The sequence below is a fragment of the Hyperolius riggenbachi genome, chromosome 8 (genome assembly GCF_040937935.1).
Source record: "Hyperolius riggenbachi isolate aHypRig1 chromosome 8, aHypRig1.pri, whole genome shotgun sequence".
NCBI classification, from domain to species: Eukaryota; Metazoa; Chordata; class Amphibia; order Anura; family Hyperoliidae; genus Hyperolius; species Hyperolius riggenbachi.
Genome location: NC_090653.1, coordinates 84,984,543 through 85,056,631, shown reverse-complemented (window position 1 = coordinate 85,056,631; position 72,089 = coordinate 84,984,543). Strand labels below are relative to the sequence as shown.

Below are 72,089 nucleotides of genomic sequence, written 5' to 3'. Positions count from 1 at the left end.
GGAGCAGGCTGCTTCAGCATTATAATCCAAACTAATCATCCCGAAATCCCCAGGGCAAAATTCAGGGCTCCTTCTGGGTATAGGCAGAGATTTGTGCAATAGCTCTGCCTTTGCTTAAATCAATCTCCTACGATCTCCGCCTCTCCTCGCCCCTCTCAGTCTTCTTTCACTGAGAGGGGGTGGGGAGAGGCGGAGTTCGGCGGAGATTCATTGGACTGGAGGCAGAGCTACAGCCCAAAGCTCTGCCTCCCCCAGGCAGCAAAATCCACTACCTGGAAAGTCGTGGAATTTTGCCCCGGGATTTCATGAAATGTGAAATGTAGCTGTAGGGACAGCATTGATTGCTGCATTATTTTTGTGAATGGATTCGCATGAGGATTTGCAGAGTGTGTGGAAGTTAATTTTGACTTTGATATTTAGTAGTGATCCTTACCAGCAGAGCACCATTGAAGACGAGTACTGTAGGAACAGATAACTTGCGAGTGTAATTAGTCGGGGAGCATTGGGGGCTTGCTTTTATAGGCAAGCAGTCCATGTACATGGCTTTAGAACTTCGTCAGCATCTATACGGCATATATCTTATAAGTTCGAAAAGTGTTAATTTGTTCCATCATAATTTTTTGGTGTAATATTCAGCTGTTCCAGCACTGCATAGGGGCTTCTCTTCCTTCCATCAGCAACACACTCCATGCTCTATGGCAGCCTAGAGTGAGTAGCTTCCCCCTGTACTACTCTGCAGAGAAGTAGGGAGGGGTTGGGCAAATTATGACTGACCACTATGCGTGAAGAGGGATTAGGCTACGTGCTGATCTTTTTACGTGGGGGCTGTAGGGGCTCAGGGTGCTATTGCGGTACAAACCCCAGTACTCAGTTTTATTTCTATGTACCTAATACTAAAAACTGCAGTCATCATCAATACATAAACTTTATAAGTTTGCACTCAGTTGACAGTGTTCAGATCCATTAAAATTATAACTGCTGTATTTCTCCCTGACAGGAAAGAGAAACTGCCTTGGAGAAGGGTTGGCCAGAATGGAGATCTTCTTATTTCTAATCACTATCCTACAAAATTTCAACCTGAAATCTGATGAAGATCCTTCAGACATCGATATTTCCCCAATGCCCAACAGCAATGCATCTGTACCCCGCAATTTTGAGATCAGTCTTGTACCCCGATAACGCAATAAATTAAGGAGGGGGGAGGGGTTGGAGGGTTATAATAAAATGCCTACTTTTTAAAACTGACATATTTATCTGTGTGCACCAAATTCAGTTGTAATTAAATTTCTATATCTACACTACAAAGCAGAGGCACTTGTTCAAAGTTGGGGGCCTGTCACCTGTCAATGGAAGCTATGCCCCCCTAATTAGGCATGTTTTAAACACAGTGTATGCTACTTATGTATTATGCAAGCTGCACAAATTGCGTAATGTATGTTGCGTAGTTTGTGTGACACCTAATAAAATTATTAGACATTTTACTGATATTCAGTCAATACACTCTATACTCACTCAGTATAGCTTAGAGTGCCATCCCTGTCGCCACCAGCTCCTGCTGTCCTCCCCACCTCCCACACCTATTGCATCCACCCATGCTGGCACCTAGAGCACTGACACATGTAGGTGCATTAGGTGCCAGCATGGGTGGATGTGATAGATGTTGGCAGGTGGGAAAGACAACGGGAGCTGGCAGTGTCCTCATGGTATGGAGCTCTCAGCTATACTAAGTATAGCTGAAAACATTAATAAAAAGTAAGTTTTAATTGAGGAAAAGAATATTAAAGGACTTTATTTACTGTTACATTTCTATTTACATTTAACTCTTTCTGGAAATGGGTAAGGGGTACTCAGTACCCGAATACTCATTTCCCCTGGGGACTCCCAGATGCCACCATGAACCCCAACTAGGGTGTTGTCAGCCCCACCTCCTCCTGGGGCACCAAAGGTGGGGAAGAGCCCCTTGACCATGGATTGGACAAGGGCTCCTCGTGAGAGGGGGAGGCTTGACCTCCCCTCTCCTCCAGAGTCCCCCTATACCATGGACCATGCGGGCTGGTATAGCTTAATGTGTGAAGCCCCTCACGGGCTGGAGCCCGGAATTCTGGGTATCCCGGCATGCGGGATAAGGGGTTGAAGAGGCTTGGGAGGGCCAATCTGTGATTGGGTTAATCACTCAGAGTCAGAAACTCGGTCTCGTTTGTGTATAGATGCCCATGTGGGGGTCACAATCTATGAACACAGTCTATGAACCGACTAGCCGAGAGGAGCATTCTGACTCCAAAGGAATCATCACACACCTACAATTCAGATGCTTACTACCACATGCGAGTCAGCGCATGACTGCACCTATAATAACACACTGAGAACACTGTAACTTACCCTTAGCTGTATGCGGGGATTGGCGCCAGATCTGTCTATCTGTGCCCGATTAAAGTATACGGGTTGTAGATGCAAAATACTATAGAACACAGGGTAAAACTATCGGGGGAGCAAGGACGATTGTGTATGTTCAGGGACAGGTCATGACCGTTAAAACGATTTTTAAATGTTTTAACAACAAAAAGGCATTACACACATTTACATAAACTAGTTAACACAAAGCTTAAAATAAAAAGTTGTGTTAGGTTTACTTAGCTTAGCAGTCCTTGTGGGATTGAATGAAATAAAGTCCAGTTCAAATGTAGGCATTGGTATCAGAGTCCTTGAAACAAAGTAAATTATGTAGGTCCATGTGCCCTGATCTCCTGGAGGGCCCGTGTGTGAAGATCTTAGTTGATGGAATTTGGGAGACAAGATGGTCGCTGAGGGACCAAACATTTATAGAATATGACTTGGTGGGCTGTCTTTTCCTAAAAACTGAGTCTGTATACCCCTTGATGAGTGAGCTGGCAAAACCTTTTACTGGCACAAAAATAACACAGTTTACCAATAACCTTTGCCATTTCTGTATGGATTGGCCTACAGCGAATCCGAGGGCAGATTTGTAACCTGCGGACAATGTTTAACCAAATGCCACTAAATATCGATAGGTTAACATGTGTGGTCACTGGTCAGCAAATGCTGAATAAGGGTGCGTTTCCACTAGTGCGGTGGGGAATCGCACTAGTGGAAAGGTTTTGGGGTGGACTGTTATCTGATGGTGCTGACTTCCATGAGCTCCATTTGCCATTGGCCAGTAACACCTCTATGTGAAATGCTTCCTTTTCAGAGTGGGTGATGGGGAGAAAGGAAAAGAAAAAAAAGAGACTTCTTGTACTTTTAAAATTGAAAAAGACAGTCTGCTGTGCTGGACGATTAACAGTTAATTTTAAATGTAATAATGTGGGTTTATTGTATTTAAAAATGTATGTTGATGTAGTTTTACTATTTGGCCGCAAGATGGCCACAGTGAGATTATTTTTTTAGTCCTTCTCTCTTCCAGGAAGCATGAGGAGGACGGGAATCTTTTTTTATTTTCAGAAAGACCGCGACCACTGATAAGAAGCCGTCGGTTATTCTGCCGGGAACTTAGATCAATGAATGGGAACCATGTTCCCATTTATTGATCTTTGGGCTACCGGGGGGCGCAATGTGAGCGTGCGGGCGCGCGCCGAAGCGCGCAGCAGCAACAAAGCAGCCGCCTAGATGTGATCACGTCCAGGAGGCATAAATAGTTTAAACAGTGATTATCTAGCTTCAGATAATGCTCAAGAAATAACAGACAAACTTCCAAAACATGTTATTTATGTGTTCATAGCTTGTAAGTGTCTTTGTGGCTGGTGGTGTGTAATGTGATACTCTAATCAGTTTATAATCAGTTTATACGCTACGCTCCAATTCTGTACCTGTCACCTCCCTATTAATATGCCTCAGCTAAGAACTTATCCATCATCAGTTCATAATGATAATGACTAATATTTGAAAGATGCATCTTAAGATTATTATTTATAGATTGTTATCATATTTAAATATTGTCTAAATGCTTAGCCTTAAAACATTAGCGTACTGCGAATTAAGTGTGGTTAAATTATTGTACAGTGGAGTTTTTTTGTTAAATAGCCAAAACATTAACAGTGCACTCCTTCCCCCCTAAATATAGAGCAATCTCATCTAAACCCAATACACCAATAAGGGTTTTTTTTTGTGTGGAGTACTACAACAATCAGAGTAAACAGTCTTGGAACATCACATTTACTGCTTAAAAATAGTCCAAGATTTTTTTCTTTTTCAAGTAGACTGAGTATTTCCAAAGCAATACAGGTAGTCCCCGGGTTACAAACGCCCGACTTACGAACGACCCGCTGATACGAACGCCGCGACCATAGCTCCGCCCTGCCGCGATGACGTCACGCTGCCGGGGAGACTACCTGTACTGTTGCCATTTCCATTTTTTATGCAGGCTAAGCGCAGCGGAAGATAAATAGAGGACATCTTACCTATTCCATGGCTGTAGAAAGGTCCCATCGTGCTGCCTGGAAGCTCCGCTGCCCGTCCTCTTGCTCCATCCACTGTTCCCGATGTCGGCTTCTTATGCGTCGCATAATGACGCAATCAGGAGAAGCCCCCTAGTGGCGACGCCTCCTAATTGCGTCATTATGCAACGCATGTAAAGCCGCCGGGGAACAGTGGACGGAGCGAGAGGACGGGCAGCGGAGCTTCCAGGCAGCACGATGAGACATTCTACAGCCATGGAATAGGTAAGATGTCCTCTATTTATTTTCCGCTTTGCTTACTCTGCATAAAAAATGCTAACAGTACAGGTAGTCCCGACTTAAGGACGGATTCAGGTTAAGAACGAGCCGACAGTCCCTATCTCGTTCGTTAACCGAGGACTACCTACAACAACTGATGCCTGACATGTGTTTCGCAAACAAGGGTTGCTTCATCAGAGGCAAAAAAAAAAAAATGTACACACGATCAAAAAATTAATGGATACTGCTCCACATACTGCTTCAACAAACATGAAGAAAATGTCCCCCTCGACACAAGGATGCAACGCTTTTAAAGTGCTGGCAACAAATGTCATAAATAACAATGTTTAATAGGTAGTGATGTAGCAAACATGAAACTTGCAAAAGTTCACCAACAGGCAGGCAAATCTGGTGAACTGCCACGCACTTCAATGGGCAGGCGAATTTTAAAACCTATAGGATCTGTTACTGGCCACAAAAGTGATGGAAATGTTGTTTCAAGGGGCCTAGCACCTACACTGCGGCATGCTGGAGAGGGACTCAAGTCCCACCAAAAATTACGTAGTTGTCACAGAGTTGTGTTCTAATTTCTAAAGAGCAGAGATCACAGTATATTTCTAAATTTGTGGAATGAAAGGAGTTATCAGGCTACAAGCGCTACTTACCCAGGGCTTCCTCCAGCCCCAAGCTCCCAGCATGTCCCTCGCCGCAGCTCTCCCCGCAGCCGCTCGCCACAGCTCCGTCCCGGTCCCCCGCAATGACGTCAGGCTGACCTCCAGGTCGGCCTGTACTGCACCTGTGCAAGTGGCGCTGTCAATCACCACCACGAGGACCGGCCGCTCGCGCAGGCGCAGTACAGGCCGAGCTGGAGGTGAGCCTGACGTCATCGCCGGGGCCCGGGAGGCAGAGGCGGCGAACGGCTGTGGGGAGAGCTGCAGCTAGGGACATGCTGGGAGCTTGGGGCTGGAGGAAGCCCCGGGTAAGTAGCGCTTGTTTTATTACTTTTTGCCTCATAACTTCTTTAAGTCCTTTAAAACATCTGGCGTGCATGCACAACGATAAGGTAGTGTAAGGGTTATGCCTGGTTCACACTGAAAAACCAAACACCGCATTTAAAGCACCGCAAACAACTGCAAAGAGCTTTAGTGATAACATCAGGTAAGCAAAGTTTTTGTTTTTACTAGTTGACACCACTTTTTGTAGTGGTGTGTAGTGGCCGCCGTGCTTGTGCGCACGTTCACAGGAGAGCAGGCAATCACGGTTTTCCAGCCAATGATAGTTCAATTTCCAGTTCATTTTCCAGTTCAACCCTGATTCTGCATTGAGGTCTTATACAGGGGGCAGTAGTGAATACTAGATGCCAGTAGTGGTGGTGAAGGATTACTGGGTTATGGTCAGTGCACTACTAGAAGCAGCAGACCTGTCTCCAACAGCTAACGTGTGCAATGCACATACAGGATTGCAATATAACAATAGCAAGAAAAGAAACACAGTCCTCAGAAGGGTGAACTACTGTAGCCAGGGTTGCTCTCCAGGACTCCCGAATGCGAATCTACCCGAAAAATTCGGGTAGATTTCAGCGTTGCCAAAGTCGAAGCCAAACCCGAATGCGAAGTTTCCCGAATATGCGCATTCGAATTCGGCCGGATGACGCAGTGGGTTCGGGATTCGGGAGTGACGTTGCGCGTGACGTGGGCCAATCATAAGTCCTCCAGCCGAGGCCCTGGCAATGCTAGCAACCAATCAGAGGAGGGGATCCTGGTCCTCCCCTCCTTTATATAAGGAGGTGGCCATGTTGCGGAGCCACGTACTTGTGTGACTGTGCTGGTACTGAGAGTATCTCCAGTGCTGTGCTGCATCTGAGCAAGTGCATCCTTGTGCTCAACCTAGCCTTTTGCTTCCTAAACACCTCCTAAACACATCTATTGTACTCTTATATAGATAGATAGTAATTTGATTGTTTGTAGTCAGCTAGTGTATACTGTATACTGTGCTAGGCTAGTGTTAGTCTGTGTGCAGGCTAGGCCTGCTAGCCTAGGGCAGCCTTAGCCTACTACTAGCTTAGGTAGGTTAGGGATTCTAGTTAGTTGTGTACTTACTTAGTACTAGTTTAGTTAATTATTTAGTACTGCTGTAGTCTGTTAGTTTATTAGCTTCAGTACTGTGTTAGTGAGTTACTGACTGTGTACACTGTACAGGCCAGCAAACATCTGTTGTGATCTGTGACAGTCATCAGCCCAACCCTATTGATTGATTGCGTTTGACCGTGTTTGACCGACTTTAATTGTCACCAACTGTCTGCGCCGCACAACTTAGTTATTTGAAATATGCTAGGAATTTATTAGTTACCTGCGTACGACTACTAGTACCCGTTCAGTTAATTTTTTGTACTGTTAGTGTGCAATTTTATTAGCTTCTGTACTGTGTGTAATAAATAATAGTTAGTCACATCACAGGCCACCAGCATCCATTGTGAGTGACCTGTGACTGTCACCTGCCCGACCGAATTTATTGATTGCGTGCGTCTGACCGTGTGTGACCGACTTTAATTCCCACCCACTGTCTGGCACACCACTTATTGTGTAGTACACTAACTAGGGATTTATTAGTTACCTGCGTACTACTATTAGTCTACTACTAGTCTACTACTACTACTACCCAATCAGTTAATCTTTTCTACTGTTAGTCTGTGATTTAATTAGCTTCTGTACTGTGTAACAAATAACCGTTACATCACAGGCCAGCATCCGTTGTGACCTGTGAGTCGCTGTCATTTGCCCGACCCTATTGATTGCGTCTGACCGTGTGTGACCGACTTTAATTCCCACCCACTGTCTGACACACCACTTAGTTATTGTGTAGTACACTAACTAGGGATTTATTAGTTACCTGCGTACTACTACTAGTCTACTACTACTACTACCCGTTCAGTTAATTTTTTCTAATGTTAGTCTGTGATTTAATTGGCTTCTGTACTGTGTAACAAATAACCGTTACGTCACAGGCCAGCATCCATTGTGACCTGTGAGTCACTGTCATTTGCCCGACCCTATTGATTGCGTCTGACCGTGCGTGACCGACTTTAGTTGTCACTGTCCATCACATGAGTTAGTTAGTACTGTAGACTACACTACTGCTGTTAGTAGTACTACTATTTAAAAAAAAAAAGAAAAAACTTTCATTTTTTGTTATCACTCAACACCAGTCACCACCACCAACCCAGACTTTATTAAAGTTTACACCCTTTCCCGCCCTTTTCTACACCTTTTTTTTTACTGTATTTGTATATTATTGCACAATGACTGGCAGAGGTAGAGGGTGAGGCACCACCAGGAGAGGCAGCGCCATTGCAGCAGCCACTGACAGCAGCAGCAGGTCTGTGACTGGTCCGCCGCCAGCGCCAGAGTTGTGGAGGAGGGAGCAGAGGTGCAACAGTCACGCGTTGCGCCCATCTTTGAGACGGGTCGTCGCCCCCGGCCCATTGTGGTGAGTGAGGTGTAGGCTGTGGTTCAACAGCAAGTTGCGCCGACTCAGGAAACTCAAGGAGGCGGCGCACAAGCACGGCACCCCGGACGAGTTCAGAGACGCAAAGAACGCCCTAAATCGTGAATTGCGTGCTGCAAAGAGGGCCTACTCTGACAAGCTGGGTCACCTCCTCCAGTCAAATAACCCACGTGAGGTGTGGAAAGGCCTCAGAGCAGCTACGAACTTCAAACCATCCCCCCAGCATGCAACCCCCAGCACCTCACTGGCCGAGGAACTGAACAGGTTTTACTGTCGGTTTGAAAATCATCCCAAGCAGCATGCTAACCCAGCACCCTCGACAAAGCCCTCCCCGAAGGTCCAGGCTGACCTAGTGCCAGTAGCGGTCCAGGAAACAGATGTTCTCCATCACCTCCGCATACTCAACACCAGGAAAGCAGCCGGCCCAGATGGCGTGTCACCAACTTGTCTGAGATCCTGTGCAGACCAGCTGGCCCCCACGCTCACCTCCCTTTTTAACAGGTCCCTGGCGGAAGGCAGCGTCCCCTCCTGCCTTAAAAGGTCCACAATCATACCGGTTCCTAAAAAGCCAGGCAACACAGAATACAACAACTTCAGACCTGTGGCCCTCACACCTATAGTCATGAAGATCCTTGAACGTCTGGTTCTTGCTCACCTGAAGTGACTCGCTAGCCCCCTCCTCGATCCACATCAGTTTGCATACAGGGCCAACAGGTCTGTGGATGACGCCATCAACATCAGTCTGGCGCACATCACGGAACACCTCGAAAGACCAAACTCCTACGTTAGGATCCTGTTTCAGGACTTTAGCTCAGCATTCAATACAATCTGCCCAAACATTCTGATCGACAACCTGGCACATCTTGGAGTCGACTCCACACTCTGCGCGTGGGTAAAGGACTTCCTCTCAAACAGGACCCAACAGGTGAAGCTCGGTAACTGCCTCTCCAGTGTGAGCACCACCAACACAGGTGCTCCACAGGGGTGTGTTCTGTCCCCTCTCCTGTTCTCACTGTATACAAACAACTGTACTTCCTCAGCTGACTCTGTAAAGGTCATTAAATTTGCGGATGATACCACCATCTTTGGGCTCATCGGTGGGGCGGGGGAACACGATTATCGCAGCGAGATAGAGAGAATCTGCAGATGGTGCGAGGACAATAAGCTCGTCCTAAACACAGCCAAAAAGTGGAACTCATCTTAGACTTCAGGAGACACCCCCCCCCCACACACAACAACCAATTGTTATCAACGAGATTGAAGTGTCCAGGGTCTCTAGCGTCAGGTTCCTGGGAACAACTCTAATGAGCTACTTAAAATGGGCGGAGAACACCACCAAAATCCAGAAGAAGGCTCAGCAGAGACTATTTTTCCTGCGCCAATTGAAAAAATTTGGTATGCCTCAGGAGCTGCTGTCCAGCTTCTACACGGTCACTATTGAAGCTACCCTCTGCTCCTCCATTATTGTGTGGTACGCAAGAGCAACCACCAGTTATAAGTATAAGCTTCAGAGAATCATTAGCTCAGCGGAAAGGACCATTGGCTCTCCTCTGCCACCTCTTGACCTTCTCTACACCACTAGAATGAAGACAAGGGCTAACAGGATCTCCCAGGACCCGTCCCACTCAGGCTGCCGCTTCTTTAAGCTCCTTCCCTCGGGCCGACGCTACAGGACCATCCGCCCAAGGACTAACAGGCGCAGAGACACCTTTTTTCCCCAAGCAGCCCTGCTGCTGAACTCCTGCCTCTCATCGGTAGGCTAGCTGCACTCAGGCCAATTAGCCCGGCCGAGGCACACTGAACCTGGGCCAGTAATATAAATCCAGCTGCCACCCTGGTGGGTGCTTCTGGGTAGAACTCAACTCTAAGGGCTGTATGAAGCACAATATCCAAACCCAGAGGACTCTGATCATGAGCAAACCACATATTGTACTGTAGGTTACTTGCCTGTCTTGCTCATATGCTTGTATCGTTGTTATTGTCTTATGCCTGTCTCGCTTGTATTATTGTTATTGTCTTATGCCGATCTCTGTCTTGCTCTGTTGCTACTCCCATGTGAACCACAACAAATTCCGGGTACGATCTCGGTCGCACTTGGCGAAATAAAGTTCTGATTCTGATTCTGATGGCGGAGCAGCAAGCCACCATTTCCAGCCAGGCCTCCAGCACCAGCGAGACCAGTGCCACCACCACCAGCACTCCGGTCCGCAGCAGGCCTCCACCACCACTTGAGGTCACGGTGACCCCATTGACCAGCCTGCCCTCACTGAGCTCGGTCTTCACCCCAGTGACTGCAGCCATGTCAGTGCTGATCGTAATGGAAAAAGCTATGCTTACGGATCATTACGCGTAATTTTACGCTATTACGCATTACGGAATTACGCTTACGGCATAGACATTCAATTTCGGTACATGTCTGTAATTACGCATTGCCCTTACGCAATTACGCGTAAGAATACCGTAATTCAAGTTGTTACGTTATAGGCTTACGCGTAAATTCCTACTAGCAATTAATGCGTAAGGTCATGCTGCCAAGCGGAAAAGTTGACGCATGGATCAATGTTAGGTAGCCGCCGACTTTAAGGGTTAATAGCAAAGCCCCCTTAAGTGCTAAGAGCCTCAAATTTGGAGAATATATTAAGGAGATCAGAAGGAATAAGAGGGAAAAATTTTTTTTCAAAAAGACCTTATAGTTTTTGAGAAAATCGATGTTAAAGTTTCAAAGGAAAAATAAATACATTTAAAAACCCGCCGACTTTAACGGTTAATAGCAAAGCCTGCTTAAAATTTAGAAACACCAAATTTACAGGGTATATTAAGGGGATCAGTGGGAATAAGAGGAAAAATTTTTTTTTCAAAAAGACCTTATAGTTTTTGAGAAAATCGATTTTTAAGTTTCAAGGGCAAAAATGTCTTTTAAATGCGGAAAATGTCAGTTTTTTTTGCACAGGTAACAATAGTGTTTTATTTTCATAGATTCCCCCAAGTGGGAAGAGTTTTACTTACTTCGTTCTGAGTGTGGGAAATATTAAAAAAAAAACGACGTGGGGTCCCCCCTCCCAGACCTCTTTAACCCCTTGTCCCCCATGCAGACTGGGATAGCCAGAATGCGGAGCACCGGCTGCGTGGGGCTCCGCACCCTGACTATACCAGCCCGCATGGTCCATGGATTGGGGGGTCTCGGAAGGGGAGGGGCAGCCAAGCTTTCCCCTCCCCCTCCGAGCCCTTGTCCAATCCAAGGACAAGGGGCTCTTCTCCACCTCCGATGGGCGGTGAAGGTGGAGGCCGCGATTTCCTGGGGGGGAGGTTCATGGTGGCATCTGGGAGTCCCCTTTAAAAAGGGGTCCCCCAGATGCCCACCCCCCCTCCCAGGAGAAATGAGTATAGAGGTACTTGTACCCCTTACCCATTTCCTTTAAGAGTTAAAAGTAAATAAACACACAGACACTTTGAAAAAGTATTTTAATTGAACAAAAAACATAACCACGAAAAAAGTCCTTTAATATTCTTAATTAACCATTAATACTTACCTGTCCCTTTAAAAGCCAGTTCCCACGCAATATCCTCGGAAATATACTAATCAGTTACAATGTAACAAAGCTATTACAATGTAACAACTTTGTTACTTTGTAACACCACCGCACCCGACGTCACTCGCCGCCACCGCCGCGTCTGCGCTGACCCGACAGAGCTCTGAGCTATATAGCTCAGAGCTCCCTAAGCATCTTTGTATTTGGGCTCCAAGGAGCCCCATTGGTCCTTAGCAGACCAATGGGGTTCCTTTAAATCAGAAGGAACCCCATTGGTCTGCTAAGGACCAATGGGGCTCCTTGGAGCCCAAATACAAAGATGCTAAGAGAGCTCTGAGCTATATAGCTCAGAGCTCTGTCGGGTCCGTGCGGGACGCTAAGTCCCCGCCGCCTCCCGCTGTCCTCCGCGCCTCTTCCACATGTCACCCACATGTCACCCACATGTGGGTGACATGTGGGTGACAGATGTGGGCGGGGCTGCTAAGAGAGCTCTGAGCTATATAGCTCAGAGCTCTGTCGGGTCCGTGCGGGACGCTAAGTCCCCGCCGCCTCCCGCTGTCCTCCCCGCCTCTTCCACATGTCACCCACATGTCACCCACATGTGGGTGACATGTGGGTGACAGATGTGGGCGGGGCTGACAGCGGGAGGCGGCGGGGACTTAGTGTCCCGCACTGACCCGACAGAGCTCTGAGCTATATAGCTCAGAGCTCTCTTAGCATCTTTGTATTTGGGCTCCAAGGAGCCCCATTGGTCCTTAGCAGACCAATGGGGTTCCTTCTGATTTAAAGGAACCCCATTGGTCTGCTAAGGACCAATGGGGCTCCTTGGAGCCCAAATACAAAGATGCTTAGGGAGCTCTGAGCTATATAGCTCAGAGCTCTGTCGGGTCAGCGCAGACGCGGCGGTGGCGGCGAGTGACGTCGGGTGCGGTGGTGTTACAAAGTAACAAAGTTGTTACATTGTAATAGCTTTGTTACATTGTAACTGATTAGTATATTTCCGAGGATATTGCGTGGGAACTGGCTTTTAAAGGGACAGGTAAGTATTAATGGTTAATTAAGAATATTAAAGGACTTTTTTCGTGGTTATGTTTTTTGTTCAATTAAAATACTTTTTCAAAGTGTCTGTGTGTTTATTTACTTTTAACTCTTAAAGGAAATGGGTAAGGGGTACAAGTACCTCTATACTCATTTCTCCTGGGAGGGGGGGTGGGCATCTGGGGGACCCCTTTTTAAAGGGGACTCCCAGATGCCACCATGAACCTCCCCCCCAGGAAATCGCGGCCTCCACCTCCACCGCCCATCGGAGGTGGAGAAGAGCCCCTTGTCCTTGGATTGGACAAGGGCTCGGAGGGGGAGGGGAAAGCTTGGCTGCCCCTCCCCTTCCGAGACCCCCCAATCCATGGACCATGCGGGCTGGTATAGTCAGGGTGCGGAGCCCCACGCGGCCGGTGCTCCGCATTCTGGCTATCCCAGTCTGCATGGGGGACAAGGGGTTAAAGAGGTCTGGGAGGGGGGACCCCACGTCGTTTTTTTTTTAATATTTCCCACACTCAGAACGAAGTAAGTAAAACTCTTCCCACTTGGGGGAATCTATGAAAATAAAACACTATTGTTACCTGTGCAAAAAAAACTGACATTTTCCGCATTTAAAAGACATTTTTGCCCTTGAAACTTAAAAATCGATTTTCTCAAAAACTATAAGGTCTTTTTGAAAAAAATTTTTTTCCTCTTATTCCCACTGATCCCCTTAATATACCCTGTAAATTTGGTGTTTCTAAATTTTAAGCAGGCTTTGCTATTAACCGTTAAAGTTGGCGGGTTTTTAAATGTATCTATTTTTCCTTTGAAACTTTAACATCGATTTTCTCAAAAACTATAAAGTCTTTTTGAAAAAAAATTTTTTCCTCTTATTCCTTCTGATCTCCTTAATATATTCTCCAAATTTGAGGCTCTTAGCACTTAAGGGGGCTTTGCTATTAACCCTTAAAGTCGGCGGCTTTTTTATATTATACGGGAGCGTAATATTACGCGATTACGGCAGACTGTGTAATTTCAATGGGAGTTTACTGTCTTACGCGTAATTTGTTACGCGTAAAACGTAACACACGGTCTACGCGTAATTAATTACGCGTAATACCGTAACCTTACACGTAACGCTTACGTTGCATTTGTAGTGAATTACGATGCGTAATTACGCTAATGCGTAATTTCGGCCCAGCACTGAGCCATGTACAGGGATGTTGTGGAGCAGTTTGAGCAGGAGATAATGGGGACATCATCATGCAAGGAGGAGGAGGAGTTTGAGGTGCAGCAGTTTGTGGTTGAGGAGGGGCGTGATGCAGGGGATTTTGGGGTACAGGAGTTGGTTGAGGTGGGCTCAGAGGAGATGTTTGGGGATGATGATGACGTGCTGGATCCTCCCTATGTGCCACCAGTACCACCAGCACAGTTGGTTGAAGGCAGCTCGTCATCGGAGGAGGAGGTGTCTCTGGCGCAGAGGCGTGGCAGCAGCAAGGCGGCAAGCACAGGGTGTGGAAGGCAAGAGCCACAGCCTGCTGCTTCAGCTGCTACCACCACGCGCAGCAAACCTCCAAGCAAGCAGAAAAAAACACAACCCTCCAAGGGCCCAAAAAATCCCCAGCCCTCAAGCTCGAATGGCAAGTTGAAGTCCATAGTCTGACAGTTCTTCACTAAATGCACAGTGGACGCGACCTGTGCAATTTGCGACAGTTGCGGTGTCAGTCTCAGCAGAGGTCACGATCTCCTCAAGTTGAGTACCTCGTGCCTGCAGACCCACTTACAGAACAAACTTTTTGAGGACTATAGTGAGTATATGAAGCTGAAGGACAGTTGTGCAGGCGGTGGTCAGAGCCAGACAGCCACTGCACAGACTTCAGCAGCAGCATCCCACCCTCCTGCCCATCCAGCAGCAGCAGCAGGAGTACAGCCGCAGCAACTCACTGTCCCCCTTCCCCGGGCAGCCAGTCCTCAGTGGCCTTATCAGCTCCCTCCACAGTGGCCTCCTCATCCTCCCGTGCAGGCAAACAACGCCAGACCCTGCTCAGCGAGTCGTTCCCCGGTGTGCCCAAGGTGCTGCCTCCCACCCACAGGCGCATCCGGGTGCTGAACAGGTTGCTTGCCCGGGCCATGTGCTCCCAGCTCCTGCCATATTCCTTTGTGCAGGAGGGGAGTGACATGAGAGCGCTGCTGCAGTTTAGGATCCCAGAGTGGCAAGTCCCCAGCCGCCACTACTCCCGCACGGCGATCCCAGCACTGCACCGCTTTGCCATTGCAAACATGGGCCGCACACTCGATCACGCCATGAGTGCGCGGATCCACATAACCATGGATTCATGGAGCAGCCGTTTTGGGACAGACCGCTATCTGTCCTTTACGGCCCACTGGGTCAGCCTGGTGGAAAGCCCGAGCAAGAAAGCAGCAGGTCCACCCTCAGGCGCATCAGCGGCACCAGTCGCCCAGTATGTGGTGCCACCGTGCGGGGTCAGGGGAGAAGCAGCAGTTCCCACCGCCAAGCGACACCGCATCAACAGCAGCGTGTCGCTTCTGCCAAGCGCTGCTGGAGATGGAAAGCCTGGGGAAGAACAGCTTGATGGCCGCCTCCGCTACCTGAGGGAGCAGGAGAAGACGTGGCTGACCCCCAGAGGCCTGAGAGTCGGATTGGTGGTGTCCGACAATGCCGCCAACCTGCTGGCTGCCATCAGCAGGGGAGACTTGACCCATGTGCCCTGCTTGGCCCACATCCTCAACCTGGTGGTGCAGAAGTTCCTGCGCACCTACCAGGGGATGAAGGAGCTGTTGGAATCGGTGCTGAAAATTGTGTGCACTTTCCGCCGCTCAGCTGCTGCCGCAGCAAACCTGGCAGACATCCAGCAGCATGAGGGCCTGCCACGACACTGCCTTGTCTTCGATGTGTCAACTTGCTGGAACTCCACCCTGGTGATGTTGGAGTGGCTGGTTGAGCAGAGGAGGGTTGTCAATCGCTAGATCGTGGATGGCACTCTCGCTGGCACCACCAAACTCCACCTCCTCACCAACGCACAGTGGGGGAAGATGCAGCAAGTATGCTTGGTGTTGGCTCCCTTCCTGCAGGGAACCAACCTGGTGAGCCAGGAATGGGCATCCCTCTGCCAGTGGGTGCCCTTTGTTTGTCTGCTGGACAGGGCACTTGGCGATTTGGTGGATTTGGGAGAGGAGGCCCTGAACCAGCTAGAACAGCAGCCGCCTGCGCAGTCCACTGATGCGCAGGTATTTGAGTCCCTGGAGGAGGATGAGGAGGAGTTGGAGGTGCTGGACGTTGCTGCTGAGGGGGAACAGCGGAGCACAGCAGCAGTGGTGCGAGGGTGGAGAATGAAGAGGCTCAGGGGGATGAGGAGGACGCTGACCCTGATGTCTCTGTTGCTCTGTTGCTGCCTGTGCACAGACCCCAGGGTCAAGCAGATGCAAGCGAGGGAGGACGCCTGCATCAGCATGATCCTGGATCCACGGCTGAGGGGGAGGTGGGCTCAGTTTCTGCCTGCTAGAAACCGTGAGCAGCGAACAAGGGAGTTTCAGCAGCTCCTTGTTCGGTGACTGGAGGAAGCCTTCCCCCAGCCTTCCACCCCCTCTGTCCCTGTCCAGCCAGCACAGGAACTGGTGCCCAGCAACAGGAGCGCAATTTAGGACGCGCTCCGCCGGGCAGCACAGGCGTACTACTCCGGGTCAGAGCGACCCAGAAGTAGTAAACCTCCCAGGGATTCAGAGATGTTCGCCGGCGAACGGTTCGGGAACCGTTCGCCACCTCTCTACTTGTATGCGAGAGTGCGAAGGGTTAATAGATTTTTGCTGTTTTCTAGCCACACCCCCTTCAGCACCTCCCTTTTCTTAATAACTTATTTAATGTCCTAACTAGAGGCGATGTGCCTGGATATATGTATTTTTTACTTGCAAATAGTGATGGATGCAAAACTGAAAAAATGCACTTTTATTTCTAAATAAAATATTGTCGCCATACATTGTGATAGAGACTTAATTTAAATGGTGTAATAACTGGGACAAATGGGCAAATACAATACATGGGTTTTTAATTATGGAGGCATGTATAATTTTAAAACTATAATGACTGAAAACTGAGAAATAATACATTTTTTCAGTTTTTTTCTTATTCTTCCTGTTAAAATGCATTTACAGCAAAGTAGCTCTTAGCAAAATGTACCACCCAAAGAAAGCCTAATTGGTGGTGGAAAAAACAAGATATAGATCAGTTGATTGTGATAACTAGTGATAAAGTTATAGGCTAATGAATGGGAGGTGAACATTGCTCGGATGGTAATACTATTGGAAAAAAAAATAAATGCATACATTGGAAAGTGAAAAAAAATAGAAGCTAGATTAATAAATGATTGATACTCGCGGTGGAATTTGTTCAGCCATTATTTGTCACAATGCAACAAAGGTTCACTCACAGACAGGAAACAGTCAAGGCCATGGCACTGACATCACACTGTGGGAGGGGTTTCACCACAATAACAGCTATTGATTGGGATGAAGTTCAATCCTGGGTTCGAGTTCCTCTTTAAAGCAAGTAATGATTAACTTGATTTTTATCTAATGGTTCTGAAGACATAACAGGAAGCTTAAAAAATGTATTACTGTATTAACCCCTGGTAATTGTCTTTTTTAGGGCTAGTGTGTAATGTGATATTCTAATCAGTTTATAAGCTCCAATTCCGTACCTGGCACCACCCTTAGCTAAGAACTCATCCATCATCAGTTCTTAATAACGACTAATCTTTGAAATATGCCTCTAAAGCTTATGATTTATACATTGGTATCATATACAATCTAAAGTTAAGTCTGGTATGTAATAATATCCAGGTTGGAAAATGGAAGAACTTTTTTATAGTAGTTTTGTATATTTAAAATATTGTCTAGATACTTAGATGTAAAGTGTTAGAATCCTTATAATTAACTGGAACTTGAATTGAGAGGATTACAGAGGCTGCCATCTTCATTCTCGAATAAGCAATGCCAGTCCCTAAACAGGGTGCACTCTGGCTACCTAAACAGGGGGGCACTCTAGCTACCTAAACAGGGTGGTACTCTGGCTACCTAAACAGGAGCTAACTCTGGCTACCTAAAAAGGTGGACTCTCTGGCTACCTACATGGGGGCTCTCTGACTCCCTACACAGGGGTCTGTAAGGCTCCCTATGGGGGGGGGGGATCTCTGGCTACCTAAACAGGGGCTCTTTGTCTACCTAAATAGGAGTTTCTAAGGATCTCTATGAGGGGAGGGCTCTCTGGCTACCTGCGGGAGGGCTCTTTAGCTACCTACACAGGGGGCTCTACGGCTACCTACATTGGGTGCTCTCTGTCTACCTAAATGGGGACACTCTGGCTACTTATACTGGAGGTAATTTTATACTGGGGAGGCTTCATCTGACTACCTAATATTGGGGGCTCCTGTATTTACCTATGCTGGAGGGCTGCATCTAGCTAATTAATACTGGGGCAACCTTTGGCTAGCTATAATAGGGGCTTCCAAATACTAAGGGCCCTCTGGCTATCCCTTTGCAATAGTGTGTCCAAATATAAAGAGAGGGGGTGACATTTCTTTACTGCTCTTTCATATTAGAGCCCTTTTCCTGCTTTTAACGCAAAGTCAATACTTTGCGTTTACCGATAGAGATGGCCCGAATCTCCGATTTTAGGTTAGCGAACCCGGTTCGTGGACTTGCGAACGTTCGTGAACCGCCATAGACTTCAATGGGGAGGCGAACTTTGAAAACTAGAAAAAATTATGCTGGCCACAAAAGTGATGGAAAAGATGTTTCAAGGGGTCTAACACCTGGAGGGGGTATGGTTGAGTGGGATAGACGTCAAAAGTCCCGGAAATTTTTTTTAGTTTTCATGCAAAGCAGTGTTTTAAAGAGTAACTGTTAGCCCCAAAAATGAAATTTAAATCTCTATTGCAATGTTTTATTTACTTTTCAAGGGAGCCAAAAAGGCAATGCAGAAGTTAAAAATCAATCTTATTTTTTTACTATGTAGCCTTTTCCCCAGGACGCAAAGCCGCATAACAGATACTGCTGAGCATGCAGAGCATGCCCATGTCTATCCGACCCCCCTCTCCTCCCCCCCAGGACCAGGTGCCGATATATTCTCACCCCAAACAGCTGACCGCTCTGACACGGAAAGAGAGCGGGAGCACTTCCAGCGCCGCCACCGCAGAGCAGCCGCCGCCGAGTCACTTGTGAGAGAATCACGAGCAGGAGAGAGATGCACGGCGGCGGCTGCTCTGCGGTGTGCCCCCCTGGATGATGCTGGTGTAAAACACACAGCAAAGGACAGCAATTTGAAGTCTGGAAGATTCCAGGGCAAGGGTGGGAAGGATGAAAAGCTAGGTGGCCATGCAACCATTCCTGCTAACCTAAAGCTTACTTGTGTCTTACAACACATTGGCTTAAGACTTTACCTAATCCAATGCTCCAATATGGGGAAGCTTCTCTGTTTGCTGTTTTTTTTTTTTTTTTTTTTAAGTGTGGTGTCACAGTTCACTCATCTCTTCAACTACAAGAAAGGCCCAGGAGTAGTCTTAGCTACCGAAATATCTATGTTACGGCAGGGCCCTTATTACACTTTACAGGGCTATGGAAACCGTTTTGCCCATGCGATAAAGCGAGGTGCAAAAATGAAATCATGCCTAGCAGAGGATGGTTTCGGTCCATCAACCTCTGGGTTATGGGCCCAGCACGCTTCCACTGCACCACTCTGCTTACGTTTGTACATAACCTTCAAGTTTAAGAAGGGTACATTAGTTGAAATAGTTACACTACTATCTTTGTTACAGCAAGGCCCTAATGACACTTTCTCTTACGGGGTTATGGCCACCGATTGGCCCATGTAGTAAAGCAAGGTGTAAGTGGCGTTAAACTTCTTGAAGCAGACTTTTTTCCTCCCTCCACAAGACACACATGCATCCACATACAATTGTTTAGCAACAACTGTGTGCACAGTCTCTGTGGTGCAATCAGTTAGCGTGTTCGGCTGTTAACTGAAAGGTTGGTGGTTCAAGCCCAGAAAGAGAATGGGATGATTCTACATGGCTATCTGGGGTTCTCTTTGTACAACTGTTGAATGCAAAAGGCAAGGCTGTCCCTGGGTGGGCTTGAACCACCAACCTTGCGGTTAACAGCTGAATGTGCTAACTGATTGTGCCACAGAGACTGTGCATGCAGTTGCTGTTTAATTATTTTGTGGGGATGTATGTGTGTCCTTTGGAGGAAGGAAGTAAGTCTGCTCCAAGAAGTTTCAGCATGTAGCGTTGATGGTATAGTGGTTAGCATAGCTGCCTTCCAAGTAGCTGACCTGGGTTCGATTTCTGGCCAATGTATGTGAGGTTGTTTTCGATATCCTACAAATCCCTAAGCAAGCTCATTTTTCTCTTGGGTATATCACAATGGTACATGCTAGGCTGGCTTCAGCATGTAGTGTTGGTGGTGGTATAGTGGTGAACATAGCTGCCTTCAACGCAGTTGACCTGGGTTCGATTCCCGGCCAATGTATGTAAGCTGGCTTTTGACATCCTACAAATCCCTGGAAGACAAGACAAGAGAGGAGGAAGGTAAAAAAAAAAAAAAAAAAGCATAAGAACAAGATTAGCTCTCAAAAGAGCTGTTGTGGGGTGCTAGTTTAAGAATAACAATCAGCCAGGAGCAAGATAACAAGCTTACAAGAGCCTAACTAATCTTTCCCTATGAGAGTCTGCCAGTAGCTTTCCCTTCACTAATTACTACAGGGACACAAATGACTATAATGGCCGGCGTTGCCTGCCTTATATAAGGGGTGGGGTGGCTCCAGGAGATAGTGTCGCCTGATTGGCTACAACGGGCCTGCTGACTGTGATGTAGAGGGTCAAAGTTGACCCTAATGTTGCACTATGGGGGCGAACCGAACTTCCGGGAAAGTTCACGTTCGCATGCGATCGTGAACCACCCAACGTTTGCCTGGAACCATTCGCTGGCGAACTGTTCGGGCCATCTCTAATTACAAGTTTGTGTGCCTGGGGCTTCAAATAGGTCAAAATTAGGCTAGGTATTGGTGATGAGGACAGGGTTTAAAAACTCTGCTCTAGAGTAGTATTGCCATGACTGCAATTTGAACTTAAAGTGAACCTCCAGACTAAAAATCTACTAAGCAGCACTGAAAAGGCTTGGTGTTTCTTTAACTGTTTCATAGCATCAGAACTTTGTTTTTCTTACCCAAGCCTCATTTTTAGCTGCACAGAAGCTATGCTCCGCCCCATCAAAGAAATCTGCCCGGGCATTTTTCCCCTGATACTGTGCAAAGCATGATGGCATTTCTGATGTTGTTGTTCTTGTTGCCTAGCGCGCGCAGCTGGGAGGGGTGATCAGGACACAGGACAGTTGGAACTGTGTCTCATGCTCCCTTTCACTTCCTTTCAACCAAAAAAGATGTCTGCCCCCATGAAATCACAAACATTTGCCTGCTCTTTTAAAACAGGGTTGTTAAGAGATTATATTACTTATCTATTTGTAACTTAATGACAGTATGTTTATTTAGACTAAAGTTCCTCTGTAATGTCAGTTTTAATTCTTTAATTCTTTACTGACTGAAAATTGAAATGGTAATATTTTTTTTAATTGTTATTTTTTTAACCGACTCTGAACCACGATAGTTAGAATCTATGTTGCATCTGCAGCTCTCCAACTCTGATGTGACATAGATTCTATGCTGTGGCTTTCCATGGTCCCTAGCCAATCCATGCCCGCCGCAGACTCAGTTGTCATGTGCCAAACTTCCTCCTATTGGTCAGGAGCCAGTTTCATAGCCTCATTACCAGGTGATCATTGTGAGCCAATCACAATTATTATTATTATTACTATTGATTTATAAAGCGCCAACATATTCCGTGGCGCTGTAAAAAGTAAGAAACGAACACAGGGTACATAATACAGACAATAGTGTACACCAATATACAAGATACATAATTAGTAACAAAATACAAAAATGATACAAAATACAGTATACAAAATACAGAATTGGTAATGACAGCTATAAAAGTAACATTCTAAATAAAATGTATAATAATTTTCAAGACACAAAAGGGAGAGAGAGCTTCAATCTAAAGGGAATAGGGGGGGGGGGGGACGACACAAGAGGAAGGGTTTTATACAACAAATATATAGAGGCTGTATGTTTTAGGATACCTAGTAGGAGTGCAATTTGTTCTTAGGACAAAGGGAAGTGGCCTAAGGTAGCGCATATGCTTGTCAGAACAACACAGCAAACTGAAAAAAAGGCTCTGGTTCCTAAAGGGGCCAGAGCCTACCAACCTAAATAGGTTTATAATGTTAAATTACTAAATCACTTTTTTTTAGTTACATTTTTATTAAGATTCAGGAAATACACATCCGCAGTCAATAGGCATGTAAGTAAAAGTAACATTATAGATGTATAGGTCTCACTTACAGAGTCACATATTTAGAGATTAATGGATGGTAATCTAATAATATGTAGTGAGCATAAAAAAAAAGAAACTGAATGAGAATCTTATATAGCCAAAAATCTTGATCTAATTTGTCATTGTGAAGGGGGGGGGGGTCATATAAGTCACTCAACCCACAGAACATACACGGAAAGCAAGAAACGAGAGAAGATAGAGGGAGAGACGAAGAGATAGATAGATAAAGAAAAGAAGAGGAAAAGAGGTAGGAAGAGTGTAGAAAAGTCAACCATGGACGGAGCTCCCTAAGAAATACAAGGTTAGGTTGGACCAATAAGGCTTATATCTCAGAGAGAGACTTCATTCCAGACCTTATTAAAAATATGCATTTTATCCTGCAGTCTCGCTGTTAGAAATTCAAGTTGTATACATATTTTAATCTTCCATGAAATTCTGAAATAGTGGGAGGATCCTTCCAATGTTTGGAAATCAGACAGCAAGCAGTTGACAAGAAATGATTCAATAGTCTTAATGAGGAACTCTTCACTAAATCACTTTTGTTGTAATGGTATGTTACTAGAGTAAAATGTTATTGGCCAGCTAGCATGGAAATATATGCCATTGCAGTTGCTGTAGTACACTGTGTTATTTTGCATTTTACAATCATACTTTAATTTACAGTTATTTTCTTTTGGAATGCGCAAGCAGACAAATGACTTTAAGCTCATTAGGCAATAATGATTTTCTATGCTAATAGCTATGCATTGAGCTTGGAAACTGCTTCACATTAAAAGCCTAATTAGAATTTAATTAACACAATAAGGTGTTAAAGCAGATTAACAGAATAACAAGAATTTACTTGCATCGTACCTTTCGAAATGTATTTATTGGGAGTTTTCTGAAGCTAGCTCCTCCCATATGAATATAATTATATATAATCCGATGAGCAAAGTTTTCACTGAATGTACCAAGATGGACCTCACTGGCCTGTTAACAGTAATAAGTATTGTCGCCTCCTGCTTCTTCATTTATTCAACTTGGGACAAAATGTATAGAAGATGTGACCTCCCTCCGGGTCCTACACCACTGCCTCTTTTTGGAACTTTGCTTCATATCAAGCAAGGAGAGCTGGTGTCGTCTCTAATGAAGGTTGGTATCTTATCATTTCCATAGAACTACATGTGAAAAAAGGTTATTGTACACTATATATTGAGCGGGTCTGGATTGTAGTATCAAAATGTAGATCTGTTGCATCCAGAGGCGTAACTACAGGGGAGCAACCACTGCAACAGCAGGGGGGGGGGGGGGGGCAGAGGCTGTAAGGGCACCTCAACTATTATTTGACTCCCTCTGAAAAAGGGGTTTATGCTTCAGATCAGGTGTTTTTGTGGCTACACTTGTTATGGGTGTAAAGATGTTGATGGCCACACTTGATGGCTTTATGACCCTTGCAAGGTGAGTCCCCAGGCTGTGAGGGTCACTAGGGGTAGGCAAGAGAAAAGGTGTGGACATGGGGGGGGGGCATCAAAGTTTTGCTGGTTGGGCCCATGATTTGTAGCTACGACCCTGGTTGCAACAATACACAGCAAACCTGAGTATTATCAGGGGAAAATAGCAATATTTCACTTGTTCTTTTTCTTTCTGCCCCATATAAAAAGTTGCACCCCAAATCCTGGTGTCCAAAATACAATAATTCCTATTCGTATGGATAAATTAGTCATTGACACCAGATACCAAATTGTCTAATGTATCTTAGTTAGAGGTGTGAAAGTTACCATGTATGTCAAGCTTGAGCAACAACAACAGAGATTAACTGAGATGGTACAAACTAGATCACACCTGGTTGTTCACCAAATGGTGATGTTTATTGACTAGTTTTACAATCATAATCATCATTTAATAACTAATCAGGTGTGACTTTTTGGGAGGTATTAACTATTTTATAGGATATTGTATGCTTCCTAGTTTTGTATTCATTTCATCACCTCATTTGGGGGATCAGTATTTTATAGTTTACTATTCATATAGTTTGACCATTAATATCTGTTTCTGGAAAGTGACCAGACCAAAGAGGAATCCACGTACCTAAATGGTGACACATAATTCCCACACATGCTGACAGTGGTTGTATTGGAGCAACACGGGTTTATGATTACCCTATTTTCACTATATCACCTCATCTTGGTGTCTTAAACTACCATAGAATATTTCAGCATTTCCTGTTTTTTTTTTTTTCTGGAAGTTTACTGGAATCTTCTGGCAGTGGGCCTCATTCAAGTCACTGTTTCTCCTGAGTTTTCCCCTAGGTGATATGTTTACACCATTTCATAAAATACCTTTTAAGCCACTAGCAAGCAAGAAAATACTCAGAAGTATTTTATCAGATATATTTTAGCCACTTTTTGATACTTTTTCAAATACAGAGTGCTGAAAAGTCATTTTAAAGAGGAGATGAAAACTTATCTCCAAGGAAAACACTTAGTAGAAAAAGTGAATTAAATAAGGGCCAATATCTCTAAACAGAGGTCGGATGCTTCAACACCACTTATGGTAGACTTTTTCCAACAATGAACACCTTTACTTTCAGCCTTATATCTTCTCTTTCAAATAATGTTAATTTCATTGTTCGGATATAAGTTGGGACAAAACAATGACATTCATTACATTATATCATAACGTGAACTTAGTAAGTATAAAAAAGTGTTTAAGTGAAACAGATATATATGTATAGCAGAACAAAATTTACAAATGGACGCTAAACTGAAAAAAATGCACCTTTATTTCCAAATAAAATATTGGTGCCAAACATTGAGATAGGGACATAATTTAAACGGTTTTATAACCGGGCCAAAGAGCAAATACATTTCATGGGTTTTAACTACAGTAGCATGCATTATTTAAAAACTATAAAGGCCGAAAACTGAAAAATAATACATTTTTTCCACATTTTTTCCTATTTTCCCATTAAAACACATTTAGAATAAAATAATTCTTGGCATAATGTCCCACCTAAAGAAAGCCTAATTGGTGGCAAAAAGAACAAGATATAGTTAATTTCATTGTGATAAGTAATTATAAAGTTATAGACAAATGAATGGAAGGAGCGCTGAAAGGTGAAAATTGCTTTGGTGCTCAAGGGGTAAAACCCCTCAGTTGTGAGGTGGTTAAACAATTAAAATTTCCACCGAAAGGAAAGAACCAAGTACCCTCTAAAGAAATTGGTCTGGAAATATATATAACAAATGATACAAATGCACATATCATCCAGAAAAGTATCAAAAACTTTATTAAACCACCAAAAAACACATACAATTAAAATCCATAAAAAAAAACCATATAATCACACAATATGCGGATCGCCAGTCCAAAATGAGGTATATTCAACAAAGATTATTTTTGCTCCCTATCAGGCATCAAGTATAGACAGTGCTAAAGTGAATATAAGGGCAACTCAATGCCAATAAAATTAAATTTAGTGACTGTTTGTCAAACAATTCATCAAAAAATGTGTAATAAATATAAATACAAATATACGCAGACACACTCCACTGGACTTGTGGGCTGTAGCCCACACCCAGAAAAACCGGGATGTGTGCCGCAGTCCACAACTCAACTTTTTGATACTTTTCTGGATGACATGTGCATTTGTATAATTTGTTATATATATTTCCAGACCAATTTCTTTAGAGGGTACTTGGTTCTTTCCTTTCGGTGTAAACTTTTACATATACCCTATAGAAATTTGAGCTGAGATGATTATTAATGCTATGCTCGTATGTATGTGTAAAATTAAAATTTCCACAACAGCTTTCATTGACCAATGATGAGATTATGAGATTAAGTTTTTCAAACCTGGAGATGTCCAAGTTTAGGCTAGACTGATGCCTGGAGTCAGTGACTGAACTATCTATGCCTAACCACATACTGTATATATTTCTTTGGACTTTCTCTTAACCTGTCTAAAATGAGGAAACACTAGAATTAGAGATGATATACTGTATCCGGTAACCGTAATAATGGTGCCAATTAAAAAGGGTGCCCCATTGACATAAATGCAAATCTTTTCTCTATAGGTGGCAAGTGTATAAAAAGGGCACTGCGAAAATATAATACAACTACATCACTTGTTATCTTTACCTTTCATTTCCATACTAAATGTATTGATTACAGCATCCCATTAGTTGTACAATTATCATTTCTAAAACTTTAACTGTATAATTGTTTCTAAAACTGTTCCCTATGCTTTCTCAGGAAAAAAATCTTTACATGTCAACTGTTGCACCACAACGAGCAGCTTCCTTGATTCTCACCTACAGTATGTTACAAATTATTGTTTTTAAAAAACGTACTTACTTACGTAGCATATTAATAAAAAAAGTGTATTTTTAACAGTGCGGTCTCTAGGCTAAAATGCACCCAGGGCGAGGGTGTAAAAATTGTGCAACCCCCCCACCCGTGGAGCCAAGTATAGGTGCCCGCAGTATAGGTTAGCCAGGTCTAGTTGCACTAAGTATGGGTAGCCAGCTATAGGTCCCCCCAGTACAGATAGCCAGGCATAGGTGCCCCAGTATAGGTAGCTACTAGCCAGCTATAGGTCCCCCCCAGTATAGGTAGCCAGGCATAGGTGCCCCAGTATAATTGCCCCCAGTACAGGGGAAGGAAGGAAGGGAGGGAGAAGTCTGACCACCCTCCATGCAGCTGCGGCTCCCCCTCCATCATGGCGCCCCCATCCCAGTGCACACGCCCCTACAAACGGGGGCTGATTTTTAAGCTTTGAATCCTCAACTATCATTTTTGTTATTCTATGTTATATTAAACTGCAAACAATCATACTGTATATTAATTTAAATTACACAAACAAATGTGGGATTATGTGAGATTAAGGTTAGGCACCCTCTGAAGGGCACTATGGTTAGGCACCATCAGGCGAGTCTTAGGGTTAGGCACCACCAGGGGAGTCTTAGGGTTAGGCACTACCTTAGGGTTAGGCACCAACAGGGGAATATTAGGGTTAGGAACCACCAAGGGGGTCTTAGGGTTGGACACTACCAGGGGGTGGTTCTGTGTGAGAATAGGGAAATTTTAGGTTATAGTAAAATATTGCTAAGTATTAAAGATATTTTACTATATAAATGAAGTTGTAGAATATCGGTATATCAAACAATATTTCATACGTTTTACTGGTGATCATTTTAGTAGATGTAAAAATAGAGGTTACAGTGGGGAATAATACAGTATAGGTATTATAAACTGTATTTTATGGCATATCCTGCAGCCCATTTTGCTAATCGATAATGTCAATATCGTTTATATCTGACACCCTTTTTAACCAGAGACTTTATTATATGTACACGATATTTCTAGAATAAAAAAAGGAAATGCTCAGATAAAGGTGATTTATGTTTCTTTGAATAGGCCATGAACTGGAAAAGGGAGATTCTCACTGGGTTTTTCATATTGCAGCTATGGAAGCAGTATGGTCCAGTCTACACCTTGTACTTTGGCTCCCGCCCAGTGGTTGTCATCTGTGGGTATGGAGCTGTAAAGGAAGCTCTAGTTAATCAAGCAGAAGAGTTTGGTGCCCGTGGATCTTTACCTACCCTTGAGAAATTCACCCAGGGTTATGGTGAGAAGAACAACTACTTACAGTAACTTACAAGAAAACATTAAAGGGTCTATCACAATATTATGGTTAATTCGGTTGTTTATGAAGCACCCACACACTTAACATTTTTAAGTAAGCAAATACTTCCAAAAAAACCTCACTGCCTAAAGCACTTACTGTAGTTTTCAACCACTTAGCAGCAAGCCGACGCATTACAACATCCTGCTGCAGCCTCTTAACGGCTCCAAACCATTTTAATGCATCGCTCACCCCCACCGCCACCGTGCATGTGCGTGCCCAGGGCAGTTTCTAGGCTAAATTGCACCCAGGGTGAGGGTGTAAAAATTGCGCCCCCTTCCCCCCCACCCAGTGGACTCGGGAACCCTTGCTCTTTAGGAACAGAAACACAGCCACAGGTTACAAGTAGATCTGCCTACTTTCTAGTGACCAGCCGCTCATCCAGGAGGAAGCTGGAAAACACCCAGGCGAGGAGAGCCCAGAAAGCTGACTCCTCCATGGGTGCCGCGCACGCACAGCCTGCAGTACCACTACAAGACATCAGGTGTCATCACGTGGTGGTGACATGATGATGACTTGAAGTCTGATGCAGGCAGCCTAGGAGGAGTCAAGGAAGGTGATCACGCTGGTAATCTTCTTTCTTCTTCCATTTGGCTGCACCGCGCGTCACCAGCTCCCTAGTGGTAATGTCCTTCTGCCTGCGCCCCCCTTCATCTACTTGCTGGTCTGCGCCCAGTGCGGCCCCTTTGCCCGCACTGCCCAAGAAATGGCCCTGTGCGTGCCCGCCACCTGTCAGGACATGGAGACCTGTCGGGAAGGAATTTTTCCCTTTTAAGGCTAATTGGTCCAGACCTTGTAAGTTTTTTTGCCTTCTCCTGGATCAACTGGGATATGTGCAGGTTCAGGATGGTGTTTTATTTAGTTTTCATTTTTTTCTGGTTGGACTTGATGGACGAATGTCTTTTTTCAACCAAATTAACTATGTAACTATGTGATTGGTGAGGGGGAAAAAGCATTCCCTTAACCGATCACAATGCCTAAAATGAATGGACATGACTCAGATCAGGGGCCATGTCCATTCATAATATTGGAAGTAGTAAAAACATGTTAAATGTTAAAAAAGGGAAGACTTCTTGTAAACCAGGATATTGTTTTCAGTGCCATCTAGTGGCAACATAGTAAAATTACACACACCATACATATACAGTGGGATGCGAATGTTTGGGCAACATTGTTAATCGTCATGATTTTCCTGTATAAATCGTTGGTTGTTGCGATAAAAAAGTCAGTTAAATATATCATATAGGCGACACACACAGTGATATCTGAGAAGTGAAAGTGAGAAGAAGTTTATTGAATTTACAGAAAGTGCGCAATAATTGTTTAAACACAATTAGGCAGGTGCATAAATTTGGGCACCACAAAAAATATAAATCAATATTTAGTAGATCCTTCTTATGCAGAAATTACAGCCTCTAAACGCTTCCTGTAGGTTCCAATGAGCGTCTTTTAGACCATTCCTCTTTACAAAACATCTCTAGTTCATTCAGGTTTGATGGCTTCCGAGCATGGACTCTTTAACTCACACCACAGATTTTCAATTATATTCAGGACTTGGGGCTGAGATGGCTATTCCCAGAGCAGGGATAAGGTCCTCCAGCACCCAAGGCTGAGACACCAAAGTGCGCCCCTGCATCCCTCCCACCTCAGCTGTCACACACGGATTGCTATTAGACTAAGAGGGCCACAGGGCCCACAACCTCCCCAATACCTTAATATCTAGTTATCTGGCTTGCAGGCACTGCTATGTATCCCCTTTTCTTATTTCTTTCTGCATCATACACAATTAGGAATGACAGCTGAATGAATTGTGCGCCCCCTCCTACACTGCGCCGAGGCTGGAGCCTCTCCAGTCTATGCCTCGGCCCGGCCCTGGCTATTCCATAATGTTGTACTTGTTCTACTGCATGAATGCCTTAGTGGATTTTGAGCAGTGTTTAGGGTCATTGTCTTGTTGAAAGATCCAGCCCTGGCACAGCTTCAGCTTTGTCACTGATTCCTGGACATTGTTCTTCAGAATCTGCTGATACTGAGTGGAATTTATGTGTCTCTCAACTTTGACAAGATTCCCAGTCACTGCACTGGCCACACAGCCGCACAGCATGATGGAACCACCACCATATTTTACTGTAGGTAGCAGGTGTTTTTCTTGGAATGCTGTGTTCTTTTTCCTCCATGCATAATGCCCCTTATTATGCCCAAATAACTCAATTTTAGTTTCATCAGTCCACAGCATCTTATTCCAAAATGAAGCTGGCTTGTCTAAATGTGCTTTAGCATACCTCAAGTGACTCTGTTTGTGCTGTGGGCGGATTCAGTCATTAAAGGAGATGAAATCATTCACTCATACTGGGGAACTACATTTAAGATTAAAGGATGTCACACATGTGACTCCACTTATGTGATATATGCATTGAAATGCCCATGTGGGCTTTTGTATATAGAACAAACCACTCAGAAAATGAAAAAAAAGACCTTTGTCGCATAAACAGGCCATCCGTGAGAAGTTAGTTGATCAAACTGTACCTTATCATTTTGTCCAGGCCAACCACAATGTTAGTCAGCTCAGGTTCATGATTATAGAACAGGTCCCACCTCTTAGAAGAGGAGGTGACCGTTTTAAGGGACTTTTATGGAGGGAAGCTCATTGGATCAAACTACTTGACACTATGGAGCCTAGAGGTTTAACCCTCCTGGCAGTTTATAACAATCCGCCAGGGGGCAGCAAAGCCATTTTTTTTTCATGTAGCGAGACAAGGTCTCGCTACATGATAGCCGCTGGGGGGGGTGGGGGCGGCTGCGGCGCGGCGGATCGGCGGGTAGTGGCGGCGATCGGATTTTACACGCAGCTAGCAAAATGCTAGCTACGTGTAGCAAAAAAAAATTATGCAAATCGGCCCAGCGAGGCCTGAGCGGTGCCTTCCGGCGGCATAGCCCGAGCTCAGCTCGGGCTTACCGCCAGGAAGGTTAAATCGGGAACTGGATCTCCTTCCATTTATTTGATAAATTGGGCAACATTTATGATTATGTTCCTGGTGTCTACAGTGTTTTATATTAGGATACTGTTTCGCACTCATCTTGTGTTTTGAATAATTTTTGCATCCAACAGTTCTTATTTCTGGAGTGCATTCTAAGGATATATGTAACAGCTTTGCTCTGATGTCCTTCTGCCCCGTTTGCCCTTCCCCTCTTCTCTTCTCATGTAGGTGATGTTAACAATATGCATAACTTTGTATCACAACTTTGTTTACATTGGAGTCCACAGAGGCAAGCAGCTCCTGCATTCCATCTATGACGAGAAGCACTGACTTTTCGGCACGCTCATCATTGGTTGCCGGAAAAAGTGGGATGGTGTTGACGACTTATGTCACGCCGACCCACGTGTCCCCATACTGTCTCCCGTCAGCTTCGCCGAGTGGTGAGCGGATGGTGCAGATAGAGGGGAAGTGCCGATACATAGAAGTTGCTGCCTCTGCGCCAACTACTCAGTTTGTACTTGGAGAGAAGTGGCCTCTATGTGAGGACCAATATGATAGCAGCAGCGTAGTTCCCCATCAGGTCCGGCTTGGCATGGACCATAGTGATAGGTTAAGAGGCATGTACCCACATTATTGGCTGTTTCCTATGCATGCTGAGTATATAAAGCGCTGGTGTGTGTGTATACATTGTGCTTGACATTTTGCCTAACTTGAGAAAGAAGCTGGAGCTTTGAAATGTCACATTTATGGCTGTAATGCAACTTTCATAATAAAAGAGCATTGATACTATTTGATGGTGCTGGTCTGATACCTTTCTACGCAAGTTGGCTCTGGGGTGCTGCCAGACTTGACCGAGGCACATCAACAAACAACTTATAGAGAGGTGATTCATTTCTTTTCTACAATGTCAGCTGTAACAAAGAAATATTTATTTTAAAGATTATTATGCTGTTACATATCTTTAAAGTGAACCTAAAGTCAGGATGAAAAAATGAGTTTAACTCACCTGGGGCTTCCCTCAGCCCCCTGAAGCTGATCGGTGCCCATGCTGACTCCATCAGATGTCCCTGGACCGGCCGGCGGCGACTTCCGGTTTCGCCGTCACCGGCCGACAGGCTGGGAACGCGAGTTATTCTTCACGTTCCCAGCCAGAATAGCGCCCCCTATGCTGCTATTGCGGCCTCCCTATGCTGCAATGGCAGCATAGGGGACGATATTCTGGCTGGGAACGTGAAGAATCACTCGCGTTCCCAGCCTGTCGGCCGGTGATGGCGAAACCGGAAGTCGCCGCCGGCCGGTCCAGGGACATCTCATGGAGTCAGCGTGGGCACCGATCAGCTTCAGGGGGCTGAGGGAAGCCCCAGGTGAATTAAACTCATTTTTTTCATCCTGACTTTAGGTTCACTTTAAGAGCATAGAGGAAGTTCTGAGTTCAGGTCCACTCTAATGCCGAATTGTTAGGCTCGCTCTAAAGCTAAGTTGTTGTTGCAATGTTTTGTTTTAAGAAGGCAAAATTTTATTTAGCATTGTTTGTAGTGTATAATAAATACGTACTGTACTGTATTATAATTTTACTCTACAGGACTTAGTCTGAGCAATGGAGAACGATGGAAAATCATGCGGTCCTTCACTATAAAGATCCTTAAAAGCTTTGGGTTTGGAAGCAAGAGTATTGAAGGGAAGATACAAGAAGAAGCATTGTATTTGGTGGAAGAAATCAGGACATTTAAAGGTTAGTATTGAATAATACATTAAGCTATAAGGAAACATTTACTGGTTTTCATCAATCATTGTTGATTTATTTTAATATGTTGACAATCTTATAAACTCATTTTAAACATAGTGTAAACATTTGTTTTAAGGCTATGTTTTAAGTGTGCCGCCATGTTACCCGACCTGTAAAGTCTCATGGATTTCGAATAACATACCACAGAAATAATGTTTTTAATCATTACACTAATCAGTCAAAACATTACCACCACTTGCCCAATATGGTGCAGGGCTTCCTGGTGCCAACAAGCCAGCTGTGTTCTATTAAAGTTCATTAAGACCTCTGAAGGGGTCCTGAGGTCTGTGGCTCTAAGATATTAGCAGCAGATCCATTAAGTCCAATAAACTGAGAGGAGGGGCCTACAAAGATTTCCCAACAGTCATTATGTGATCTAGAGAATTTGGAAGTGAACAAAAAATTATTTACCAGACAAACCTATTCCATTGCTCCTTAATCCAATTTTAATTCTCACATATTTAGCGTACTCATACTACAGGGGTCAACATAGGCACTCTGACTGGACGTTTTTAGCTATATAGATGACTATACAAGCAGTGTGAGCTTGATTCACATACAACAATGCCCAGCATAAAGATCTAGTGATAAATGATGATTGACTTTTAAGACTCTAGATGATGCAATCAACATAATTGTGCCAGGGGAGAATTAGCATGCCTGCCCATCCCAGAAAGAATTCTCTTATTTTACATTCCTCTCATTTATTTTAATTAGAAATTATAGATTTGTGAAGCATTGTTTAAAGTATTTTGCTGCTGAAATATGAACTCTTTGTGGCCAGTACTGCAGAAAAAGAAAACATCCAGCACTCCTGACAAAAAGGGACTATTGAATGATGTCAAAAAGACATTTTAAAATATTTTTTGTAAAAACTACACAGACGTGTAAAAGCCAACATTGTGTAATCAATTAATTAATACAAATTAAATGATTTATATATTTTATGTATTAAAAATGGGATACTAAACTGGGGCTTAAACAATCCTCTAGAGTGTAAGCTCGCAAGGACAGTGGCCTCCCTCTCGAGTCCTATTCAGTGTTTTTTATCAGATAAACATGTACCAGTATCTTTTTCGAACTACACATCAATAGTATGTATTTGTACTTGTGCCTCTGGATTTCCTGGTTGTACAGTGTGTTGAACTGCTTGTATAACTACGCTCTTCATATAGTGTGTTGTTGTATTATGTATTTAATGCTAAGATAGATGTTGGCACTATATAAATCAAATAATAATAACAATGTTAACATTCTTCCACCTTGCTGCAACATTCATTCATGCTAACAGCATTAAATCTGTACATATTTTTTGACAAAAAATGATAAGAAATATGTTTTCAATTTGTGACAAGTTCTCATTTGTCAAGTTGCACTTGAAGATCTCTTTCTCTCACCTATGAGCGTTTCCTTTTTGCAGACAGCTACTGACCTGTGTGTTTCTGCAGTTATGCAATGAAAGCTGTTATCAGCTGGCAGAGACCAAGAGAGGAGGGAGATTCAGGTCACTTTCAGCAATCCTGCTAAAATATAAGGTTCTGTCAAATATCGAGACATTTCAGAGCATTAATTTGAACCAGAGAAAACAGATGATTTTATTCTGCTGGACTTACATAAATGACTAGAAGCATAGCACAATGTCAACATTTTCACTATAGAGGTCCTTTAAAATGAAAGTAAAGTGATCTACAGAAAGTTTGCTAAAGACTTATTGCCATTTCAGGTCTTCCTTTGAATCCAAGCAATATACTTATGAGTTCCATCGCTAATGTTCTCTGCTCTCTCATATTTGGAGATCGTTTTGAGTACAGAGATGAGAGGTTCTTCAGACTCCTTGAGATTGTGACTGAATCGTTTAGCCTTGCAAGTTCTCCATGGGGACAGGTAAAGCATTTAGACTTCTAGATAAGAAATCCTCTTGAGATTCACCCCTCAGAGTTGATTATTGTTTACCAGAAAACTTACATTTTAAGAGGTAGACATATAACCGATACTGAACAATACTTCCTAATCTTGGGCCTCGTTATGGGAGCTGGCATAAGATGGAGTACGTATGGGATCTGTTAAAACTTGCCTAGACTTGTTAACAATGAATGTAATTAACCATTTCATGCCATGGGCTGAAGGGTTGGAATGCACATGCACAAGCGTGAATGCTCTTGTGGCACATGTAGAAGTGCACTTTAGCAGAATAGCAGGACAGTTATAAATGTCCATTTTGCAAGAAATGGTTTAGCAGCAAAAGTACTCAATCCTCTCATTGGTCACACTGTGTTTTAGCAGTGGTTGCTGAAAGCTTAGCGTATTAGCAATTGTATAGTTGTCAAATGCATGCATCTTCAAGAAGGTCTCCATTTATTAAAACTGTAGCAAAACATGCATAGTATTACATTTTAGGCTGAAACACCCCATCCCTACAGATATGAGTTTATTGTCCATTTTCAAGCAGAATGAAAATATATACTTATCTACCATTTGAGATCCCAATTGCCATTCTACCCACTGACTGGTACCAGAGAACTGTTAGGACTGTCCTTACAATTTACGGACATCATACTGGTAATTTGGTGGCTGCCCGGTTAATCAAGGCAGCATCAACTACTATTACATAGTGGGGTTGACTGAACGAGGTAGAAAGTGGCGACCATCTAGGAGGTGGAAGCCTGAAGAGTTTAGTGGGAAACACAGAGGAAGAAAAGGGGACCTGTTTTAAGCATGTGAGAAATGGGGGCCAGAAAAAAAATTCCAGGGATGCCAGTATCAACTTTTTGTTCCCCAGAGGTACCTTCTTACATTCTGCCTTTTTTTAAATGTTTCTATATGTGTGCTAACTTCAATTCACATATAGGTCCATGTTTGGCATACCAAGACAGACTGATTTAATACATTTCCACATAGTACATGCATAAATATTATTATTATTGTATTTAGAAAGCACTAACATATTACACAGCACCGGACAATAAATGCATACAATGGTACAAAGACTGACAAATGTAACAAGGTTATAAAACATACGACAAAGTTATACAAGGCAAAGTGGGTACTAATTTGATTTTGAGCTGAGTGGGAAGGACAAGTAATTCAAGTATGAGGTGGAGGAGCGCACAATCATTAGGGAATGGAGAACCCTGCTAAAGGCTGCATGATAGAGGGTGAGAAGGCCATCTTCAAGAGGTAGGTTTTGAGGTCTTGCTTGAATGCATCCCAACGGTTTAATTATTATAACTGCCAGTGCTTGATAACATAGAAAATCACCATAGAAGGAAAAAGCCATTAACAGATTAGGAGCTATCTGGGCACCCCCTTGCACCGTGACCTGGGTCTTGTAGGCAGCACCTGTATGAAGAAGACTATACCATCTTAGAACTATATGACACATACGAGAATGTCTTGCTTTGGGAATATTGCCTCGCACTCTCTATAAGATCAACCCTAATAGACCTTCATTAAAGAGTGCTGTAGCAGATAAAGAGGCTGACACCTCTTGGCAGATGTATGCATAGAAAGGATGGCTCAACCATATAATTCTTTATTGTTTCATTGAAAAATTAAAAACGAACATTTCGGGACCACGCAGGATCCATTCCATAAGGTAAAACTTGCTCAAGGCAACAGTCTGTCTGCCCCATAAATTGCACAATACATAAGTAGCTGCTGTGGGTGAAACCACCTCTATGCACTCACCATCCACAATGTGCACTGTGCGAGCTACTTATGTATTCTGCGATTTATGCAGCAGACAGATTGTTGCCTTGAGCAAGTTTTACCTTGAGGAAGGGATCCTGTGTGGTTTTGAAACATTGATTTTTTTATTTTTCTAAGAAACAATAAAGAATTATAAGAGATGTGCCAGCCTTTCTTTACATACAGTACATATGAAAATGTGCCCGTCACTTATTACCCCTGATGTCTCCACAGTTAAATAATTGCAAGAGCATCTATTTATTTTGATGCAGCGACTGAGTTTTTATATTGCTAGTGATTCACTGCCAGTGATTCATTTTCCAGGTTTTGTATATTTATATTTTTATGTGAGGTTTTTTGTCTGGTATCTCTTCTTGCTTTCCAGCTGTACAGCATTCTTCCTACAGTCATGCAGTACATTCCAGGGCCTCATCACAAAATAATTCATAACTCAGAGGAAATGGCCGCATTTATATTTGAAAGGGTGAAGACCAGCCAAGAATCTCTGGATGCTGCCTCTCCCAGGCACTTTATTGACAGTTTCCTTATCAAAATGGACCAGGTACTTCATTTCTATAACACAATCAAATTCTAGAGTGCTTTATAGAGTACACTGGACAATAGCATTGGTTCCTCCCTTGGAAACAATCCCAAATCTAATCTCCCAGTCCCTACACACTTTCTTCCCCATGGACACAGTTTAAAGAGGAACTTCAGCCTAAACAAACATACTGTCATTAAGTTACATTAGTTATGTTAATTAAAATAGATAGGTAATATAATATCTTACCCACCCTGTTTTAAAAGAACAGGCAAATGTTTGTGATTTAATGGGGGCAGCCATCTTTTTGGCTGAAAGGAGGTAACAGGGAGCATGAGACAGTTCCAACTATCCTGTGTCCTGATCACCCCTCCCAGCTGCACGCGTTAGGCTTCAAATCTCAAATTCAAAATAAAAAAAAATGAATTTGTGCCAAAACAGCAGAAGGAGAACAGCAACATCAGAAATTCCACCATGCTTTGCACAGCATCAGTCATAAAATGCCCGGGCAGATTTCTTTGATGTGGCGGAGCTTAGCTTTTGTGCAGCTAAAATTGAGGCTTAGGTAAGAAAAACAAATTTCTGATGCTGTGAAACTGTTAAAAGAAACACCAAGCCTTTTCAGTGCTTCTGAGTAGATTTTTAGTCTGGAGGTTCACTTTAAATAATCTTCGGGTTACCGCCCTGGAGGGTGACTTTACATCACAGAAAAAGATTAATAGCAAAGACAAAATGTATTCATTGGTTCAAATCTGTAGATAAAATTTTCAACAAGGATACCAATTTCTTAAATAAGTAAGATGTTGATGATGATATTTAATGTCATAATTCTTTTTCAACCTAGAAAAATTGCATCCATTCTGCATGCAGCTAACTCTTAAACTCTGAATGTACAATGCCTGTGTGCCAGGCAGAGTCTCAGTTATGTCTTCTGACAATGATCCCTTCCAGTTCTGACGCCATTTTGTCAGATCTGAAATATATCAGTTGCTCTCAGTAAAATATCAGTTGCTGTCAGTTATAGCTGAGAGGAAAACTGATGTACCAGGTAATGTACAGGTTTCCCTATGGCTCAAGTGGGCAATGTTACAGTTTCACTGTGTGCTGACCAGAAAGCTGTTATGGGGTAATGGCCATTTTCAAAATGGAGGACGGAAAATTTCCTTGATCACAGTGAACAAACAGGACGCGGGACAGGAGAAAGACACTGAGGAGTAGACTACATGGAAAGTAAGTATGACTTGTGTATGCTTATTTTGACTTTTAATTTTCAGTTCAGGTTTTCTTTAAGTCTGATGAAGGTGGAATAGTCGAAAGCTTACTCTTATTTATTTTTTTTAAGTTAGCCAATAAATGGTATAATCCTGATTCAAAACGTCTTGCTTTTACTGATGGTTACCATGATACAACACTCCTCTGCTAGCCCCTTGAAAATATGCATTTCAATTCTTTCTACTATGATATAAAAAAACATTCAATGGAGTTGTGTACAAAGTAAAATGGCAATTCATTTTATGTTTTTTATTCTTTTAAATTCTATATGATGAAATGAAATGCTTATATGCTTATATGTGTATAGCGCTTTTCTCCTGTTGTAATCAAAACATTGTAAAGCTGAAGCCACTTATTTGATTAATAAAAAAGTGAAAGGTAGTCAAAGCATCTAAAGGAATTTAGTCAAACAGCACAATTAAAGGTACTTAATGGACCACTACAGCAAAAAAAAAAGTAAGTAAGCAGTTAAAATCTGACAGAACTGACAGGTTTTGAAGTAGCCCATCTCCTCACAGGGAATTCTTAGAGTTTTCTTTGATGTCAAAAGCATTCTCTGAACAGCAGTTGATCAGTCCAACTGCCAAAATAGTGTACAAGTAAGTAGGTAGGCTGACTGGTATCTTTACTGTTTTGACAGTTAGACTTAGCAACTGTTGTTCAGGAAATGCTTTTGAAAACAAAAGCAAGAATTTTTGAATTAGGATAATATCATTTATAGGCTAACTTCTAAGTTAGCCAATAAATGGTACCATCTTAAACAATTCTTGCTTTTACTGATGGCTAACATGGTACAACACTCTACTGCTTTTAAAAGCAAAGAAAACCCTGGGAACCCCCCCCCCCCCCCCCCATGAGGAGATGGATCAGTCTAAACCTGTTGGTTCTGTCCAATTTTAACTGCTTACTTTCACTACTTTCACTATTGTGAAGCTTCAATAGAGTTTGAGATAAGTGCACTGCTTTTGACTTCAGTCGTCAGGTCTCGTTGTGCTGTAGTTCTCTTCTAATCAGGGGTGTTGCCAGCCCCAAAGATCAGTGGCACGTGCCCCTGATCTATTCTGGGGTGCCCGGATGTCCCTAAGGCAGAGTAGAGACACCACAGCACCCAGAATGGCACCACACAGTACCCATCATGCCCCACAGAGGCACCACAGCACCCAGCATGGCACTACACAGCACCCAGCATGGCACCACAGCCACCAAAATGGCATTACAGCACCCATCATGCCCCATACCCCCATTGCTGTATGCTGTGGTGCCATGCTGGGTGCTATGGTGTCATGCTGGGTGCTATGGTGTCTCTGTGGGTATATTGGGTGCTGTGATGCCATGATAGGTGCCCAGATGCCTTTATGGAGCATGCAGGGAGCTGTGGTTCTTCTATGGGGACATGCTGGAAGTTATGATGCCTTAATGGAAGGTCCATGGGAGCATGGGAGGAGGTCCACTAGAAGGTCAGGGAATGCTATGGGGGGACTGGCAGCAGGACAGCTCGTCCAGCAGAAAGCCAGACCAGCCAGCAGACAAGCCAGGTAACTCTGCCTAGTTATGTTTAAGTGACACTGCTATTTATGTGATTTGCCTACTCAGATCACTGTTAGGTTCATGTACATTTGACTCCACCCATGACCACACCCAAATTCCGGTGCACAGCCACACCCATTTTTAGGCTGGAAAAGTGCCCCAGATCGCTTAGGATCCTAGCAACGCCCCTGCTTCTAATGCTTTGATCTCTTCCCTGCTAACATAAAATACAGAAAGACCTCTATTATTTTGTCTCACACTGCCCCCTAGTGACAAGAGGTCATAGATACACATTACAGCAGTATGAATTAGAAGCTAGGAAACAGGGGTGTAACTAGAAATCACTGGGTCCCCCTGCAAAACTTTGGGTCTTCTCGACCTGCACACTGAATAGGGACTGTCTACAAATCTCTGTCTACAAAACTTTGTATGATTTGTTATCAGTGGCTGAGCAGATGCAGTCATTAGAACAATTGCGCTGACAGCAGAAATATATTTCTCTACTTGCCCATAGTTATCAGAATCTCAGGATGGGGCCCCCGTGGCTTCTAGGCCCTCCTGCAGCTGCATCCCTTGCAGGGTCTATTGTTACGTCCCTGCTAGGAAATCTTACAAAGAAGAAATTAAAAAAAATGTGCTAAAGTAAATTGGCCTGGAGCACTTGCAAGCCTCTAAATACATTGGCTGCTAAAGGGTTAAAGCAGTTAGGCAAGGGTCACACTTGAGTCTGCAGATAATGGCAGTGTTTTTCTGTGGAGGAATCTGCAGTGTCAGCTCAGTTTTGGCTGAAAGCCAGCTGACAGCAGCTGACTATCAGCAATTGGGAACGCCATGTGTGAGAACAAGTGGTGTTTTTTTCTTCCCTGCAGCGGAAAAAAAAGCAAAAAATTAACCCCCTTGGTATAATTCTTTCCGGGTTTTAGGGTCCAAAAGCGTTTTAATTCTTTTGCATGTTTTTAGACCCTAAACCGGAAGAAAATCATGCTGCTAGGGAGATCTGCAGCAGCTCAGCACTCACTCACCTTCCTGGGATTCAGCGCTGCAGTTTTCCCTCTGTCCTCTGGGTGGCGCTGTAACCCTATAGTGAGATTGCTGGCTGTTGTCATGATGACCACAGATGTTGATCTCACAAGGGGGAAGCAGAGCGTTGGAGGAGAGGATTCAAGAATTCAACATACTGTATATTCTGGCGTATAAGACTACTTTTTAACCCTTGAAAATCAAAACAACTCTCAAATGACCTGAAGATAAAGATTGTTCACCATCATGGTTTAAGAGAAGGATACAGAAAGCTGTCTCAGAGATTTCAGCTGTCTGTTTCCACATTTAATAACATATTGAGGAAATGGAAGACCACAGGCTCAGTTCAAGTTAAAGAGAACCTGAGGTGTGTTTAAAGAATGTAATCTGCATACAGAGGCTGGATCTGCCTATACAGCCCAGCCTCTGTTGCTATCCCAAACCCCACTAAGGTCCCCCTGCACTCTGCAATCCCTCATAAATCACAGCCATGCTGTGAGGCTGTGTTTACATCAGTAGTGTCAGTCTCAGCTGCTCCCCCGCCTCCTGCATAGCTCCGGTCCCTGCCCCCGTCCCTTCCCTCCAATCAGCAGGGACGGAAGGGATGTAGGCGGGGACTGGAGTTCTGCAGGAGGCGGGGAGAGCAGCAGACTGACACTATAGAGATAAACACAGCCAGCTCTGACAAGCTGTTTGTCAGCAGCGTGGCTGTGATTTATGAGGGATTGCAGAGTGCAGGGGGACCTTAGGGGGGTTTGGGATAGCAACAGAGGCTGGGATGTATAGGCAGATCCAGCCGCTGTATGCAGATAATATTCTTCAAACCCACCTCGGGTTCTCTTTAAGGATCGAAGTAGCAAACCAATAAAAATCTTGGATAGACAGAAGTGACAAATGGTGAGAACAGTCAGAGTCAATCCATAGACCAGCACCAAAGACTTACAACATCATCTTGCTGCAGATGGAGTCACTATGCATCCTTCAACCATTCTGCGCACTTTACACAAGGAGATGCTGTATGTGAGAGTGATACAGAGGAAGCCTTTTCTCCGCCCACAGCAAAACAGAGCCGCTTGAGGTATGCTAAAGCACATTTGAACAAGCCAGCTTCATTTTGGAATAAGGTTTTGGAGAGTGATGAAACTAAAATTGAGTTATTTGGGCATAACAAGAGGCATTATGCATGAAGGAAAAAGAACACAGCAATCCAAGAAAAACACCTGCTACCTACAGTAAAAAATGGTGGTGGTTCCATCATGCTGTGGGGCTTTGTGGCCAGTGCAGTGACTGGAAATCTTGTCAAAGTTGAGGGACGCATGCATTCCACTCAGTATCAGCAGATTCTGGAGACCAATGTCCAGGATTCAGTGACAAAGCTGAAGTTGAAGCTGCGCCGGGGCTGGATCTTTCAACAAGACAACGATCATAAACACTGCTCAAAATCCACTAAGGCATTAATGCAGAGGAACAACTACAATGTTCTGGAATGGCGATCTCAGTCCCCAGACCTGAATATAATTGAAAAACTGTGGTGTGAGTTAAAGAGAGCTGTCCATGCTCAGAAGCCATTAACCCTGAATGAACTAGAGATGTTTTGTAAAGAGGAATGGTCCAAAATACCTTCAACGGGAATCCAGACTCTCATTGGAACCTACAAGAAGCGTTTAGAGGCTGTCATTTCTGCAAAAGGAGGATCTACTAAATATTTCTTTTTTGTGGTCCCGAAATGTATACACTTGCCTAATTTTGTTAAAACAAGTATTGCACACTTTCTGTAAATCCAATAAACTTCATTTCACTCCTCAAATATCACTGTGTGTGTCTCCTATATGATATATTTAACTGACATTTTTTATCGTAACAACCAACAATTTATACAGAAAAATCATGACGATTAACAGGGTTGCCCTAATTTTCGCATTCCACTGTATGCACAAAGCTGATCATGGGGCTAGTTCTGCCCGCAACTTCTGCAACTCTTGATCCTAAGCCACTGCTATTTACCATAATAAAATGAATTATAAAAGGATATACTTATTACTGGTCTAGTATTATTTAATCTATGAAATTATGCTGGTGTTGTGTGAAACTTCAGATGCATAGAGTATAATTTTATTTACCATAACCTTTAAACAGGGCCGGTTTAAGCAACAATGGGGCCCCAGGGCAAAATAAACCTGGGGGGCCCCCCCAACATATACCCCGGAACAAAAATCGGCATTAGGGGACCTTTTTTGCAGCTGGTATAGTCAGGGTGTGAAGTCCCAATCGGTCAGAGCTCCACATTCTGGCTATCCCAGCCTGCATGGGGTACAAGGGGTTACAAAGTTTCAGGAGGGGGGACCCCACATAATTTAAAAAAAAAAAAAATTCCCACACTCTAAACATAAAAAAAAAAATTGGGAAAATAGGAAAAAAATACCAGGGATCTTCATACAACCATATGGCGGCTGTATAGCGATCCCTGGCCAAAGCGCTGCGGCTGCGTATAGACCCCCTGGAAACCACATCAGGAAATTTATTGTGCTTTCGTTTGATGCATGTAAAATTACTCTACCGTTAGGTTTGCTACTGAAAGTGACATTTACCGCATTTAAAACTATACTTTTTTCCTTCTAAATTTTAAAATCGATTTTCTCAAAAACTATAAGGTCTTTTTGAAAAATTGTTTTCTCCTCTTATTCCTAATGATCTCCTTAACATATCCTGCAAATTTAGGATTTCTAGCATTTAAGGTGGATTTGCTATTAACCATTAAAGTCGGCAGGTTTTTAAATGTTTTTTTTTTCCCTTTGAAACTTTAAAATCGTTTTTCTCAAAAACTATAAGGCCGATTTGCAAATTTTTTTTTCCTCTTGTAGCCACTGGGGGCCCCTACAAGCTCTGGGGCCCTGGGGCAGCTGCCTGCTTTGCCTTAATGGTAGCGCCGGCCCTGCCTTTAAAACTAGCCCCCCTCTATAAAACAGACATATTGCATTGTTGATTTAGCTTCTATAACGAGATTTCACAAGGCAGAAACTTTTGTGTTTGCATTTGACTCGCCTTCAGTCTCTGCGCTTTACAAACCCTGCTCTGCCAACTCTAACATTAAACTAACTCTGACAGTAAAGTTGGGATTAATTAACAAAACACAGTTCTGAAATTCTATTCCTTCTTCCACACTTTTCCTGGCACTAGGAACTCAGCCTGGGAAGCAGCAGCTGTAGGGGATGAAATATGAGTACTATAGTATCATCATGAAGAAGGGAGATTCTAAACAGTTCTGTGACCTGATGTTAACCACTTGATGACTACAGTGCTAAACCCCCCTAAAGACCAGGCTAACCAGGCTATTTTTAGTGAAATGGGCCACTGCAGCTTTAAGGCCAAGCTGCAGGGCCAAACAACACACCACACAAGTGATCCCCCCCTTTCTGTTGGTGGGGTCTGATCGTCCCCCCAGATGTTTATTTTTTTGCCAAAAAATTATGTTCCTTTTTTTTAAATAAATAAACATATTTTTGCTTTTATTTTAACAACCCGCCCTCCCGCCCTCCCCCGGCCAGCCTATCACAGCGATCACTCTCCTGTGTGTACTTACTAGAAAGATGGCGGTCTAGCCGTCTAACAGTCTCCCGAGTTCCGCCCCCCGAGCAGGAGATGCGCGCGCTCTCCTGGATTAGCTGGCCCCAGGACTTGACACTGATTTGCGTTAGGCGGCCCTGGGGCTGCCACTGCGGCCACACCCATTGGCGTGGAGGGGTCGTAGAGTAGTTAAGCTGACAGAAATATGACTGTCAATGGCTAGTGGTTTCTTAGTTACGGTAAATGGAAGCTGAAGTAAGAGGGATATGGTAGTTATTGTATTTATGTCTTATTAAACAATGCCATTTACAAGGCTTGTTGCTGATTGCTTTGGCGCAGAAGTGTATGAATCACACACCTGAAACAAGCCTGCAGCTAATCCAGTCACACTTCAGCTAGAGCACCTTATCTGCATGCTTGTTCAGGGTCCATGGCTAAAAGTATTAGGCTGGGTTCACATATGACATAGAGTGAAAAAGTAGCATTTTTGGATGGTGCGTTTGCGATTTGCTATTGCGTTTTTACTGCATTTTTGCTGCGTTTTACGGTTTCTTTATTTTATGCAGATGTGTTTTAATGCGTCTGCAGTTCGCTAATGGAAAATGCATATTCATTTTGTATGTGTTTTTTTTTATTTATGCAAATCACTAGGAAGACAACAGGAAGCGGAAAAACCTTACAGTTCTTTACTTTTTAATGAAAAACACATTAAAAAACGCATGAAAAACGCAATGCATATTCCTTACCATAGACTTTCATTATGTGCGTTTTGGCAGCCAGCCTGCATATTTTGCAACACTACCAGCGTCTGCAGAACGCTTACTGTAAATCACAAGTGCAACGCTGGTACTTCTGCATCCTATAGACTAACATTGCTGCATAAAGTGCAGCGTTTCCCACTACGCAAGCATTTCTGCCATGTGTGCACCCGGCCTTAGAGGCAGAGGATCAGCAGGACAGCCAGGCAATTTCCGTTAAGGCCTCGCTTACAGTGAGATCTATGTAGCATTCACTGTAAACACAGGAATGCAATCAAACAGAAAAGCTACACCGCACGTTATGTGTATGTTGTATCACATATAGTGGAGCATACAAAAATATTCTTCACATTCACTGTTAACGTGCGTGTTATATGTAAATGTACTACATGCAATTTGTTGGAATACCGTACTCCAATAGATAAATTGATAAATTGCATAGGTTTAGCATTGCAGTGTGACTGGCAGCGTTACAATGTGTTCATTATGTCTCATTGCAACACCTCACTGTGAATTGGGCTTTAATAGAAATAAATATGTAACTGTCCATATCGCTCTAACTTCAGGCGTCCTTTAACAAGATACATTATATAGCAAGGCAGATGCTGCAAACAAGCAGGGAAGAAATAGTTCAGACTGAGCAGAAAAAAGCTTGCCAAACAAACAGGGAGTTGCTAACTGGTGCAATCTCACTATGGTAACATAAATTAGTAACACACTAATATCTGTGTCTGTAGAATTTCTGCAAAGAAACATTTCAAAGTACTGTTATCATTTAAAGAGACTCTGAAGCGAGATCAAATCTCGCTTCAGAGCTCATAGTTAGCAGGGGCATGTGTTAGCAGAGCTCATAGTTAGCAGGGGCATCACGCCGCTAAACGGGGGTCCCTTCACCCCCAAACCCCCCACTGCAACACTTGGTCGCAGACTTGGACGCTCCTGGAGGCAGGGCTAACGGCTGCAGCCCTGCCTCCAGTCGCGTCTATCAGCGGCGCAGCGCCGCCTCTCTTCCGCCCCTCTCAGTAAAGGAAGACTGAGAGGGGCAGGGGAGAGGCGGAGATACGCGCTGACAGACACGCGTGGGGCAGGGCTGCGGCGGTTAGCCCTGCCCCAACCAGGAAGCGCTCCCCCGCTGCACCGAGGGGATTTGGGGGTGAAGGGACCCCCGTTTAGCAGCGCGATAGCGGCGGTTTAGCAGGGGCACACATACCCCTGCTATCTATGAGGTCTGAAGCGAGATTTATTCTCGCTTCAGACTCTCTTTAAGTGATTGTAAAATAAAAAGTCTTTGTTTAATTTTCGAAAAGGAAAATATTTCATAGATAATTTTGTCGCTTTTGGATAGATTGAAATTTAGTCATCTTTTGCAGGAAAAGGAAATACCGAATACTGAGTTCCATCTACGGAATCTCTTAATTACAACCCATAACTTATTCATAGCAGGAATTGAGACTGTGAGCACCACTCTACGATACAGTCTGCTTATCATATTGAAGTACCAAGAAATACAAGGTAAGTGCCAGTGGCGTAGCTAAGGAGCTGTGGGCCCTGATGCAAGTTTTACATTGGGGCCCACCAAGCACTCTATACATAACAATTGATACGGCGCACAAAAACCTGCCAATGGCAACCACAATGTGCAAGAAGGGGATGGGGAACAGTTTGTTAATGATTACCACTATTCAAAGTATCTACAGAAGTGATTATTATTATTATGAACACAGGACCAATAGATAGATAATACTGCAGTTGAGCGAGGGCCCCTCGTGGGCCCTCTGTCCCAAGGGCCCCGATGCGGTCGCAACCTCTGCACCCCCTTTACTATGCCCCTGGTAAGTGCAAAGGCAATGCAGCAAAATCTAGTTAAACATAAATGTAATTTAAATATAGTGTCAGGGACTGTAACTCTTTACGCTATAATGATTTACAATAGCAGCAATTCTATTTACTCATTTGCTCCGCCCACACTACGCCATATAAAGCATAGGCCCTATCCCCATTATGAAAAAACGCCATTGCAATTGCATTGCACAGCCCAGCCTCCAGCTCTGTGGCCCACTCCCAGCTCTGTGGCTGCGGTATAATAATGCAACTTTCCCCTTTGAGAACGGGCAATCTCACATGATTACGCCATGGTCAAAGGCCTGGCGGTGGGCTAAAGAGCTTAAAGAGACTCTGTAACAAAATTTTCAGCCTTATTTCTTCTATCCTATAAGTTCCTATACATGTTCTAATGTGGTCTGTCTTACTGCAGCCTTTCCCAGTTGCACAGTGGCTGTATTATCTCTGTTATATAATCCAATCTTGTTTCCTTTGACAGCTTTGTCGGCTCAGGCACTCAGGCAGGAATGTGCTGCTCTGCTGTGATAGGATAGAAGTTATACACACCCTCTCCAAGCCCTCTCCAGGCTCTCTATGAGTCACAGACTGAGCTTCTCTCAGCCTATCACATGCTGGTTAGCAGCCATGTCTTTTGTTTGTAAACACTGCCTAAAACTGGCAATTACAAGCCAGGATTGCAGCAGGGAGTGGCAGAAACAGCACAGGAGAACATAATGAATAGAATGGTATGCTTTTTATTGTAAGACTTTTAGAGTACATATTCTCTTTAAAGGGGAACTGAAGAGAGGTATATGGAGGCTGCCATGTTTATTTCCTTTTAAGCAATACCAGTTGCCTGGCAGCCCTGCTGATCCCCTGCCTCTAATACTATTAGCCAAAGCCCCTGAACAAGCATGCAGCAGATCAGGTGTTTCAGACTTTAAAATCAGATCTGACAAGACTAGCTGCATGCTTGTTTCTGGTGTTATTCAGATACTACTGCAGAGAAATAGACCAGCAGGGATGCCAGGCAACTGGTATTGATTAAAAGGAAATAAATATGGCAGCCTCCATATACCTCCTACTTCAGTTCCCCTTTAAGTCTGGGCTGTGGAAGAGATAACCCAGCCTCCAGAAAAAAGTGCATGGCATGTCTCCATAATGGTACGGGGCCTTTGCCTTATATGGCATAAAATGAGCAGAGCAGGTGAGTAGATAAAATTGAGGCTACTTCATTATAATATAGAGAGTTAATGTTCCTGACACTAACTTTAAATTACACTGGATTTTCGCTTGAACATCCACTGCTGAAAGTGAAAACTAAATGTCTGACTGACTACCCTTCTAATTGTTACATAGTGGCATCCGTTACTTTGGGTTTAACCCTTGGACCACCATTATCTAGTCTATCTATCATGTACTATCATGTTATTAACGTACTGATTTAGATTCTTTCACTGAAAACAGGTACTTTTATAGATATATGCACCTTGATGCAAGGATTTTGAAGCAGCTTTTGAGCTGTGAAACATACATTGGGAATGGCTTTTAAACAAAATTGTAAAACAAATCAGTGTTCACTTCAGCTTACATCTGGAAATATGCCTGAAGAAGGGGACTAGATCCCAGAAAGCTTGCATAATTTAACTCTATCAGTTAGCCATTAAAAGGTATTATTATTTTTTACAAAACGTTGTTTTTTGTACCTATATAATTTGTTTGGCTAATATGGTACAGAAACTTTTTTGCTTCACATAAAATTGTACAAATACATCTGCCAGTCAGTGATGACAAGTAAAAATGCCAATATTCTTTTCGCATTAATTTTTGCGAAAATAATGTTAAATTCGATTTTCAAGCAAAAGTGCCATCAAGAATAAGTTTTGTTGTTTGTTGAGTTTTTTGCAAATTTTCACGGTAAAAAATATTGATTATTTGCGTAAAGATTTTTGCAGTAAAAATAAAGTTCTTGCATTTTTGCAAAAAATGTGAACATGCAAATATACGAGCTATTTTTGAGAAAAAATAGATGCGAAAATGACTGTCTTCAACATTGTGATGGATCCAGATTCCTTGAGACCAAGTAATTGAGAAACTTAATAACTACCAAGTAAAAGTTATAATTCATTTTGTTCACTGTTGTTATAATTACCGTGTCCAGTTAAACCTCCAGAAATTTTTTGCTCATCCATGCAAATGATGTATCCTATGGTGACATTTTTTTGCAAAAACGGACCCGTCAATGGATCCAATGTTAACAGTAGGAACCATACACGTGTCCATTGTGTCTGTGTCTGTTGCGGTAGCAAAATGCACCATCCTGCTTGACGTTTCCAGGCATCGCACAAACAACATGGACATGACATAGATAGCAATGGGTGGACACAAAGGATCATACATTGGATTCACTATGATTGTCTACACTGTGGCTATGCTGTAGTGTGAACTTAGTCTAAAATTTAGTTTGTTAGTGAGTGGCATTGCAGGAAGTGACGCGGTGAGTGGTGGAACACAAGTAAGGAAGTAGGTAATTGCATCCCCGCTCACTGGTGGCTGATTTAAATTTAGCAAAAACAGCTGGAGGGGGAGCGGATGGGAGAGCCCCAGGTGAGGGAGGGGGGTCTGACCCACCCCCCCCCCCCCCCCCACTGCTGTGCCCGCTGCTTCCCCTTCTTGGCTGCTACCCCTTCCAGCTCGGCTCCCCCCCCACCCACGGCCAGGCGGGTGCCGCCCCCCACCCCCTTTTGCACCTGAGGAACCTGCCTCACCTCGCCTCATGGGCAGCCCTGGGCTGTGACTGACTCACTGGTTTTGCAACACAAAGAATGACTTCATCATGGCCACTATTCATAAGCTAAGAATGGATGCAAACTACAAACCAAAAAGGCAAATGCATTCTCTTTAGTCCTAAAAAACTCCATTTTAGACTGGGTTCACACTACAGTGTAGCGACAATGTGGACAATCATAGTGGATCCAATGCATTATCCTTTGTGTCCACCCAGTGCTATCTACGTCATGTCCATGTTCTGTGTACGACGTCTGGAAAAGTCAAGCAGGATGGAACTGTGCGTTTTGTTACCGCAACAGACACAGACCGTCCACGCACCCCCTCCAGCTGTTTTAGCTAAATTTAAATCAGTCAGCAACGAGCGGGGAAGCAATTACCTATTTCCTTACTTGCGTTCCACCGCTTGCCGTGTCACTTCCTGCAATGCCGCCCACTGAACATAGTGGGCGGCATTGCAGGAAGTGACGTGGTGAGCAGTGGAAAGCAAGTAAGGAAGTTAGTAATTGCTTCTCCGCTCGTTGCTGGCTGATATACATTTAGCAAAAATAGCTGGAGGGGATGCGCGGATGGGGGAGCCCTAAGTGAGGGGGTCTGACACCCCTCCCCACCACTGTGCACGCTGCTCCCCCTTCCTGGCTGCTTCCCCCCTTCCTTGCTCAGATGGCAAAAAGTCTAGAACCACCCCTGGTCAGACAGTATTCTTGTATGCACATACAGTACAGTATATTATGCAGAACATTGTACATTGGGATATGTCTGCAGCAAACTTTGGTTATCACAGTGAAAACTTACAAACAAATTAAGCAATAATGATAAAAGATGAAATAAAGACAAAATAATCAGGTTCTGTTTCATCTTGCCTATAACCTATGACCTATATTTATTTAGAAATGAGAAATTGATGTACTCTAACTTTGTCTTTAAGGTCTTTAAGATCTGATTCGCTAACTTTATCAAATCAAAGAGAAAATTGGGACTACAAAAAGCATGCCCAGTTGATGATTTGACCAATTTTGGTATGAAATTCTTTGAATGCATGGAATGGATAGGCCAGAAAGATCACGGCCAAAAGTGCTCAATCGCATGTACAGTGGTAACTGCATTTGATATTGCAACGTCCGTTGAATGTGACTTTCATGAAATTGTGGATGGGCACACCATTCGCTTCAAGGTTGGGTGCTTGGTATTATGGCAATAGGCATACCACGATTCACAAAGTCAATCATCAAATATACCAGCACTCCGTAGTTGCAAGAAATCACGCTCCTTTATTGAGTCGTCATATCCACAAAAGTAGCCGACAATTGTTTCGGGGGCCTCGCAGGGTCTCCCTTTATCAAGGCGTGTGATCGTGCCTTGATAAAGGGGGACCCTGCGAGGCCACCAAAACAATTGTCGTCTACTTTTATGGATATGATGGCTCAATAAAGGAGCATGATTTCTTGCAACTACGGAGTGCTGGTATATTTGATGATTGACGTTGAATGTGATGGACTGCTGCCCACTGTCCCTCCAAGTGAAAATGTTCCTTATTGGTGCCTGGCATGTGTGTGTGTGATGTTACCACGTAGTACCACACGGTGGTGCTCGGGGTGACAGCGGAGGTATTGCATTAAGTCAATGGCACCACAAGAATTTTTAAAGATTGTTGTGATTTATAGATTGTTGCGGTAGCAGTGAGGATTTCATACACAGATCATCAAAAATCCAGTGATGTACTTCCTATCCAGCAGAGAGCAAGTCACTGATCGGTGGAGGGGGGTGGAGCTAGCCAAATTACCTTGTCGGCGCAGTCTGACACAGGGAGTATGAAATATGTAATTGTGTGGTGCAATTTTCCTGCAGCTCATGCACCATGAGGTTAATTCATTATTGATAAGTTGCCTACACAGCGTGAGTAAGCTCCTCTTACATGACTGATATATTAGCGTGGCTTAATGAACCTCGGGGCTTGCTACGTGCACTAGTGGCAGCATAGCATTCATAGCATTGCTTAGCAATGGTCGATCCTTTCACTTACCGCGCGGTAGAGACGTATCGCTACCGTGATACTTTCCTAGCACAGCTGCAGACTATTAACATTGTAGAGGCCGAGCTAGGAAGCAATACATCACTACCGCACGTGAAAGGATCTATTAGCATGCATAAGAGTAGTTTACTCGCCCTATGCTGGCGTGTTATCACTAGTGAATCAATGTGTGAAAGTATCCTTAAAGTACACTTGAATTAAACACCTATTTAAACAATAAACATTGCTTAGTAGCCCTGCTGGTCTCTTTTTTAGCTGGAATAGTGTCTGAATCACACACCTGGCTGACACAAGCATGTAGTTAGTCCAGTCAAACTTTAGTTACAAAATGTTGGTTCAGAGTCTTTGGCTAAAAGAAATAAAGGAAGATGATCATCAGGACAGCCAGGCAATTTGGAATTGTTTGAAAGGAAGTAAATATGTCAGCGTCTCTATTCCTCTCACTTCAGGTATGCTTTAAGTCCTATGTCAACCTACATGTCTCAGTGATTTCAGCTACTGTATATTGCATTTGTTACAGCCAAACTCCATGAAGAGATTGACAGAGTGATTGGACGCGAATTTCTACCAAAACTCGAAGACCGGGCTCACATGCCATTTACACAAGCGGTAATATGTGAGGTACAGAGATTCTGTGATGTATCCCCTCTAAATGTGCCTCACAAGGTAACCAGAGACACTCAGTTCAGAGGATACCTAATCCCCAAGGTAAGAATAAATGAGCCTATATGCAAAAAAGGCACCCAGAAAAAAATGGGCACCATAGATAGCTGCTAGTAGTTTATTGATAAAATTACTGATGTTCTACTATACTATTCTAATTGACCCCCCTCCGATGCCTAACCCTAACCAATCCCCAACCCATGCCTAACCCATGCCTTGCATAACCCTAAACACCCCTGCCACAATCCCCACCATCGTCGCTATTTTATCAGGGCATCTGGGGGTGGCTGGAGAGCTGGGAAAGTTTGGGCGCTGCCATAGGCACCCATGTTAACAGCCATGGTTAGCTATGCAAACTGTGGCTACAAATAGCTGGTACAAAGCTACAGTTCAATCATGGTTATTTACATGGGCACCAATGGTGGTTCCCAAACTTCCACACTTCCCAGGCACATCTGGTGCCCAAATGCCCTGCTTTATTAAATAAAGGTCTTCTTCAAAGAGGTAGGCAACCACATATCCTGCATCAGTGATGATACCTTAATGACTTGAAGCTCTCCTAGTGAATGAGGGGAAAGGGTGGTGGTGGTGGTGGGGGGGGGGGGGGGTGATTCAAAACCGTTGAGGATACATACTCCATATCTGTATGCAAACCACACACAAGCAATAGAATGAAAAGCTGTGAATGAAGCCATCTGGCTCAGCTCATTGTGGAACAACACTTAGCATTTGACACTATTTTGGAACAATTGTGAAGTGCACCCCAGAGATGTAGTTACATGGATGTTGCTCCCAAATGCTGAGCCATAGGGAACTGTAAAAAGTTTACTCCTCTAGGCTAAACAGGAGCTTTTCAAGTCATAGGGTGAGTAAACACATCCAATTTTGATTTGCCAATTATCCAGCTTTCATAAAGTATGAGAGCCAATAGATTTTAAATACAATAAACAGTTTGTGTAGGTAAGCTCTCATACTACATGGAAGTGGTAACATTTACCAGTCATTGGCCAGTCAAAATTGTATACATATAAGTACCCGATTGTACAGACTAATGAGTGATATGATTGGTACCTGTCAGTTTGATTGATCAGCTCTACTACCTCTCCTATGTCCCCACCCTAAAAGTACTTACACTGGATAAACCTAGTGTCCTACCTCCTCCCTCCTGGCTGTCTATGCTAAATTTGACCTATTATGTGTATGTTAATTAGTAGGGGACATGGGGTCATCCTGTTTGCAAGGGAGACAGGAAAATCTATCCAGCAAGAAATATGCACTATACTTCTTGTATTAATGACATCTATTACACAGGCGTTTTCAAGAAATCTTTGTGAAGTGAAAATATTTTCTGGATGCACACTATTGAAAAAAGATCATTAGCAAGGACTAGAGCAGTGACGGCTAACCTTGGCACTCCAGCTGTGGTGGAATTACAAGTCCCATGAGGCATTGCAGTACTCTGAGAGCTCTAAGCATAACTTGGGGAGGAAGAGGCATGATGGGATTTGTAGTTTTGTCACAGCTGGAGTGCTAAGGTTAGCCATCACTGCACTAGAGTTTCATCGACATTTGACACATAACATATTGTTCAAAGTCGGCCTGTCTTGAGCCTGCAATAATACACAGCGTATGTTTATGGAAATGAATACACATATATAGAAAAGAAAGTGCCATTTTTTTGTATGTTTGACAGTTCCGCTGTAATTGCACTATAATGGATTTTTACAGGGTACGGAGATTTATCCATTGCTTTGCACTGTTCATCGTGACCCAGAGCAATTCTCTACTCCGTATACATTTAATCCCAACCACTTCTTGGATGAGAATGGCCAGTTTAAGAAGAATGATGCGTTGATGCCTTTCTCTGCGGGTAAATCTCTTTATGTGTGGTGGGATGATGGGATGACTATTCACAGAGGTGCCAGTGTTTGGCCAAAACCGTTACCAGTTTCCTAAGACCAGATCTTCTAGTATTTGATTTTGGTGCAGTTTGGTCTGAACAGAAAATGCATGTGGGTTAAAGTTTGTTTGTCATATGTTGAAAGGTCTTATTTTCAGGCCCTCAAAATGCTACCTAACTGGGCCAAAGCATGTGGGCCTGCGCGAGGGCATGATCTTATATAAAAGTGATTGTTCATGCATGCACTGGGAGGGGTCTGCTTTTGTGGTTTGCTGTCTGCATTGTAGTTGGTATGCGAAGTGGTCATCTCTTAAATCAAAGCATAAACATTTGAGATAAGACAATTAATTTAACCCAGCCAAATTATACTCCTCTAACAGTTATGTATTTCCTTTAACCACTTGAGGACCGCAGTGTTAAACCCTCCTAAAGACCAGGCCATTTATCACTTAATAGGCCTCGCTGCAGGGTCGTACATGTCAGCACACAAGTGATCCCCCCCCCCCTCCTTTCTGCCCACCAACAGAGCTCTCTGTTGGTGAGCAATGATCCCTCCCCCAATGTGTAATTATTTTTTTTATATAAACATTTATGTCTTTATTTTTGTAATAAATTTTACCTTGTTTGTTTATTTTTGTGTAAGGCCCACCCTCCCTCCCTCCCCCCCCCCCACCAGCCATTTACTGTGATCAGCTGTCATAGGCATCAGCCTATGACAGATGATCAATCCTGTATCCCCCTTAGATCGCAGCGCTGTACACTGTTATTTCACCGTGTAACAGTCTCCTAGCGACGATCGCCGCTGGGAGACTGATGGCAGAGCAGAGCTCCGTCATTCAAGCAGGGATGCGCCTGCAAACTCCGCACCCAGGACTGCACGCCGATCGGTGTTAAGCGGTCCTGGGACTGCCACCGCGTCCACGCCAATTGGCATGGAGCGGTCCTAAGGGGGTTAAATATAAAATAATTCATCTTTTTTCTTCCCCCAGGCACACATCTCCTCTCAAAGCTAAATACAACCCACCCACACTTTTCCTGAGTAAGTTGGTGAAAGTTTTTTTAAATTTTAAAGTGACACATTTTCTTTACTAATTTCTTCAAGAATGGAGGAAGGGGGTGTCCCTTGCTGTTTGTTTGTTCAATTTTCAGACTTGCTACACTTGACACAACTTGGTATAGGCTTGGTACACTTGGTACGACTAGACCAAACATGTCATCTAGACCAATATGCTGTTTGGGTAGACTAAAACTTATTTGAGATCTTTCAACTCAAGCTAGGGCATAGTAGAAGAGTAAAAATTGGCTTGGTCCTTAAGTGGTAATGTGGTAAAGTGGATGCGGTCACCACCTGGGGTGAAGTGGCAGATGGGGAAGAAGCAAGTCTATGCAGAGTGATGTGAAGTGACTCACTACTCCAGGATCCAATGGTGGCAGGTTATGTGTTGACAGATGAGGCTGCAGCCATGGACGCTGGTAGGAAGGTGGATTATGTGTGTCCTGTGACTGTCCAGTGTTGCTTGCAAATTTTTAGCTAAGGTCATTTTTGCATCAAAAATGCCATTTTTGATTTCAAGAAAATATTCACAAAAATACAGTACATTGTATTTTCGCAATTTGGTAAGAGAAAACAAATTTTGATTTCTGAAGCAAAAATTCACAAAAAATCATTAACTGTACAGCAAAAATTAATGAACACTGCGGAAATCATTTATTTGAGTGCTAAAATTTGAGAAATGGAGGAGCACTCATCCATAAGGAGGAACTGATGTGTGCCCAAGCCTTGGATCCCAGTATCCTCAGACTCCTAGAAACTGTGTGCAGAAATAAAAATCACAAATTTATTACAAAATTATTTTTTACTGCATTTTTGTTGAAAAGTCAAATTTTACATTACTTTTGTGAAAATTAATGCAAAAAGAATATTGACATTTTCGCTCATCACTGGTCCTGTCGCTAGATCCTAGAGAGTTAAATCACTTCCCCACTGTGCTTGACACTCTATTTGATGGGAGAGGGTCTTTGGCCACCCTATACTAGGGTCTCCTCTGGTTATCTATACTAGGCATTGCATCTGGCTGCCTATACTGGGGTGTGCATGTTTGGATAACTAATACTGGGGTATCCTCTGGCTAAATATACTGAGGGTCACATCTGGATACCTATATTGGGGGGCTACGTCTGGTTACCTATACTGGAGAAGCTACCTCTAGCTACTTATGCTGGGCACTTCCTTTGGCTACTCAATACTGGAGGGTATCTCCAGCTACCTATGCTGAGGGCACCGCTGGTTACTTATACTGCAAGGTTACCTCTGGTTCCTTAATACTGGAGTCTCCTGTGGCTACCAACTATGGGGGGGGGGGGGCTAATTCTGATTACCTATACTGGGGGCACCTCTGACTATCACACGGTGACCCACGTTGAGGAGGGGGAGGGGTGTTGCACACCCATTTATTAGAGTTTGATTTTTCTCAGGTTTTCTGCATTTGCATGTTTTCCCTAGTTCAGTGATTCAGGAGTTAATTGATGATAATTGATGATAAACAACAAATAAATATAAGGCATACTTAATTCTTCCAAACTGTATGTTTTTCAGGAAAACGTATCTGCCCCGGGGAGAGCTTAGCCCGCATGGAGCTGTTTATCTTCCTTACAACAATCCTACAAAAATTCACTCTGACCTCAAAAACTGAATTCACAGAATCTGATAGGCCTGGTGCACACCAAAAACCGCTAGCAGATCCGCAAAATGCTAGCAGATTTTGAAACGCTTTTTCTTATTTTTCTGCAGCGTTTCAGCTAGCGTTTTGCGGTTTTGTGTAGCGTTTTTGGTGTAGTAGATTTCATGTATTGTTACAGTAAAGCTGTTACTGAACAGCTACTGTAACAAAAAACGCCTGGCAAACCGCTCTGAAGTGCCGTTTTTCAGAGCGGTTTGCGTTTTTCCTATACTTAACATTGAGGCAGAAACGCATCCGCAATCCAAAATCTGCAGCAGCCCGGGAGTATGCGTTTCTGCAAAACGCCACCCGCTCTGGTGTGCACCACCCCATTGAAATGCATTACCCTAGCAGATCCGCACCCGCAAGCAGATCGCAAACCGCAGCGGAAACGCTCCGGTGTGCACTAGGCCATATTGCTCCAAGGATGGCCGGCTTCTTGAATGCACCCATAGATTATAACGTGTCATTTATTCCACGCTAGCCCTGGTGTATTCCCATGTTCCTTGGCGACTGTGCTTGGTGTATTCTCATAAATGCTAGTATATAAAATATAAATGATAGTGTTTGAAACGGCTCATACCCTTATCTGCACCTATTCATGCTTCATAATTAAGGTTGCAAATTAGGCTTCTTAAAAACCATTTTTCCATTCAGACGTGAGTTTCCAAAATTAACAATGAGCTCATAGTGCACTTTATGGAGTACAGCATGGTTAGAACTTTCCATCTTCTGCAAAGCAGTGCAGTAAAGCAGTAGCTGTGATGATTAACTGATTTGGGACTAAAGGCTCTGGTCTCTTTAAAGTGGACCTGAGCTCTTGCACAGGACAGAAGGAAAACCTAGAGAAATGTATCCTGTATATATTTAGGGAGTTTAGCCTAATCTGTGACTAATCACAAGTAGTAATTTGATCTCTCCTGTGTCAGCTAACTGCCACGGCAGATAAGCTCGTTTGAAAGCACAGGATGTTAACAATATGTCTGCTTCCATGAATGCAGGAAGTAGAAACACTACAGATTTATTGTAGGATTTGTATCAGCTGAAACAAAGAAAAGTTTTTCTTAAAGGTTATACTGCTGTTGAGTATCTTTTAGAGCAGAGAGGAAGTTCAGGTCCGCTTTAAGCACAAGAGCCTTTTTTATACTTTTACATTTCCTGTGATTGGGTTGGAAGAATATAGGAAAGTGAAAACCGAGAGCCCATTATAGTGTAGTATGTCACGATAAAGGAGATATAATATAAAGAATATGAGTAATATGCTCACAAGTCTGGGTTACCACAAAGGCAACCACTGGATGTGCAGGTGGGGAGAATTGTGACCTGACCCCACTCAGGTATTAACCTCCTGAGCGGTATGGACGAGCTCAGCTCGTCCATCACCGCCGGAGGCTGCCGCTCAGGCCCTGCTGGGCCGATTTTTATCAAATAAAAAGCAGCACACGCAGCCGGCACTTTGCCAGCCGCGTGTGCTGCCTGATCGCCGCCACTCTGCGGCGATCCGCCACGAGCAGCGGCGAAAGAGGGTCCCCCCAGCCGCCCGAGCCCTGCGCAGCCGGACCAATCAGTTCCGGCCAGCGCTAAGGGCTGGATCGGAGACGGCTGACGTCAGGACGTCGGCTGACGTCCATGACGTCACTCCGCTCGTCGCCATGGCGACGAGGAAAGCCAAACAAGGAAGGCTGCTCATTGCACCCTTCCTTGTTACTTATGCTTGCCGGAGGCAATCAGAAGAACGCCTCCGGAGCGCCCTCTAGTGGGCTTTCATGCAGCCAACTTTCAGTTGGCTGCATGAAATAGATTTTTTTTTATAAAAAAAAAACCCTCCCGCAGCCGCCCTTGCGATCTCAATAGAACGCCGGGGAGGTTAAGAAGTCACTCTCTGTAGATAGGAAAGATGGGGATACACCCCTCCACCAAAGGTGGACTAGATCAATAGATAACTGGTAATGACAGAGGCGCCAAATTAGAATAAAACCATTAAAATCCGTATAAAAGAAGGGAGTTGGTGGTTACCGCCCTCAGGTATATAATGAGCAGCCAAGGAGTCGTTATAAATAAATAGTACAATTTATTATAAGCTCTCCAGGCATGCAACGCATTTCACGGGTCAAAAGCCCGCTTCATCAGGCAATCAGTGTTGGAGATACACAAGCTGTGTCAATTTAACCTTCTGCCGACCGCGTCACGCCAATGGGCGTGGCCGCGGTGGCAGCCCCAGGACCGCCTAACGCCAATTGGCGTAAAGTCCCGGGGCTCTGTTTTGCAGGAGATTTCGCGCAGGCTGCGCGCGCATCTCCTGCTTGAGGGGCGGAGCTCCAGTCCGAGCGGCTATTGCTGCTTGGAAGACTGTTAGACGGCGTGATCGCCGTCTATTTACAAGGTGCAGCACTGCGATCAGCGGCAGCGCTGCACTGAGGACAGCCGTGTGACACGGCTGTCCCCCTGGGGGACAAGATAGCAATCGGCTCTCATAGGCAGAAGCCTATGACAGCCGATCGCCATAATTGGCTGGCTGTGTGGAGGGAGGGAGGGAAAAAATTTAAAGAAACAGAGTTTTTTTTTACAAAAAACAACAAACAATAATATTTATTCAAAAAAAAATAAACATGGGAGGAGCAATCAGACCCCACCAACAGAGAGCTCTGTTGGTGGGGAGAAAAGGGGGTGGATCACTTGTGTGCTGTGTTGTGCGGCCCTGCAGCTTGGCCTTAAAGCTGCAGTGGCCAATTTTGCTTAAAATGGCCTGGTCACTATGGGAGATTAGCACTGCAATCCTCAAGTGGTTAAGGGCCCAGCGCCTACTGTAAGAACAGTAGGCGCTGGGCCCTTAAATTGACACAGCTTGTGTATCTCCAACACTGATTGCCTGATGAAGCGGGCTTTTGACTCGTGAAACGCGTTGCATGCCCGGAGAGCTTATAATAAATTGTACTATTTATTTATAATGACTCATTGGCTGGTCATTATACAGGATCTTCTCATAAAATTAGCATATTGTGATAAAGTTCATTATTTTCTGTAATGTACTGATAAACTGTGGACTTTGATATATTTTAGATTCATTACACACAACTGAAGTAGTTCAAAGCCTTTTATTGTTTTAATATTGATGATTTTGGCATACAGCTCATGAAAACCCAAAATTCTTATCTCAAAAAATTAGCATATCACGAAAAGGTTCTCTAAACGAGCTATTAACCTAATCATCTGAATCAACTAACTCTAAACACCTGCAAAAGATTCCTGAGGCTTTTAAAACTCCCAGCCTGGTTCATTACTCAAAACCGCAATCATGGGTAAGACTGACGACCTGACTGCTGTCCAGAAGGCCATCATTGACACCCTCAAGCAAGAGGGTAAGACACAAAAAGAAATTTCTGAATGAATAGGCTGTTCCCAGAGTGCTGTATCAAGGCACCTAAGTGGGAAGTCTGTGGGAAGGAAAAAGTGTGGCAGAAAACGCTGCACAACGAGAAGAGGTGACCGAACCCTGAGGAAGATTGTGGAGAAGGATCATTTCCAGACCTTGGGGGACCTGCGGAAGCAGTGGACTGAGTCTGGAGTAGAAACATCCAGAGCCACCGTGTACAGGTGTGTGCAGGAAATGGGCTACAGGTGCCACATTCCCCAGGTCAAGCCACTTTTGAACCAGAAATAGCGGCAGAAGTGCCTGACCTTGGCTACAGAGAAGCAGCACTGGACTGTTGCTCAGTGGTCCAAAGTACTTTTTCGGATGAAAGCAGCATTTGTACGTCATTCGGAAATCAAGGTGCCAGAGTCTGGAGGAACACTGAGGAGAGGGAAATGCCAAAATGTCTAAAGTCCAGTGTCAAGTACTGGTCAGGCGCTTCAGTTTAGTTGATTCAGATGATTAGGTTAATAGCTCGTTTAGAGAACCTTTTCATGATATGCTAATTTTTTGAGATAGGAATTTTGGGTTTTCATGAGCTGTATGCCAAAATCATCAATATTAAAACAATAAAAGGCTTTGAACTACTTCAGTTGTGTGTAATGAATCTAAAATATATGAAAGTCTAAAGTTTATCAGTACATTACAGAAAATAATGAATTTTATCACAATATGCTAATTTTTTGAGAAGATCCTGTATACCTGAGGGCAGTAACCACCAACCCCCCTCCTTTTAAACCAATTTTAATGGTTTTATTCTAATTTGGCGCCTCTGTCATTACCAGTAGAGTTGGGCCGAACGGTTCGCCGGCGAACGGGGTTCGCGCGAACTTAGGTGGTTCGCGTGCGGGTACCGCACGCGAACCTTTTGCGGAAGAAGTTCGGTTCGCCCCATAATGCACCTGAGGGTCAACTTTGACCCTCTACATCACAGTCAGCAGGCCCAGTGTAGCCAATTAGGCTACACTAGCCCCTGGAGCCCCACCCCCCCTTATATAAGGCAGGCAGCGGCGGCCATTACGGCCACTCGTGTGCCTGCATTAGTCAGAGTAGGGCGAGCTGCTGCAGACTGTCTCTCAGGGAAAGATTAGTTAGGCTTAACTTCTTCCTGGCTGCATACCTGTTCTGTTCAGTGAGCCCTCAGCCCACTGCATACCTGTACTGTGATCCTGCCACTGCATAGCTGTTCAGTGATCCTGCCACAGCATACCTGTTCTGTTCAGTGAGCCCTCAGCCCACTGCATACCTGTACTGTGATCCTGCCACTGCATAGCTGTTCAGTGATCCTGCCACAGCATACCTGTTCTGTTCAGTGAGCCCTCAGCCCACTGCATACCTGTACTGTGATCCTGCCACTGCATACCTGTTCAGTGATCCTGCCACAGCATACCTGTTCTGTTCAGTGAGCCCTCAGCCCACTGCATACCTGTACTGTGATACTGCCACTGCATAGCTGTTCAGTGATCCTGCCACAGCATACCTGTTCTGTTCAGTGAGCCCCCAGCCCACTGCATACCTGTACTGTGATCCTGCCACTGCATACCTGTTCAGTGATCCTGCCACAGCATACCTGTTCTGTTCAGTGAGCCCTCAGCCCACTGCATACCTGTACTGTGATACTGCCACTGCATACCTGTACTGTGATCCTGCCACTGCATAGCTGTTCAGTGATCCTGCCACAGCATACCTGTTCTGTTCAGTGAGCCCTCAGCCCACTGCATACCTGTACTGTGATCCTGCCACTGCATACCTGTTCAGTGATCCTGCCACAGCATACCTGTTCTGTTCAGTGAGCCCTCAGCCCACTGCATACCTGTACTGTGATACTGCCACTGCATACCTGTACTGTGATCCTGCCACTGCATAGCTGTTCAGTGATCCTGCCACAGCATACCTGTTCTGTTCAGTGAGCCCTCAGCCCACTGCATACCTGTACTGTGATCCTGCCACTGCATACCTGTTCAGTGATCCTGCCACAGCATACCTGTTCTGTTCAGTGAGCCCTCAGCCCACTGCATACCTGTACTGTGATCCTGCCACTGCATAGCTGTTCAGTGATCCTGCCACAGCATACCTGTTCTGTTCAGTGAGCCCCCAGCCCACTGCATACCTGTACTGTGATCCTGCCACTGCATACCTGTTCAGTGATCCTGCCACAGCATACCTGTTCTGTTCAGTGAGCCCTCAGCCCACTGCATACCTGTACTGTGATACTGCCACTGCATACCTGTACTGTGATCCTGCCACTGCATAGCTGTTCAGTGATCCTGCCACAGCATACCTGTTCTGTTCAGTGAGCCCTCAGCCCACTGCATACCTGTACTGTGATCCTGCCACTGCATACCTGTTCAGTGATCCTGCCACAGCATACCTGTTCTGTTCAGTGAGCCCTCAGCCCACTGCATACCTGTACTGTGATCCTGCCACTGCATAGCTGTTCAGTGATCCTGCCACAGCATACCTGTTCTGTTCAGTGAGCCCCCAGCCCACTGCATACCTGTACTGTGATCCTGCCACTGCATACCTGTTCAGTGATCCTGCCACAGCATACCTGTTCTGTTCAGTGAGCCCTCAGCCCACTGCATACCTGTACTGTGATCCTGCCACTGCATACCTGTTCAGTGATCCTGCCACAGCATACCTGTTCTGTTCAGTGAGCCCTCAGCCCACTGCATACCTGTACTGTGATCCTGCCACTGCATAGCTGTTCAGTGATCCTGCCACAGCATACCTGTTCTGTTCAGTGAGCCCTCAGCCCACTGCATACCTGTACTGTGATCCTGCCACTGCATACCTGTTCAGTGATCCTGCCACTGTATACCTGTTCTGTGAACCCGCCACTGTATACCTGTTCTGTTCAGTGGACCCGCCACTGTATACCTGTTCTGTGAACCCGCCACTGTATACCTGTTCTGTTCAGTGGACCCGCCACTGTATACCTGTTCTGTGAACCCGCCACTGTATACCTGTTCTGTTCAGTGGACCCGCCACTGTACACCTGTTCTGTGAACCCGCCACTGTATACCTGTTCTGTTCAGTGGACCTGCCACTGTATACCTGTTTAGTGAACACGCCACTGCATACCTGTTGTGTTCAGTGAACCTGCCACTGCATACCTGTTCTGTGAACCCGCCACTGTATACCTGTTCTGTTCAGTGGACCCGCCACTGTATACCTGTTCTGTGAACCCGCCACTGTATACCTGTTCTGTTCAGTGGACCTGCCACTGTATACCTGTTTAGTGAACACGCCACTGCATACCTGTTGTGTTCAGTGAACCTGCCACTGCATACCTGTTCTGTGAACCCGCCACTGTATACCTGTTCTGTTCAGTGGACCCGCCACTGTATACCTGTTCTGTTCAGTGGACCTGCCACTGTATACCTGTTCTGTTCAGTGGACCTGCCACTGTATACCTGTTTAGTGAACACGCCACTGCATACCTGTTGTGTTCAGTGAACCCGCCACTGTATACCTGTACTGTTCAGTGAACCCACCGCATCAGTGCGCATACCTGTGCAGTTAAGTGAACCCACCTACCTACGTGAGTGCACGCAGTGTGATATACCACTCCGTGCATACCCGATATGGACAAAACAGGTAGAGGAAGAGGAAGAGGTAGTGGCAGAGGCAGAGGAAGGCCACCCGGCAGGTCTGCGCGAGGTCGTGTAAATGTAATTTCGTGTGGACCTGGCCCACAGTACAGTGCTCGGAAGAAGGCACGTCCCATCACCTCCCAAGATTGTCAGGACGTGGTTGAGTATTTAGCGACACAGAACACCTCATCTTGCTCAGCCACCAGCGCTACTACTAGCACCACTTCCGCTGCATTTGACACTTCGCAAGAATTATTTAGTGGTGGTGAAATCACTGATGCACAGCCATTGTTACAGCCAGATGAATTTTCACCAGCTCATATGTCTGCGTTACGCGACAACACTATGGATGTAACGTGTAAGGAGGATGAAGGACCTACACATTTGGATTTTTCTGAGGCAAGCGAAGCTGGGCAGGATGATTACGATGATGACGATGATAGGGATCCTCTGTATGTTCCCAATAGAGGAGATGAAGAGGGGGACAGTTCAGAGGGGGAGTCAGAGAGTAGTAGGAGGATAGAAGTTGCTGAAAGAAGCTGGGGCAGCTCTTCGTCAGAAACAGCTGGTGGCAGAGTCCGGCACCATGTATCGCCAGATTCGCCACCTATGTACAGCCAGCCAACTTGCCCTTCAGCATCAGCTGCTGAGGTGCCCACATCCCAGGGTGGCTCAGCGGTGTGGAAATTTTTTAATGTGTGTGCCTCAGATCGGACCAAAGCCATCTGTTCGCTCTGCCAACAAAAATTGAGCCGTGGAAAGGCCAACACTCACGTAGGGACAAGTGCCTTACGAAGGCACCTGCAGAAAAGGCACAAACAGCAATGGGATGGCCACCTGAGCAAAAGCAGCAGCAGCACACAAAAGCAAAGTCACCCTCCTTCTCCTCTTCCTCCTTCAGGTGCATCATCTGCTTATGCCGCTCTCTCCCTTGCACCTTCACAGGCACCCTCCTCCACTCCGCCTCTGCCCTTGAGCGGTTCCTGCTCCTCTGCCCACAGCAGCAGTCAGGTGTCCGTGAAGGAAATGTTTGAGCGGAAGAAGCCACTTTTGGCCAGTCACCCCCTTGCCCGGCGTCTGACAGCTGGCGTGGCGGAACTGTTAGCTCGCCAGCTGTTACCATACCGGCTGGTGGACTCTGAGGCCTTCCGTAAATTTGTGGCCATCGGAACACCGCAGTGGAAGATGCCAGGCCGCACTTATTTTTCCAGAAAGGCCATACCCCAACTGCACCGTGAAGTTGAGAGGCAAGTGGTGTCATCTCTTGCGAAGAGCGTTGGGTCAAGGGTACACCTGACCACGGATGCCTGGTCTGCCAAGCACGGGCAGGGCCGCTACATTACCTACACAGCCCATTGGGTGAACCTGGTGGTGAACGATGGCAAGCAGAAAGCGGCGGACCAAATTGTGACACCTCCACGGCTTGCAGGCAGGCCTCCTGCCACCTCCTCTCCTCCTGCTACATGCTCTTCGCTGTCCTCCTCCTCCTCCTTGGCTGAGTGGCAGTTCTCCTCTCCAGCTACACAGCCCCAGCTCCGCAGGGCCTATGCTGCATGCCAGGTACGACGGTGTCACGCCATCTTAGACATGGCTTGTCTCAAAGCGGAGAGTCACACTGGAGCAGCTCTCCTGGCTGCTCTTAAGAAACAGGTGGATGAGTGGCTGACCCCGCACCACCTGGAGATAGGCAACGTGGTGTGCGACAACGGCAGCAATCTGCTTGCCGCTTTGCATATGGGGAAGCTGACACACATACCCTGCATGGCACATGTCATGAATCTGGTGGTTCAAAGATTTGTGGCAAAGTACCCTGGCTTAGCGGATGTCCTGAAGCAGGCCAGGAAGTTCTGTGGGCATTTGAGGCGCTCTTACACAGCCATGGCACGATTTGCAGAAATTCAGCGTAAAAACAACATGCCGGTGAGACGCCTCATTTGCGATAGCCCCACTCGCTGGAACTCGACCCTCCTCATGTTCTCCCGCCTGCTAGAACAGAAGAAAGCCGTCACCCAGTACCTCTACAACTGGAGTAGAACGAAACAGTCTGGGAAGATGGGGATGTTCTGGCCCGACAACTGGACAATGATGAAAAATGCATGCAGGCTCATGCGGCCGTTTGAGGAGGTGACCAACCTGGTGAGCCGCAGTGAGGGCACCATCAGCGACTTAATTCCCTACGCGTACTTCTTGGAGCGTGCTGTGCGTAGAGTGGCGGATGAAGCTGCGAATGAGCGTGACCAGGAACCGTTACGGCAGGAACAGGCATGGGACCAATTTTCATCAGACCCAGCTGTTTCCTCAACACCTGCGGCAGCACAGAGGGGGGAGGAGGAGGAAGAAGAGAGGTCATGTGCAGAAGATGAGTCAGACTCAGAGGATGATGAGCAAGGTGTTTCTTTGGGGGAGGAGGAGGAGGAGGAGGGGACAGCGGCAGGAGAACAACCGCAGCAGGCGTCGCAGGGGGCTTGTGCTGCGCAACCTTCCCGTGGTATTGTTCGCGGCTGGGGGGAGGAGGTTGACTTACCTGACGTCACTGAGGAAGAGCAAGAGGAGATGGAGGGTACTGGATCCGACTTTGTGCAGATGTCGTCTTTTATGCTGTCCTGCCTGTTGAGGGACCCCCGTATAAAAAACCTCAAGGGGAATGAGCTGTACTGGGTGGCCACACTACTAGACCCTCGGTACAGGCACAAAGTGGCGGACCTGTTACCAACTCACCGGAAGGTGGAAAGGATGCAGCACATGCAGAACCAGCTGTCAACTATGCTTTACAATGCCTTTAAGGGTGATGTGACGGCACAACGCCAGCAAGGTACCACTGCCACTAATCCTCCTCCCGTGTCCACGCAGTCAAAGACAGGACGCTCCAGCGATCTCATGGTGATGTCGGACATGCGGACGTTCTTTAGTCCAACGCCTCGCCGTAGCCCTTCCGGATCCACCCTCCACCAACGCCTGGAACGGCAGGTAGCCGACTACCTGGCCTTAAGTGTGGATGTAGACACTGCTGTGAACAGCGATGAGGAACCCTTGAACTACTGGGTGCGCAGGCTTGACCTGTGGCCAGAGCTGTCCCAATTTGCCATCCAACTTCTCTCCTGCCCTGCCGCAAGCGTCCTCTCAGAAAGGACCTTCAGCGCAGCTGGAGGCATTGTCACAGAGAAGAGAAGTCGCCTAAGTCACAAAAGTGTTAAGTACCTCACCTTTATAAAAATGAATGAGGCATGGATCCCGGAGGGCTGCTGCCCGCCCCAAGACTAAGTCAGTCCCCGCACATACAGCATCTCTGCCTGCACGCCGTGTGACTGGCTGCCTGGCCTGCCCCAAGAAGACTAAGTCGCTCCCAGTCCCTCCACACAGCATGTCTGCCTGCAGGCCGCTTCACTACCTTCTCCGCCACCACCAACAGGGTCCGGGACTCCAGGCGGATTGCTGAATTTTTTAGGCCGCTGCTAGCAGCGGCCGCTGTAATAATTTTTCGGGTGCGTGTACATGACTGCCTAATTTTTCTGGCTGCACTGCGGGCAGCTGCAACAACAAAAGAAAAGGCATGAACATGCGCCCATTCCCCTTCGTGATCATTACCTTGCCGTGGTGAAGGGGCTTGCGTATCACAATGGAGCAATGACCGGCGCCTAGATGAGTGTCTCGGGGGGCACACCCACGATAATAAGGTCGTTGCCTCATTGTGGTCAGACCAAATTTGATCAGCTGGACAGTCACTGTTCTGTCATTCAGCTACATCAGCCAGGTGACTGACCATATGGGCTGTAAAGCCACCAAAACCTGCACTCTCGCCATGGTGCGCACCAGTCCAGCACGGCCGTCACTACACAAACAGCTGTTTGCGGTGCGTTACACGATGAGTTTGGTGCGTCAGTGTGAAGCAGTACCTTAATTACACTACCTGATTGATGTATACACATGCAAGATGTTTGAAAGCACTTTAGGCCTGTCATTTAACATTCAATGTGATTTCTGCCCTTAAAACGCTGCTTTGCGTCAAATCCAGATTTTTCCCGGGGACTTTTGGCATGTATCCCACTCCGCCATCCCCCCCTCCAGGTGTTAGACCCCTTGAAACATCTTTTCCATCACTTTTGTGGCCAGCATAATTAATTTTTTTTTTCAAAGTTCGCATCCCCATTGAAGTCTATTGCGGTTCGCGAACTTTAACGCGAACCGAACCTTTCGCGAAAGTTCGCGAACCCGGTTCGCGAACCGAAAATCGGAGGTTCGGCCCAACTCTAATTACCAGTTATCTATTTCCTGTGATTGGCTCACAGTAATCAGGCGATCAGGAGCCAATGAAAATGGTTCTAGTCTGATCAGGCGCGTAACTAAAAAATCACTAGGCCCCCCTGTAAAACTTTGGATGGGTCCCTTTCCCCCCGCTTTCTGCACAGGTAAAATGTGAACCAATGTTATTCAATTGGCTAGTGCTCACTTGAATGTGTTTTCCCCATGCAGATAAAAACAGACAGCAGTGAAGCACTGCACACATTTTCTCTATCAATTACATTCGCTTCTGTGATAGATGTGCATGTTTTCACACATACAGACACATGTGGTGTGCCGAAAGTCCACCTCTGATGGAGTAAAACTGGCTCTGCAGCCTTCTCCAGCATCGCTACAGTTAGACACAGCACTTGGGGAAGGGTAGAGAGGTTGGTTGGGGGTGGGGCGCTGTACACAAGAGACTGCTGTACACTGAATAGGGACTGTCGTCTACAAAACTTTGTATGATTTCTTATCAGTGGCTGAGCAGATGCAGTCATTAGAACAATTGTGCAGAGAGCAGAAAGTTATTTCTCTGCATGTCCTTAGTTGTCAGTCTCTCAGGAAAGAGAAAAGAAATGTCTCCCCGACGGGGCCCCTTGCAGCTTCTGGACCCCCCTGCAGCTACATTCCTTGCGGGGTCTATTGTTACGCCCCTGAGTCTGATGCATGAAACGCTGTGCAGACAGGGATAAGCTATTGCGTCCCATGTTCGGGAGCCACCGGTGTTAAAACTACACTGCAACAGGCTTAAGCAGTTACAAGTGTGTCGTAGTTTTAACTTGTGGTGGTCCTAAAGCAGTTAAACATGGTCCTTCTAAGTCAAGATTTTTGAAAAATAGATTACATTTTTATAAAAATGAGACTTTTCTTTAACACATGTTGATGTTGATCGGACAGGAGGAAATTTTTATGTATATCCCCATTTTTACAGAAATTAGCATTTAGTGAAATTCTAGGCTCCTTTCACTCTAGGTGCTAGATTCACTAAACCATGATAACTCATATCACGGCCGTGGTAGCGTTATCACACGCAATTTCACATTTTGTGTGCGATTTGTGCTCGTGATTGTGCTCGTACATTTGTGATTGCGCACAAAAACGCAAAATCGCACGCAAAACCGAAAAATTGAGTGTGAAAACGCTAGCGCGGCCGTGATATGAGTTATCCCGGTTTATTGAATCTAGCCCCGACATGGGCAAACTCGGCCCTCCAGCTGTTACGGAACTACAAGTCCCACAATGCATTTGCCTTTATGAGTCATGACAGTGGCTGTCAGACTCCTGCAATGCATATTGGGACTTGTAGTTCCTTAACAGCTGGAGGGCCAAATTTGCCCATGCCTGATCTAGCCCTATGTCTGTTGCAACTCAATGCAATGATTTTCCTATGGGGCTATCACATTGATTGTGATCCTTGTATCATATCATCATCAACTAGGTTAATTTCTCCTGTTGCTAATCTAAAAATAGTTTTTATTCTCTTAATTCTTAATATTATTCTCTTAATTTAATGTATTCACCACAATTCAGGTAACTCTTATACCCAAATTCTGATAACCTTTTTGTAGAGAGGATACGTATTCTTTTACAGATCGGAAGTGCTATATCTTTCATGTTTCAATAGCACTTTTGGATGTTAATTAAATAAAATAAAATAAAATAAACAGCCTGCAATTCCCCAAGACAGAGGCATAACTAGAGTGGAGCAGCCCCTGTGATTGCTAGGGGGCACAGAGCTGTTGGGGGGCTCCAACTACCAACCTTCCCTTCCTCAGATACCGAAGACTATTCTTCAGATCAGTTGTTTTTGTGGCTACACTTGTTTAGGGTGTGAAGATTCTGATGGCCACACTTGTTTTATGACCCTTGTGAGATGGGCCTCCAGGCTGTGAAGGACACCAAGGAGAGGCAAGGGAAGGGGTGAGAACATTGGATGCCCCCATCAAAGTTTCGCTGAGTAGGGGGGGCATAAATTGTAGTTATGCCACTGCCGCCTAGAGATGCCAGTAAGCTTAGTGCCCAAGCAGGAAGAGATCTAGTGGATGTGTGCCCCCCTTCCATTTATCGGTATAGTGAAATTACTACAGGGTTCTTTTGAACCACTATAATCACTAGCTTCATGTGACTGTTAATTTTACTCCTGATTATAGTGCTTTTGTTCAAGGGCTTTCTTACTCAGAAATCCATACCATACAGAGCAGTCCAGTACCATTTGGAGTGGAGAAAGCCACGGGGCTGCATTCCACGTTGCACTTTTCGCAGCTCCAATTTTTCCTCCTTCTGGCTTGGTAGGAGGAAGCATCGGAGTCACGCGAAGCGTGCCATGGAACGCCACCTGTGACTCTCCACTTCTAGTGGTACTGAACTGCTTTGTACAGCATTATTCGAATAAGGAAATCCGGATTCGAGCAACAGCACTACTTCTGAACACATGGTTTGAACAGTAGCTCTCTGATTGAGGTTTCAATCCCCAGTGTCACCTGGATTTTAGGAGGAAGTGAGGTAATTTGGAAGACTACTGAAAAGAACTCTTTCAGCCAATCATGTAGACAATAAATTATGTGATCAGAATGAGTGGAGTTAACTGGCAAAAAAAACAACAACAACAAATATTAGAAGGGAGAGAGGGCATTTAATCCTAACCTTTAGTGAGTAAGCATGGTTTTGTGAGTAATGAGTATATAATCTGGCAAGTAGGCTTCATATTAAGTGGCGAGCAGAGATGGTCAGTGGGATGCAAATGAATCCAAGTTGTTGCAGTATTATGCACATTTTTGTTTGCACATTTATGCAGCCTGATATGGATCAATCAAATGCTACCTTGGTGGGATTTTATTGGCATCGACCATACCTAGTGTTGAGGCTTTAGGTACAGTATTTTAACTGCAGTTAAGTGTTAAGGGTGGAATTCAATTTTGAGGATTATTTTCTGTATTTTATTTATCTTATTTTGTCCAGTATTCTTAATATTCTGCACTTCTATGAAATATTAGTTTCTTATATACGCCTCAATTCTTCATTCAAATCGGTCCAAAAAGTTTATATACTCGCCATAACAGCGTGTCTTCTTTATATAATCCAACAACATAGTAGGGAAAATTTTTCATGATACTAAATTGTCAATATGTCTATGGGCTGGTGCACACCAGAAGAGCTTTTCTGAGCACTTAGTGATTTTAAAAGCTTCTGCTAATGTTATCCTCTGTGTGTGTGCACACTGGAGCGATGTGATTTTGTAAAAATCCCTCATAGCATTGCATTAGCGAGAGCTTTTAAAATCTCTAGCGTTTAAAAAGCTTTTGTGGTGTGCACCAGCCCTATATGTTCTTGCACTGCATGCCTGTCATGTTCCAATGGCCGCACTGAGGATGTTTTTTTTTTTTTTTAAATCTTTTTACCCTTCCCATTTCCCACAGAACTGCCAACAAGCCAGGTGACCAGACATACAGGCTAATAGGCGTGTACATTTTTTTTGCTCCTCATTCTTACTGAGAGCTCTTCAATGCAGTGGCCACGTGAGTTACAACTTGCATTCGAGTGGGTAATCTAGGGAATAGACCACCCCACTCTGTTTTTAGACCTGCATCATCACCTACGAACATGGACTATTCCTGTGCCCCGTTGCCATCAGTGTTGTTGTCAGGGCACACTGTCTAACACATAAATGAAGAAAAAAAATAACTGCGCACAAAAAAATATATGCTGACTCCTTTATTTACATTGTTTTTACATACATTAATGATGTTTGGACAAAAATGCATTCTTTGATAGTGTTTCTTTAAGGAATTGATCGATATAGCAATCATTCAGGATCGGTTGGGCTCACCAGCTTCTCTGATTTCTGTGGTGTTCATACTTCTGGACTATAGCCGGCACTGTGATATACTCATG

The 72,089-nt window shown here is 44.6% G+C and overlaps 2 protein-coding genes across 2 annotated transcripts in view; both read left to right on the top strand.

Moving 5' to 3' along the window:
• The window catches only part of LOC137529000 (cytochrome P450 2C18-like), a 58,922-nt gene extending 57,677 nt beyond the window's left edge, over nucleotides 1-1,245 (top strand). The window contains exon 10 of the mRNA XM_068250857.1: nucleotides 998-1,245. Coding sequence (XP_068106958.1) covers nucleotides 998-1,179 — 182 coding nt within the window. The 3' untranslated portion in view covers nucleotides 1,180-1,245. The remainder of the gene's footprint in view (nucleotides 1-997) is intronic.
• Nucleotides 1,246-23,142: 21,897 nt separating this feature from the next.
• On the top strand, nucleotides 23,143-57,393 carry LOC137529002 (cytochrome P450 2G1-like). Its single transcript, XM_068250860.1, has 10 exons — nucleotides 23,143-23,319; nucleotides 27,634-27,796; nucleotides 32,414-32,563; nucleotides 34,341-34,501; nucleotides 36,690-36,866; nucleotides 46,357-46,498; nucleotides 52,147-52,334; nucleotides 54,018-54,159; nucleotides 56,786-56,905; nucleotides 57,320-57,393. Exons 1-10 carry the CDS (start codon nucleotides 23,143-23,145, stop codon nucleotides 57,391-57,393), a joined length of 1,494 nt encoding a protein of 497 aa, XP_068106961.1.
• Nucleotides 57,394-72,089: the final 14,696 nt, after the last annotated feature.

Coding starts and splice junctions, on each gene's coding strand:
- LOC137529002 (XM_068250860.1), top strand. CDS start 23,143: ATGGACCTCACTGGCCTGTTAACAGTAATAAGTATTGTCGCCTCCTGC. Junction 46,499..52,146: donor GAAGTACCAAGAAATACAAG/GTAAGTGCCAGT, acceptor CATTTGTTACAG/CCAAACTCCATGAAGAGATT. Junction 52,335..54,017: donor GAGGATACCTAATCCCCAAG/GTAAGAATAAAT, acceptor GGATTTTTACAG/GGTACGGAGATTTATCCATT.